Source organism: Lactuca sativa, chromosome 4 (genome assembly GCF_002870075.4).
Source record: "Lactuca sativa cultivar Salinas chromosome 4, Lsat_Salinas_v11, whole genome shotgun sequence".
Classification (NCBI taxonomy): domain Eukaryota; kingdom Viridiplantae; phylum Streptophyta; class Magnoliopsida; order Asterales; family Asteraceae; genus Lactuca; species Lactuca sativa.
Genome location: NC_056626.2, coordinates 42,492,406 through 42,562,654, shown reverse-complemented (window position 1 = coordinate 42,562,654; position 70,249 = coordinate 42,492,406). Strand labels below are relative to the sequence as shown.

The window sequence follows — 70,249 nt, the reverse complement described above, 5'->3', positions numbered from 1 at the left end:
CAAGAACCTTTACAAGAAGCATCTACACCCTACACCCAATGTGCGTTCAATGCCAAATCTTTGAAGGAAGTCCAACTGTTCAAGATATAGTCATTCATGTAGAAATTCATATGTTCATCTTGAATTTGTGAAAAAATCGAAGATAAAAGCTGAAGTCAAGGACAAAGAGGAGATTGAAGAGAAAATAAAGCTATAAACCAAGGGGAGATTTTAGGTCATAAATTGTGATTTATACTTTGCTTTTCATAAGCTATTAGAGTTCTCGGTCTAGGACTGAAAACACCATGTTTTGGTGTTGTTTGGACCGAAATCACATGTGATTTCAGTTAGGCTTAATGTTGTCTTGTTTGGGTTTTAGGCTGGGCCTTTGTTAGTAGGTCTAGGTGTGTGTGTGTGTGTATATATATATATATATATATATATATATATATATATATATATATATATATATAGTTATTTTAGCCTTGTAAAGGGCGAGAGACGTTTTTGGGTGTTGCCATAAGCCAATGACGAATTTTAGAGAGAAACAAGAGAGAACCAGAGTGTAATCAAAATCTTATGTACCAGACTATCATCAATATAATGTGCATTGAAGATTCATATTGTGTTCTTTGTCCCATATCATGTTTTGCATTAATCACTAGATTGGGATTCCACACCAATTCTAGTGAATCCGATTGATGCGTTGCAATTTGGGGTTTTACACACGTTGAGTACGCCCTGCGTACGCGGCTCAACCCCAAAATTGCCCTAACTTCAAACAATCATACTTTCTTCGTTCCAACTCTGCTTTTGACGATCTTTATTTCCACGGAAAGGTATTAAAGAGCTCTACAATATTATCTAAATATAAAGAACTAAAAACTTATTGAACAAAAATCTGTATTTCATGCAAGAACCCGACCTATGACTTTTCTCGTTTTACCTTTGACTCCAAAACACAATTCAAAAGTTTTGATCTCATAACCATCATTACCTCCTTCCAAAAGGTCTACACATCACCTCCTTAAGGCCCAAAACCTTTACATAATCGACTTCTGATCTACGGACCTGAATCACAGAATGATCCCGAATAAGGTGTTATAGATATATGTGGGGATGGTGAAAGGGACAAACGGGAAACAAGTGAAGATGTGAAATCGATGAAAGATTGGAGGTTCAAGTTTTGATTCCCATGCCGATTTCATCCATGTAGCTTTATGGCTTGATAACTACATGGACATAAAAGGTGGAAATGGGAAGGGTGGGGGTGGGGTCCATAAACTATTATAAGAAATATAAAAAATCTAGAAGAATTCAATAAGTAAATAATCATTCTACATTAGATATAGACGAAAAAAAAAAGATATGTAAACTACAAATTTAGTTTCTAAGAGAAATATTATTATTAGATAAAATATTAAAATAGATAATTAATGGATTTAATATGTCACTATTTTATATGAATAAGAAGATGTAAAATAAAAACATATATGATAGATATTTAATTTTCTTCTAATAAATATAGTATTATGATTTGTCATATATATTGTAAAAGTTAATATTTTCGGTTTATAACAATTTAGTTAAATAATAATCATTTAAAATTAGAATCATGTGAGATAATTTTTTATTTATCTCCATAATTAGTTTTCTTACAACTAATTGTAACCCCAAATAATCAAACAAATTAAGATGATGTTTAAAATTCCACACACCATAGCCCATTCCTTTAAACACTCTAAATACAATAATCATTTCCACAGGAATTAGCAAATACAGTAATTCAATTTGTATTATAGTCTCATGAATTTTGTGAAATTGGTTTAGCCCAATGGTTGTCTGTGCCTTGGCCTATGAGCCTAGAACCTCCCCCATGAAACCAGACTCAAATGTGGAAATCCCAATTCTAATCCTCAATCGTCGGTTTACAACTGCAGCGACGACAAGGGTTTTCTTCTCTCATCGATAGGTATAGATCCTCGCCCTCTCTTGATTTCTCTTTTCTTACCCCCTCTTTTATTTACCTAACTTGCAATTACAAAAACCTAGATCTAGTTTGTATTTAATATGTTTTATTCCAACGTGAATTTGTTGATATATATGCGTGTGTATTGTCTCTTGATTGAAATTCCTGGTACTTTCCGTTTTTGGAGTGTTCTTAAAGTCGATCATAATTATAGTAAGTTTATTGTACTAACTTCTAAATATGAATGTGATACATCTCCATGTGTAGGTTGTAAAGAGTTTTATGATCGATCAACCTTTAACTTATTGTTCTTGAAATGTTTGCAGTTGGAACACATTTGGAAGTTTGATTAGAGACTTCATTTGAAACCAGCATAGAACATACTACATTCTTATTGTGGTCATATATGGGCTGATTGCACGTTTCATGGGAGGTGCATCGGATGAAGAACCACCCTCAAAACGTGTGAAAGCATCCTCTACAGATCACAGAGGTCTTTCAAACGGAAAATTACCAAAAGAACCTTCAACCTTCTCATTCAGTGCTTCAATGGCTCGACCCTTAGCCTTGCAAGATGATGATGAAGTAATTGGCTCAAAGGGAGTTAAAAAAGTGGAGTTTGTTCGAATTATAACAGAAGCATTGTATTCTCTTGGGTATAGTAAAACAGGAGCTTATCTTGAACAAGAATCAGGAATACCTTTTCATTCATCTACAGTTACTGTATTCATCCAACAAATTCTTGATGGAAGTTGGGATGAAAGTTTAACCTCTTTGCATAAAATTGGAATAGTGGATGAAACTATAATTAAACTGGCATGCTTCATAATATTACAACAAAAGTTTTTTGAACTTCTTGATGGAGAAAAGACAATGGATGCTTTGAAGACACTGAGAACTGAGATAGCACCACTTTCAATAAACAACATTAGAGTCCGTGAGCTTTCTTCCCTCATTTTATCCCCTTCACCTAGAATCATAGATGGAATATCTGGTTTAGAGTTGACCAAGTCAAAGCCTCGGTCAGAGTTACTTGAGGATTTACAAAAGCTATTTCCTCCAAATGTGATGATACCAGAAAGAAGATTGTTACAGTTAGTAGAACAAGCACTTGACTTGCAACGTGACTCTTGTTTGTTTCATAACTCTTTGGTTGGTGAAACTTCATTGTTCATTGATCATCGTTGTGGAAGAGATAAGATTCCTTCACAAACAGTTCAGGTTAGGGTATTTATGTCTTTTCCATTTCAAGTAATTTTACATGTAATTTAAATAATCAAAGATAATAAAGCTTCGTGATATTATTATAGATTCTGCAAGAACACAATGATGAAGTCTGGTACTTACAATATTCCAAAAACGGAAAATACTTAGCCTCATCATCCAGTGATCATTCTGCAATTATTTGGGAGGTGACATTTTTTTTTTCTTCCCTTAACATTTATAATCTCTTTTGATTACACTTTCTTACTTTTATTTAACTACACTTTCTTCACTCTCTTTTTCTATGATCCTTAAAGGTCAATCCAGATGGCAGAGTCTCATTAAAGCATAAATTAATTGGGCACCAAAAACCCGTATCATGTGTTTCATGGAGCCCAAATGATGATCAAATCCTGACATGTGGTTTAGAGGAAGTTGTAAGGCGTTGGGATGTTTCCTCTGGTGAATGCCTTGAAGTCTATGAGAAGGGTATTATCGGAACAATATCTTGTTGTTGGTCTCCAGATGGGAAATCAGTTATCTCAGGATTAACAGATAAAACCATAATAATGTGGGATTTGGATGGAAAAGAGATGGAATGTTTCAAGGGACAAAAAACTCTCAGGATTTCAGATCTACAAATGACTAATGAACGAAAATTGATTACCATTTCGAAGGAAAACTCAATACTTATTCTTGATATAGAATCAGGAGATGAAAGATGTATAAAAGAGGATCAATCCATAGTTTCTTTCACGTTATCAGGAGACAATAAGTTCTTGCTTGTTAGTCTTGCAAATGAAGAGTTACATCTCTGGAGTATCGAGGGCCATTTTCGACTTATTTCAAAGTACAGGGGTTATAAACGTTCTCGCTTCATTGTTAGAGGCTGCTTTGGTGGATTTCAGCAAGCATTTATTGCCAGTGGCAGTGAAGATTCACAAGTATATTTTGACATTTTTGTTAATATGTTATATATATAAGTACATTGGTATTATGAGTAAAGAAATATAAAGCATGTTGGTGTGTGTGTGTGTGTAGGTTTATATATGGCACAGAGGATCAGGGGAGCTCATAGAAACATTGGGTGGACATTCGGGTGCTGTAAACTGTGTGAGTTGGAATCCATCAAACCCACATATCATGGCATCAGCTAGTGATGATCGTACAATAAGGATTTGGGGATTAAATCATCATCATCATCATGCTTCTGACACAAACTCTAAAACTTGCATTCATTATTGCAATGGATCGAGTTAAAACACTATAATAATAATAATAATACATTTGTTGTTTCCTTTCCTTATGAACTAGATATTTCTATATTTATAATCACAATTGAAATGCTCACTTTATTGCTTGATTTGTTTGATTGCCTTTGTAAAAGATCTAAAAACAAATTCGATGCATAAACATGTGAAAAGAACGAAAGATTCGACGAAAGAATTTACAAATATGGTTGATGTATGAACATGTTTAAGCGAATGGACCGATTTCGTGGAGCCATGGGTCTATGTTTGTTTCAATCTGTAAATCGTTGGATGAATAGTTGGTGTGGTCAAAGTGGGTTGACCAACTTGAATCTTCGAAGACTGGGATGTAATCTTGATTGTTGGTGGTGGTGGTGGTGGTGTGTTGGTTGTTATGGGGGTGTTGATTTTTATGTTCGATTTGTAATCCATGGATTCCGGTGTCTAGTGGTGGTGGAGAGATGGTGGGAGGTATGGATGATTCTGGTGAGCCATTGTTTCCGGTGAGTTCTTGAACTAGAGTTTTGAAAGTTGATGAGTGGGTGATGTAAACTTTGGGCTTTACACTGCTGAGTTGGTGGTGGTGGTGGTGGGGGTGACGTTGGTGGTGGTTCATGTGGTGGTTCTTGGAGATCTTGACGGAGGCTTTGCTCATTCTTTTTGTTTGGAAAGATTGATGGACAGCTTCTTGTTCTTGTTTCCAACGAAGATGTGTGAAGGTGAAATGTGGAAATGATATGAAGGTTGGTCATGTAGACATAATGACAAAAAATAAGATATTAGAAGATCGTTAACTTTAAAGACATTGTTATATAACAATTTTAAATTTAAAACTATTAGTAATTAGTTTTTGATTATTCATAACTCTTTCTTTGGTGAAGAGCGTCGACAATTAAACAAGATGTTTTTGTTGTTTTTGAACAAGCAACCAAAATTTATAAAATGACTTTTGGATGATGCAATGCATTTACATGGTTAAATTTATAATAAATCAATGCATTTATACTGTAAAATCTTATAAATAGTCTTTAAGCAAGTTTCACAGAATGAAAAAAATAGTTTTTATCCAACATTCTTTCAACTTAACAGATCCATCCAACAAACATCCACGATAATAACTATTTGTGTGCAAAATTTGCTCCTTAAGACCATCTTAGAAGAAAAAAAAGTTTCATAAGAACCATTGGAGGGGAAAATGATAAACCTAAAAGATCATTCATGAGATTTTGTCTATATTAAAAGTTTCAAAAGTAAAATATACAAGCAAAATTTTAAAAATGTAAAACCTCATTTCTTGTCAATTTATTATAGTTGTATTTTTAAAAACATAATAGGTATAAACAAATAACATTAATAATAATAAAGAAATGAGTTTTGGAGGCTTTATAATTATTTTCTAAAGGAATGACCAAAGCTGTCAATTCAAGAACTTATGGATGCAAAGAAATTTGTTTTTGGGTTGTTTTGTGATTAGGGGTAATTTGTGTAAATTTAATTTTAGCCGAAAGTTTGGACGTGTTTAAGGCATCCATCAAATTCTTTTGCTAACATTGATCCAACTCATTTAACCTGGACTAATTTAATCTAGGAGCCCAAAAGCTACGGTGTTTGTGTGTGTGTGTGTTTGGGTCGTTGGTTGGGAATGAGAAAAATAGGGTATTCGATTGAATCCTATTACTTTTTCTCCTTCTTTTGGTCGAAAATCATTGTCACCATTGTGATTACCATGGCTGCCACTGTCATGATGGCAGTGGGTGTAATGATTAGATCTATCTTGTATCCCTTTGTGTTGTTGAGATATTGATTGAATACAAACAAAAAAGCCTTAGTCCATGATTTACCCACATAGCATTGTACTATGGATTTCCATGTTTGACGACGTACTTTGGGTGAAGCTTGTACCTCCTAATATCATTTTTGACTCCACTCTTGATGGTTTCTGATTTCCAGATTTATAATCATTCTTCAGAATGACTTAATGGGTTAAGAAGTCATTTAACCCTTAATAACCAAAGCTTGAAATGCTATGAAATGGACCAATTTATCCCTATTTTGTAAAAATCATAGAAAATTCATGGAACATCATTTTGAGTCGAGACTAGTGCCCAAAGTTGGGTATATGAGTCTTCTTAATTTCTCTAGTTTTGCCCGGAAGTTAGAAATGACTCTAATTAGGGTAAAATCGTCATTTTTACAGAATGGTCCGAAACAAGCTATTATGAAATGCAGTTTTGTAAAAATCATAACTTTGTAGAAAAACCATATGAGCGTTGTGTAAGTAGTCCCTGAAAAGGTATTGACCCGAACTACTTGCAAATGTTGAAGTTTTGCAAAATATGGGGTTTAAGGAGGGCAAAACAGGTCCTGAACATACTGTAATTTGATGTAAAAATCTGAAATTCAACCCATAAGCCTATTTGCATATTTGGGGTATCAAAGTAGTCATATCTTAACTCTAATTTCTATTATTAGGAAGGTTCAAGGGGACATGGTGTAAGGGAGTCTTGGGCTACTTTGGAGGGTGCTTCCGCTATTGGAGGTAAGTTCCTCTCTTCATAACTTTAGGGTGTTATATGCTTATTATAGGTCGGGTGAGACTAGCAAGTTTGTGATTGATAGTTAATGTGATACTTAGTGTATGAGTTATATTTGATGTTGTTCATTATTGTATAGATTATATTGGATGTGTTTGAGGCCGAAGGCCGAAAGGCCAAGCCAATTGAATGAAGGCCTTGTGCCGAGTCAGACTAACCGAAGGCCATTGTGCCAAGTCAGGGGGACCGAAGGCAGTAATGCCAAGTCCTCATTTGGGTGTTGTTTAGGATGTGTTCCTGAATAGGCACAAATTATGTGAGTTTGAAGTTTATGATATATATATATATATATATATATATATATATATATATATATATATATATATATATATGTGTGTGTGTGTGTGTGTGATTTATAATGGCATGATATGTAGGAGTAGGGTATTGTGCTTCTAATGTTATGATGTGTTGGAATTCACTAACCTTCGTGCTTACCCTTTCCTTTATAGATGACTAGTACATGTACATCATGTACAAATAAGGGTAAAGGCTTAGCTTAACCGTACACATACGTGGTTTGAAGATTGGGTCCTTATTAGAGACACTTGATATGAGACTTTATCACTGTTACACTCGAGACCTGGTAATTTCTCTCCTAGTCCTTTAGTTATTGATTTTGGCAGTTTTGGCCCTTACGCAGGGTGTACCTGGATAATACGTTAGGCGTAAGGGGGTTAAGTGGAAACGACGCCATTTTGAGAAGTATGTTGGGCATACTCTGAGTACGCAAGGCGTACTCCGTCTGGACACAAACCCTAATTTTTAGGGTTTAAACCTTATATATTGAACCTTAAGTCCAATGCCCTCATTTCATTTTCAGCCTCCATCACTTGAAACGTTTTCCCTTGAAAACCCTAGCCCTATTGTTTCATTTTGAAGCTTGAGAGTGTGTTTTTGTTTCAAAGGAAGAAGAAGGTGGCGATGAAGCTTGGAAGCTAGAAGCAAGCTTGGATATGAAGGTATTGAATCATCCTCAACCTGCAGAAGGTATAAAGTTCATACCTTGGTGATTAAGTTGATAGATATTGTTGTATGTTGATATTATGAACTTTTGTCCCCAAATATTGTTGGATAAGGTGTCTAAGTCCATAACTATAATTGGTATGTACTTGATCCGAAAATAGCATTGTCCATTTGGGTTGCATTTCACCGGAACAATTTGACAAGATGGACTTTTGAGAAGAGGTTATTTATGATTTATTAATATATTATAAGTTCTAATATATTAATGTGAAATCATATTATTTAATTAGTATTGGTCAGGAATTAATTTGGAATTAACTCGGTGATCAAAAGAGGCTAATTAAATGTATGGGGACTGATTTGACAAATCAATGATTCTTGTAGTGTGGGCCAATGGTTCTTTAAGATAGGCTATAAGTCCATGGAGGTTTAACCCATGGAGCCTAAGTAATATGAAAGGTCATGTCCATTAGGGTTTGCATGAATGTAACCCTAGACTTTGCCACACTATAAAAGAATCCCCTTAGCTCCTAAAATCGGCACTAGTGGTATTAGGAGATCATAAGAGCCGATTTTTGTGCAAGTCACTCTCTCTCAATTCCTCCACTGTTGGTGGTGTTTTATGAAGCATTTTAGGCGTCACACTTGGGGTGCTAGGCTCTTAAAGGTTCAAGTTAACAAGCTACAATAAGAGGTAAGTTAGAATAATGCTTTGGAAAATAAAATTGCATGTATAATTAGAGAAAACATAGATCCAAAGCATTTAGGGTTGCATGTGCACCATAAGGTTGCTAGAGTGCTCAAAACCCATCAGTGGTATCAAAGCCTAGGATTGTTTTCTGTTATACTTGATGCTTATTAATTTTCCAAATTGAAAAAAATCGATTTTCTAGCTTCTGACTGGTGAACTCGCCGAGTCCACTCAATAACAGACCAACTCGATGAGTCCAGTTCATGTACTCGCCAAGTTCGTGCTCATATGTGCAGAATTTCGAGTTTTTGGCCAGAATTGGATTAGGAACATTACCCCAAACTGTTTTTTGAACCATTAAATATGTTTTTTGATATGGTAATGATCATGCTTATCTAATTAAAAGATAATTTTCATAATTTCAAGAATTGTACTAGTTTTTATGATTAGACTAATTTCTTGAAGATTGTTGATATGAATTATCTTGTTCTTATGAGTTTAACTAGATCATGGGTGAATTATTTGATTATTGTGTTAATTAAAATAATTATCTAAATGCCCGTAATGGACTCCATAACTTGTCCTCAAGTTATGTAAAATGAATAGTTTTTTCTTTAAAAAGCCATTAAACTCATAAGTTATGGAAATGAAAAGTTTTGAAGAGTTTCAAAACTTGCCCTCAAGTTTTGGAATTTGTAAAGTCACACTTATGAATACTTTAATTCCAAAACCTAGAATTTTAAAAGTTTAAAATTCAACCCTTATACTATTATAATATTAAAAGTTTAATAATTATGTATATGTATAAGACAAGTCAGTGTTACCGTTAGCAGGCCTCATTTACGAAGCCGGTCTATAAGGGGGTATAAGGTTACTGCTTATAAAATGGCAGTTTAATGGGTGTCCAGTCTCACCCACCGCTTCCTTGACTGGTGGAGGGCCGTTAGCCGAACGAGTAGGATAAGACATTAATTCTCGTTAAAAGTATAATGAAAATTATAAAGTAACTAAATGTTTTATCAAATTCTCAATCTTAGTTACTTTAGGAAAAATGTGAAATTGATGCTAATCCATAAAATTGCACTTTGCACCTTGCCAAGTCGTTAATGGAACGTGTGTGGTTAACCGACACATTAACTTAGACAAGTAAGGATGGCAAAGGGTAGCTTGATGTTTATCATAAATCGATGGAGCGTGTGTGGTTAACCGACACACTGATTAGGTGATAAATTAAATCGAGTGTACCAAGCACATTTGCATGGTTATTCACACCTTGTTTGTGATCATCGGTATCCTAGTCACAAACTTGAAGGGCATAATCGAGATTTACACATGCCATTGAAAGTTCAATGAATCTCAAAGGAATCTAGGAATTTCAATCCAATTACAACTTAATAATCAATTTCGTTTTTCATGGTGGAAATTGGTAAATCGTCATTTACCTACCTTTAAATATTTTGCATTTGGATTACGACATCCCTCTTCCAAATTGTAAAATATTGTGTTGGGTCCTAGCCTTAATATTTCATTTTGGGTGTTATATGAAGGATTATTATCTAATCTAAACTTTGTCTTTATTTTTCAGATGTCTTCCAACACTGCTTCTGGCTCAAACCCTATTGGATCCTTCTCTCTCATGAACTTGTGTGGGAGAGTCTTCTTTGATGGTACCGACTTCAATGACTGGATTAGGAACATCAGGATGGTCACTCGCTATGAGGACAAGAAATATGTCGTCGATAAGGAGCTTAAGGAAATTGATGAGTCGTCTGCTACTCCAGAGGAGATCACTGAGTTTAGGACTCATGAGAAGGATGCCACCAAGGTGTCTTGTATCATGTTGGCCACCATGACAACTGAACTCCAAAAGTCCTATGAGGACTTCTACCCTTTTGAGATGCACCAAGACCTTATGGAAAGATACCATCAGAGTGCTTGTCAAGAGAGGTATGAAATCATCGCTTCCATGATAACAACTAAGATGAAGGATGGTAAACCCATCACGGCCCACTTGCAGAAAATGCAAAGGTTTGTGGACCGCTTGCTGAAGTTGAACATGAGCTTCGATGAGGAGTTGGCGATAGATATCATTCTACACTCCTTACCTCCATGTTATGATCAGTTTCGTATGACCTATCATATGAACAAGGAGGAGGTCACTCTTATCAAGCTTCAAGGCCTTTTGAGGACTGTTGAAAGTAGTCTCAAGGGTAAATCTGTTGTTTCTACTCCTAATGCTACTACGCCTGTCTTGGCAATTGGATATGGGAAAAGGAAGAAGAGGAAGGATCCCTCTAAGATCCGCAAGGGAAAGTCTCTTGATGGATCCTCTTCAAGTGGGACCAAGGTTGGTTCTGCTACTCCCTCTACCATTCCTAAGGAAGAAAAGTGTTTCTATTGTCATGAGAAAGGGAACTGGAAGCGAAGCTACCCAAAATACTTGTAGGATGTTAAAGATAGGAAGGTTAAGTCCACCCATGCAGGTATTTATATTATTATATCTAATAACTCATCATATTCTTGTTCTTGGGTCCTTGATACAGGTTATGGATTTCACATTTGTTCTGATTTGCATGGACTAAGAAGAAGTAAGGATGTGGAGCATGAGAAGATGAACTTGATCATGGGGAATAGGAAGGTTTCATATGTCACAAAGATTAGAGTTTATTATTTATTACTTAGTAGTGGGTTAGAATTAGACTTGAATAATTGTTGCTACTCATCTAAAATGGCGAGAAATATTATTTCCTTTCATGGTTTGTACAAACAAGGTTTTAGTTTTTCATTTGATGATGAAATCAGTGCTATTAATGCTTCTTATAATGATGTTTTTTATTTTAAACCATTACCTTGTAATGATGTATATGAAACTGTGATGGTTGTAGACAACTTAGGAAATAATGTGTTGCACATTGATTCTTCCAATGATTTGGATAAGGCATGCTTGTGGCATTGTTGTCTTGGACATGTCAGCAAGAAGTGCATAGGCCAACTCCAAAAGGATGTAGTTTTGGAGTTATTCAACTTAAGGTCGGATGACACTTGCAAATCTTGTTTACTTGGAAAGATGACCAAGTCACCTTTCACTGGTACTTATGAAAGGGGTGAAAGTTTGTTGGATCTCATACACACCGATGTGTGTGGACCCTTCAGAACTGCCACAAGAGATGATAACCATTTCTATGTGACCTTTATTGATGATTACAACAGATATGGCTATATCTACTTAATCAAATATAAGTCAGAAACCTTTGAGATATTCAAAGAGTTTAAACAAGAAGTGGAGAATCAGTTGGGCAGGAAGATGAAGATGCTACAATCCGATCGGGGTGGTGAGTATCTTAGTATCGAGTTCCAAGACTATCTTAAGGAATGTGGGATTGTTTCACAATTGACGTCACCTAGGACACTACAACTTAATGGTGTAGCTGAGAGGCGCAATCGAACCTTTTGGACATAGTTCGTTCCATGATGAGTTGAGCTTCGTTACCAATCTCATTCTGGGGGTATGCCTTAGAGACTGCCACCCATATCCTTAATCTAGCCACAAATAAGAAGTTTGTCGAGACCTGCATTGCAATAGATGCAACATAAAGGGGCATACCACCCGCATCTGTAGAACTCCGGTCGAGTTCATCACTTCAACTACTGATGTTGGAACCATTCCCATATGTCACCTTTGTGGTGAAACAGGACATTACAAGAGGGACTGTCCAACAGAGAAGAACTACGGGGGAGCAGGAGGATTTTGATCCCAATACATGGGAAAGCATCAAAGAACCCTGCTATATTTTGGTACGCTTCCAAACCCCGATAACTATTTATAATTATGATTACTCTTCCATTCAAACTAAATCATAACACTTATATAAAAATTTGAAACCCTAACAGGTAAGCTATGATAACTTAGTGTATACATAAGGGTCATTTATAATTAAGATTTGTAGAGTGAGTAATCCCGCCTCATTTCCTGTTCCTTGTTTGGTTGTGGATTTAGGGCAGGGTTGCTAAGTCTAAGGTCTTACCAATCTTAATTATACATGACTTGTATGCACCAAGCAATTATAGAGAGACCTAGTAAGGATCGTTTCATGAAATTTCATAATTTCAAATTATCAGAACCCTCGTATTGGTAGTACCCGCCAACTTCGAATCAAAAAGAGGTTCGTAGTGATAATAACAGAATAAAACCAGAAGCGCGGAAAACTTAGGTACTTAGGATATCATTCAAGTAATCATTCATCCCAGAACGACTTAATATCTATTTCATCAAGAAAATTCTGACATCCTCATTCGACATGGTTTGGCCTGTATAAGAGAACTTTTCCTTAATCAGCCGTAAGATGAAATTCTTTCAATCCATAACACAAAACCCTTACGTTTCCTCTCGCTTTAAAACTTCAGAAGTACCCATGAGAAGAGTACCACGCCATTCTAGCCTACTTAGTAGACAAGAAACTTCAAACGAAAAGCACATAAGTAGTCTTAGAAGTCAGTAACTACTGAAATACCTCAATAGATCTCATAGGAAAATCATTTTACCGTAGGTCAAGTTCAAGAATAGAGACTAGGAACTCATTAACTTAATCTATCGTTGCTAAGTGTATACACGAGGGTGGTATATAAGTTAGACTTAACAAGATTAAGGATGTGTGCTTCCGCCCTATCTCCTGTTCCTTGTTTGGTTGTGGACCTGGGGCAGATTCACCCATCTAAACGTTTTGTGAAATCTAAATTATATACGACTTGCATACACGAGGTGATGATGGATGAGCCAAGTATGAGTTTGATCATGAACCTCGGAGCAAAAGCCAGCATCATGTATTCTACCAGGTAGAATTCAACATGAGACCACAACAGTGGGTCGAGCTACTAAATGACTACGAATTTGAAATTCGTTATCATCTCAACAAAGCCAATATAGTAACTAACACCCTAAGTCGAAAAAGTACCTAGGTCATAGTTCCAATCATTGACTATGATAACCCATTCAAATCTCTCCACACAAAGTAAGGAGGCTCAACAGGAAGCCATGAGACCTGAAAATGTGGCTAGTAGAGAAGATAACTGGAACATGTGAGAGCACGGTATGCGAATATCTGTTATCTCCACTGAGATAATAGAATCATCATCTAGTTCAGGCCGTCACTCAAAAATCTCTAGGAACTAGAGTAGTCATGATTCGATGGGATCAGCTATGGTAAAGAATGGAATACCCATTTACCAATTAGTCGAGACCATTATCAAACTAGCATTCAAGTTGCTCCATTCAAAACCTTATGTGGTCACAAGTACAGATCCCATCTGCACTAGACTAAATTAGGTAATACACAACTAGCTAGAGATCCAATTTCAACACATCACCCTCGCTGATCTGGAATTCATCCGAGAAACTACCAAAAACAAAATACGAATCGGGAAGCTCCATAAAGCTTCCAGAGTTAATCAGATAAACTACGGCTTCGATAAATGAAAACCCTTGGAATTCCAGGATCGATGACCTTGTTATATGAAGGTCTCACTCAGGAAAGACAAGATGCGCTTTATAAAGAGTGAAATGCAAAACTCAAAGTACATAAGACCATTTGAGGTTATTACCAGAATCGGTCTTGTACCTTTAAACTTAGACTACCACAAAAACTTAATAACATTCATCCCATCTTTCGCATATCTAATTTTAAGAGGTTTCTATCTAATAAAACACTTGTTATTTCACTTGATGAAATCAAGTTATATAAAAGTCTACACTCTGTAGAAGAACCAATAAAAACCATGGATAGGGAAATCTAAAGAACCACGCAAAGTCTTATCCCGTTAGTGAAGGTTCGCTGGATTACAAACCGGGGACCTGAATTCACTTGGGAAAGGGAAGATTAGACCTAGTCCATGAGTATCACTTTAGACTTAATTTCGGGACGAAATTCCCTCTAACGGGGGGATAATGTGACACCAGTCAAATTTTGGTCAAAAATTTATTGATCTATAATCATAATTGGGATGAAAAAAGTGGTAGAGTTTGTAACAAGGTTTCCAAAAATATAAAGAACACTGAAATCCGAGTTATAACGAAGAAGTTATGACCAATCGAAAATCCGCGGTAAAACCGGCAAAACACTGTTTAGTGTAAAAAGCGAATTTATGATAAAAGGCTTTTTAGACTTAACAATCTAAATAAAAGTTGTAGAATATGTTAAACCAAGAACGTTCATAAAAAGAACGTCAAAATCTGACTTTCTATGAGGAAGTTATGATTTTTCGAAGTTTTGGTTTAGCAATAGACAGCTAAAAATTCGAAATATAAATCGATCGATATTTAGCCGACGCAACTTAAACGAGAATCGAAGGTCTCGTCAAAAGTAGCACAACGGTAAAAAGACAGACGAAAACGGACGTCGGATGAAGAAGTTATGAATTTTTAACGGATTTTCCTGTCCCGGTCTGTTAAAAATAATAATATTAAAAACAAAGTCAAAATTAGCCGACGAAGTCTAAAAGAAAGTCGTAGAGTATAATTTTACCTACGTGTGCATATAAAGAACGTAAAAAACGGAGTTCGTATGCAAAAGTTATGAATTTTAGAAGTTTTTGGCTCAAAAATCGAGAAAAATCGCATAGTCACTATTCTGCCACGTCACCCTCGCTTGTGAGGCTGCCACGTGTCCCCTTCTGATAGGACCGCAAATCGCCGTGTCACCATCGGATTGGACCGCAGCTGCGGTCCAGTAAGAAGATTACCCCATCGCATGAGACACACGGCGGACCCTCGTGGCCTTCTCCTATTGGACCGAAGTTCGGACCACTCAGAAGCCTCCACGTCCGAAGCCTCGCCCCGTGTTCACTTCGCATGTCCGACGCGTGTGCTGCTGACTCCTCGCCCTCTCCACCTGTCTTCTTCGGACCGAACCCTCGCACCCCTATATAAAGGGTGCGAGCCTTCTCGCATTTGAAGAGTTTTTCACCCCAAAATTTCCCCTTTTTCACATTTCCACCCCGTAAACTTTCTCACAACCCCCGAAGACCCTGGTATCACATCTAAAGCCCGAAGCAAGCCCCGGAGCCCCATAACTCTCGAGAATTCATCCTCTCTCCTGTCGAAACTCTGCCCGGTTTGAGCCGGTTTTTCGTCAAACAAACTATTTTCTAGGAAACGAAACGCTACCCGAATTACTACCTATCAAGGTGAGTTCATACCCCTATAATTTACATTTTTAATGGTTTCTAAATGCTTTTTAGGGGGGGGGGAATACAAGTTTAACACAATATTAAATTGTGTTAATAACTGTATGTGATAATAATCACGCAAATAGTTTCCGTATGCTTTCAAGAATTACCAAATACATCCAAAATGACTTAAAGCCATGTTAAATATTTAAAGTCATGTAAACTCCTTTAAATTCTTTGAAAAATGTTTTATAAACTATTTCAAATTATAAATGCCAAAAATCATGTTTATATATGTATAAATATATAAATAAGATTTGAAGGACTTAGGACTAATGAATTATCTTATTTCCTTTTCCTTGTTTGGATGTGGAGTTAAGGTTGTGTTATTTGTACGAAGGCCGTTTCCTTCTTAATTATATATATATTATACATATATTAGTATAAAAAGGTCACTCGTTTTGGTATCATTACCTATGTATCAGGCTGAGCAAAGGTGTTCATCCATGAGAAATCATGTTAACCAGATAGAGCATATAAATTATAATAGGTATAATTTATGATTCAAAACTAAAAATACGAGTATGATTCACATTCCAAGGAAAGTACCAAAACTTATTTAACTATACCACAATATTTATAATGCCTTTAATATACGAATAACATATTAAAGAAGTAGAGATACATCATACCGGGTTTGCATTAACAAAGGTACGATACAGAGTACCAGGGTTAGCAATCACAGGGTAATAATACATCATACCGGGTTTGCATTAACAAAGGTACGATACAGAGTACCAGGGTTAGAAATCACGGGGTAATAATACATCGTAAATCTCGTTGAAACAATAAATTTGTGAGACCCTTCACGGTGTACTTATTTAAGTACAACTTTAAGTCCTAACCTATTAACCAGAATCTCTTGTAGGGAGAGCATGAATTTGTGTATAGATCTATATGGGACTGACAATCCCGCACCTCTACTGTTCGCTACAGTTTGGCTGGCAGGCCTGGGGTGTCAAATATCATTTCATTCCGACGTCTGAAGAACGTCGCCGCAGGCATATCAGTCATATTAGTATGGTTAGTAGAACTCACATGGATAAAACAATGAGTGGATTACTAAGTAATATACTTCTCTTAAAACAGTAAGAAAAGATAATTACATCCCGACCAAATATACCTTCTGTAGTTTTTACTTACAGTAAAAGCTACGTATCATGAAATCAAGTATGGTAAATATACTTGTGCTTCTGTTTTTGAACATTTAAAACCACAAGGCAGTATTATGGATGATGTAATATTTTCCAGGATTAATACTAAGGTTTTTACCATAGAACATATATAACTAAGAATACTTTTAGAAATGAAACGGTTTATGGAATTAAACCACTCTTTCAAAAGAAACGGTTATGGGATTTAACCACTTATACAAAGGAAACGGTTTATGGGATTAAACCACTTTTACAAATGGAACAGTTATGGGATTAAACAACTTTTACAAATGGATCGGTTATCGGATTAAACCACTTTTACAAATGAAACGGGTTATGAAATTAAACCACTTATCAAAAGAAACTTAGTCATTCAATCTCTGTAAACTAGTATAACATAAAAGACCTTTAGTGGTTAATTCTATAAGTCCTTAGTTATTACATCAGAGTTATATATAAGTAATATCCGATTGACAGTGAAATGTGTGACTTCCGCCTTACTCCTGTTCCTTGTTCGGTTGTGGGCTTAGGGCAGATACACCCATTTCACTGTCAGTTCGATATTAGGTTATACATAATTAATATAAACTAAGTAATTACAGAGGGAAACTATTGAGGTTATCAGTTTATCACCTCAGGAAATATAGGATTTTCTGGAGGAACCAGTGAACTTTTCCAAAGAACCTAGAGTATACTTTACAGAACTAAAATACTTATGAACTCACCAGCTTAAATGCTGATCTACTCTTTTCAAATAACTTGTATTCTCAGGAATCCAGTAGACAGGTACACTCCCGAAGCTCTTGAGAAGACTACCTAGTACCGTACCGCGACTCTTGTCTTCTACTGTACCTACTTTGGTGTTTGAATATGTAATGTTTAAACACTTATGTAAAACTTATACTTATTAATGAAATGGTTGTTTGTACTTGGATTACTATATTGTATGTGTTGTGATACTTACATGAAGTCCTCCGCCCCCGAACGTTTCCGCCGTTCTGGTTTGGGGGTGTGACATAAGGTCTGAGTATTGGATTAAACCCACGCTCACTCAAATCACTTCTTATCTCGAGTGATCGTCAGACGATAATATTATATAAGTCTTCAAACCAAGATATATTAGTTGTTGAGTATGAGTTGGTTGTACATTGATAGTGTGAAGCTGCATTAGTAACTTGATGTTATAAAACACACTATTTTGTATGATTTAACAAGTAGTTAGTACAAGCATATATTGTCGAAGTTTATCTGTTCCTTTTAGTCATTGGAAGATTAAAAGTGATATCTTGGGCCCCTCGATGATTTTGTTTTGAATTATGTGTTGGGCCCAGTCGAGACTAAATTGATGTGTTGAATTATGTTCTTTGTCAAACAAATTAGAAATAGAGAAACAAACTGATGGACAATAAGTATGACATTGTTCCATGTATTTGTCTGAATGATATATTGAAGAACGGAGGATTATATGATCCTTTATCTAAATGGCATGTCAGAGTTTGAAAGAGGCTTTTAAGAGCTACGATTGCTAGTCGGTTCCTGAAGTCGTACTTGCATGCTATATTTATTAGACTTATCCAAGTGGGAGACTGGTTAATAAGGTGTCTAAGTCCATAACTATAATTGGGATGTACTTGACCCGAAAATAGCATGGTTCATTTGGGTTGCATTTCACCGGAAGAATTTGACAGGATGGACTTTTGAGAAGAGGTTATGTATGATTTACTAATATATTATAAGTTCTAATATATTAATGTGAAATCATATTATTTTATTAATATTGGTCAGGAATTAATTCAGTGATCAAAAGAGACTAATTAAATATACGGGGACTGATTTGGCAAATCAATGATTCTTATAGTGTGGGCCAATGGTTATTTAGGATGGGCTATAAGTCCATGGAGGTTTATCCCATGGAGCCTAAATAATATGAAAGGTCATGTCCATTAGGGTTTGCATGGATGTAACCCTAGACTTTGCCACACTATAAAAGAAGCCCCTTAGCTCCTAAAATCGGCACTAGTGGCTCTAGGAGATCATAAGAGTCGATTTTTGTACAAGTCACTCTCTCTCTCAAGTCCTCCATTATTGGTGGTGTTTTGTGAAGCATTTGAGGCATCACACTTCGGGTGCTAGGCTCTTAAAGGTACAAGTTAACAAGTTACAACAAGAGGTAAGTCATCTAATTAGTTTTTGTTGTTCAAGTACCCATGCTTTGTATGATAGTTAGGATAATGCTTTGGAAAATCAAATTGCATGTATAATCAGAGAAAACATAGATCCAAAGCATTTAGGGTTGCATGTGCACCATAAGGGTGTAAGAGTGCTCAAAACCCATCAAATATGGTCTTCTTGTGCATGGCATACTATAGAGCAAAAGGGTTGTCCTTCTGGACGTTTTTCTAGGATTAGAATGATAAAAATGTGTTCTTGACCCTTAGTTCCTCCCCATCATGAGTATGATGGTATTAATGGCTTAAGATGTTGGGGTTTTAGTGATTAAGCACATTAGGGCCATGCAAGACCACAAAGTTGGAAACTTTATCGTCAAGGACAACATTTGAGACTTCGATCTGTAGTTTGGTCGAAAAAGGCTTATGCATTAAGTCCTTAATGAGATAAGAACATTCAACTGCATACATTGGGCGTACTAGGCAGTACGCCACGCATACACAGTCATGCCCCCAACTGTTTTGGTCGTAACCGAGAACGCCCAACGTAAGATCGAAGTACACCCCCGCATACTAAAGTGAGTTGTCTTGGTTGGGTTGACTCAACCGGTTTATTAAGTTTAACCAATTTTGACCCAAGAGTATTTTGGATAATTTAGTATCAATTAAGGTTGTACTATGAATTTCATAATAGGTGACGTGAAGAGTCGATATTCGAGACTTATTTTAGTTTGTGTTCGATTTGAAAGGTGAGTTCTCTCACTATGACAATGGGTCTAAGGCACCAAGGTCGACCGTATATATATATATATATATATATATATATATATATATATATACTAGGATGTAGGATTGATATGATAATTATGTGTGAATTGTTGTGTATATGTTGATATATAGATGATTGGGTTGAGACTGGAAGTCAACAAACCCGATATGGTGAGGTTGAGGCCAAGTGCCAACAAACTTGGATGAGTGGGTTGAGGCTATGTGCCAACAAACCCTTGATAGTTGGGTTGAGGTGTTACTGCTCTGTGCTGTAAACCAATAAACCCAGTATGGTTGGGTTGAGGTCAAGGACCAACAAACCCTGTATGCATGCTTGTATTATATCTGTGACTGTTGTATTATGGGATATTTTGGGAAGCTCACTAAGATTCGGGTTAAAATTTGGATTTCAATGTTTCAGGTACTTCTGATGAGACTTCTGATGAGCAGGGAAAGGCGAAGGCGTGATTGTACACATCATCCCGCAGTTTATGTTAATTAATAGTTTAATTTGATGTTTTGACTTATTATGACTTGTAAACAATGTTTTGGTAACTTTTGGACGTATGGATTTGTTTATTAAAAATTAAAATTTTTACTCTTATTTTTGGGACGTTACAAGTTGGCATTAGAGCCTTTGTTTGAGCAAACTAGATGAGCATTCATGTGATTTCGAACTCAAACTAAGGATCAGCAAAAAAAATCAATTTTTTTTCCAAATAAACACAAGAGGAATGCGATGTGTACAATCAGCCAGATCTCAAGAAGGTTTCCCCGAATAACCCACATGTTATGTTATGTTATGTTATGTTATGTTATGTGATAGAATTGCATGCTAGAATGTAGGCTAAGAATCCTCAGGAATCACATGATAGAATTTCCTAATATAGGATGTCTTATAGCCTAAGAGATTTATTTGAATTGTTTATTTGGAACCGACATTTGTGCTGCTATTAGTGGAGTATATGCGCTATAATTGTACATAGTTAGGACCTTATAGCCTTAGAATTCTTGATTTAGCCTTACTTCTTGTTCCTTGTTTGGTTGTGGGCTTACGGTAGAATCGCTTATTCGACCATCTATTGGATATGTCGCTATGTATAGTTGGTATATGCGAGGTGACCGCAATGTTAGTGAAGGTTTCATGGGTTGTGAGGGGGAATATAGAGTCCTAGTGGAACTAGGAGTCATGATCACTCTTTAGGATTGTGGTTTAGGGTGCGTGTACACCAAGCATAGAGGGTCTAATGACCCAAGGGTTTTTTGGCGATCATTGAGACAAACATGGGTAGGTGTAGAAAGTAGTATGAGCCCATACTACTGAAAGCACATGACCCGTACGTGTGTTAGGAAAACCACAAGACTCGAGGTTGAGTTATATGAACTGTAGAGAATTACTATATTGGTGATATGATGAATTTATGTTTATCTTTTAGCATGGTGGTCACTAGAGGTTCGGGATATGGAGTTAGTGGTTCTGGAGGTGGTGAGCCAGTATGGATGGTTATACTGGATGAGGATATTTGATTTGATCTCTACAGAGGTGGTTGCAACTCTGCGGGGTGCTATCCCAGATATGTTTGGGTCAGTAAAGACCACTATGATTGATCTCTTTGATGAACGCTATGTCGCTATATGCAAGTTTCCGCTGCCACAACCACTGTAGTTGTTGTTGCAGCTAGGGTATGAGGATCTTTCCAGTATCGGATGTGACATCCCCATTTTCACGGCCAGAAAAGACCGATTTTGTTTATGCTTTATAAAAATCAGAGTACTTCTTTTAATAAAAAATGTTGCGGAATTTGTTCCCAGAAGAACATGTTAATTGCGTTATCAAAGCATTTCCGAAGAAATGAATTTTTATTCCTTTTAAAACATTTGGGATGTCATCGTCAATACAAACACATAAGCATAAACAGAACTTACATTTAGTTACACTAGTGATCTATATTTCTTTTAAATCTCTCAGTGTAAGTAGCTTCGTATCGTCACCTGTGATACAAATAAGCTGGAGTGGGTCAGGTTGGGAAACCTGATGAGTACATAGGGTTTTCAACCCACAATAATATAATTATTATGTTTAAACAATTAAACAATCAACCCAATTACCCTTCCCCATTTTCTTCTTTATTTTACCCTAAAGAATTATCATAAGGGTCATCTCCTATATCGTATTTACCTCTCATCTCTTTACATCACATTCCCTTATATGTTCATTCCTAAGGCATGAATACATAGTTACAACATCGTCTGAACTCGTAATTCATGGTAAGAATATCGTCACATGAATATGAAATCACAACATCACCTGGACTCATAATTCATCACCTACAGGTTATAAGTCTGCAGATGTTTCCACAGGTTGTCTAGAATAGTCTGTGGTCGCCATCTATACTTTGGTAGATGACTACATCTCCATATTACCGGACAAGGTTTTGGTATCCTACATCACCGATTCATCATCACCTATCTATCCTCACCTAACTATCATCACCTTCCTATCATCACCTATCTCTCATCATTTTATTTCATCACACACCAACAATTTCATCCACACATGTTTTATCCCAACATATTTGTAGATATAAAATACATATACAGTTTAAATCATTTAAAGTGTGTATAAAAATCTTTCACCCAACATAGACAAGTATTTAGTATGCACACGTAGGTAAGATGAAAGTAACTATGCACTCACTTGATTAGGTGGTGAATCGGCACTCGGACATCGCTTCGTTAATCTTAAAACAATTTTCCCTCGAAAAAACCTAGTATAAAAAACACTATGGTTTAGTCTGACGTTAACCACGACTAATTAATAGTCTAACTATTATTTATATAAGCGCGACACAATACTTTTCACCCACTATATACAGACGAGGCCATACATGGAACACCGGAGGGCAGGATCATTTCGGCATAAAAGCACTTCTGAATCCAGCAACCTAAGCGGCCCTCCAAACCAGAATCCCTGTACCGTGAGTGGTTAAAAAGATATTACAACGACACTTAAATAACCCATAATAATAGCCTAAATAATTATTATAAGTTCGTAATAACGATACTATATTAAAACATAAGTTATACTAGAGGTAGGGTAGGTATAGCTCACTTACAGCGGGTTTCCTTGGAAACGGGGCTCCACCAGAGCAGAGTTTCTGAGCCGAAGGCTCTTCTTTTCGGAGCTGTCAAGCACTCCGAGGCTTCCACCTCGTGCTAGGGGGTTCCCTAGGTTTTTTGGGGGCTTTTGGGAGGTTTAGAGAGAGTTTCTAGAGAAAGAAAGAAGGGGTGAGGTGTGAAGTTGAGGGTTGCCCCGACACCTCTATTTATAGTGCTCCTGGAGCGTCACCATGTCGTGGTGACCTTCATCACGTCGTGGTGTGATGTGTGTTAGATGCACTTGTTTTATCCCTACTTTTATTAATAAATTTAGCACACAAAGGCAGTGAACCTGTCTTTTAGTGGTATAGTTTAGTAAGTAAGGTATCGAACTCAGGGAACGGAAAATTAAACTAATAACTAATTTTAACTAAAACAATTAATGAAAGTAAAAGGTTTTTCTTCTAGTTTTACAAGACTAGAAACTTAAGCACATCTAATTAACTAATCAACTAAAGAAAACAACTAATTCACCAAATTTGATAAAGATGTTTCTATTTAGGTTCAACCAATTCACTCCTATGGTTATTTTGTATTTATGATAGATTAATTGATATTGGCTACCAATTATAGTAGTTAGGTTCATGTTCATTACTCCTAACCCTTAGGTAATCAATTAATTCAAGCAGTGATCAAGTGTTTAAACATAAATCATAAAGAAATTCATCCTAACATTACCGAATTTATGGCTAATTTGAAACCCTAGAATTTGAGGAAACCCCCAAATCCGAAATCGAGCAAAATCGGGGCAAATCTATGATAAAGATCGAACCTTTAACGAGTTTATAGTGTAAAGATGTTACCTTTTTCTTTGAATGATGAGAATCGAGTGAAAAATTGGAGAGATCGGACGAATTCGCTAAAATCGCCGGGGCTGTTTGAGAGTTCGCAGTGCACGGCGAGTATGGGGATGAAATGGGTGAAAACCCTCTTTTTTACAGTTTTATATTTCACCCGTGTTCAGTGTCTACTCGCCGAGTAGAAAGGTTCTACTCGCCGAGTATAATTGCAGTTACGCGTTTTTTCGGGTTACTCGGGTAGGTACTCGCTGAGTATACGTGCCTACTCGTCGAGTAAACCTTGCAGTTTGAAAAAATTGTGAAAATTTTGAAAAATTAGTGTTTTTTCTCATGTTTTTAAGCCATCCACCCCACACTCTAGGCATTGCTTGTCCTCAAGCAGTTATTTTCTCAAAAATAGATGAAGAAAAGAAAATAATGAAAATAAAGAAAAGGAAAGAAAATGCAAACTTGAAACTCGGGTTGCCTCCCGAGAAGCGCTTCTTTTTATGGAGTCATTAGCTAGACTCCTCCCTTTCTACGTGGTTGCAATCCTTTCCAGCAGCAGCAACTCTTCCATTCCTTCATTCCGGGGGACTCTGTCTTCATACTTTTTAACCCTATGACCATTGACCTTGAAAGGCGTGCCATATCTTGATAATAGCTCTATAGCTCCATGTGGAAACACCGTCTTCACTAGAAAAGGACCATCCCACCTTGACTTGAGTTTTCCCGAGAAAAGCTTTAGTCTTGAGTTGAAGAGCAACACTTTTTGGCCTTCATGAATTTCTTTATCTTTAATCCTTTTGTCATGCCACATCTTGGTCTTCTCTTTATAAAGCCATGAACTAGAGTATGCATCATTCCTTAGCTCTTCAAGAGCATTCATTTGCATCAACCAGTTGCTCTTTAGTTCTTCCATGTTGAAGTTATAACTCTTCAAAGCCCAAAACGCCTTGTGTTCTAGCTCCACCAGTAAATGGCATTGCTTTCCATAAACTAACCTATATGGTGTAGTACCAATAGGTGTTTTGAAAGCTGTACGAAAAGCCCAAAGTGCATCATCTAGCTTATCCGACCATTCCTTGCGGTTGCTCCCCACCGATTTCTCCAAAATTCGCTTTAAGGCTCGATTTGTCACTTCGGTTTGTCCACTAGTTTGTGGATGGTATGATGTGTAAAACTTATGGGTTACCCCATATTTCTTTAACACCTTTTCCAATTGGTCATTGGCAAAATGTGTTCCTCGGTCACTTATAAGGGCTTTCGGAACTCCAAATCATGAAAATAATTTCTTTAAAAACCGCACCACCACCCGACCGTCATTTGTTGGTAATGCTTGTGCCTCCGCCCATTTGGATACATAATCCACCGCCACTAGTATGTATTTGTTCCCTTTAGACATGGGAAATGGTCCCATGAAGTCAATTCCCCACACATCAAACACCTCGCACACTTGGATACTATGTTGTGGCATTTCATTTCGAGATGAAATGTTTCCCACTCTTTGACAAGCATCACATTCTTTGACAAATTGGGTTGCATCTTTAAAAATTATGGGCCAATAAAACCCAATGTCAAAGATCTTCTTCGCCATGTAGTGTGCTCCATGATGTCCACCCGTGGGCCCGCTATGACAATGCTCTAGTATTTTCCGGCTTTCCTTCCCGAATACGTATCTTCGTATGATCCCGTCCGCACAACTCCGGAAGAGGTATGGCTCGTCCCAAAAGTAATATTTTAATTCGGAAAAGAATTTCTTCTTCTGTTGACTGCTAAAATCTTTCAGGATGTATTTTGTAGCTAAATAATTAGCTATGTCTGCGAACCATGGCTCCTCTCCCACGGTCACCATAATATACTCGTCCGGGAAGTCGTCTCCATCTTTATCTTCTTGCAATTGCGGGTTCTCCAGTCTTGACAAGTGGTCAGCTGCTACATTCTCCATTCCTTTCTTGTCTCATATCTCTATGTCGAACTCTTGAAGAAGTAGCACCGATCGTATTAGTCTTGGCTTGGCATCCTGTTTTGCAAACAAATACTTGATAGCCGAGTGGTCAGTAAAAACAGTAGTTTTAGATAAAACCAAGTAAAGGCGGAATTTGTCAAAAGCATACACCACAGCTAATAATTCTTTTTCAGTGGTGGTGTAATTTTCTTGGGCTGGGTTTAGAGTCTTGCTAGCATAATATATGGGTTTAAAGTGTTTATCAACCCTTTGACCAAGGACAACTCCTAATTCATAGTCACTAGCATCACACATAATCTCAAAGGGTAAGTTCCAATTTGGTACAATAATGATCGGGGCATTAGTTAATTTTTCCTTTAAAAATTCAAATGTCTCTAAACACTCTTTAGTAAAATTAAATGGTGCATCTTTTAGTAGTAATTGTGTTAGAGGTCTAGTTATTTTGGAAAAATCTTTTATGAAACGCTGGTAAAAACCCGTGTGTCGTAGAAAACTCCTAATGCCCTCCACATTAGTTGGTGGGGGTAATTTGGCAATGGTGTCAATCTTTGCCCGATCCACTTCAATTCCCATTTTGGAAATCTTGTGGCCCAACACTATACCCTCTTTGACCATAAAATGACATTTCTCCCAATTGAGGACCAAGTCGGTTTTTTCACACCTAGCAAGCATTAAGTCAAGATTAGTGAGACAATCATGGAAAGAAGATCCAAAAACAGAAAAGTCGTCCATAAAAACTTCCATGAATTTTTCCACCATATCGTGGAATATAGCTGTCATACACCTTTGAAAAGTCGCGGGTGCATTGCATAACCCAAAAGGCATGCGTCTATAAGCAAAAGTCCCACTTGGGCAAGTGAGTGTGGTCTTTTCTTGGTCCATTGGGTCTATGGGTATTTGAAAATAACCCGAAAATCCGTCTAGAAAGCAATAGTAGCTATGGCCCGATAGTCTTTCTAACATTTGATCAATAAAAGGTAACGGAAAATGGTCTTTACGAGTGGCATCGTTTAGCTTTCGATAATCGATGCACACTCTCCAACCGGTTACCGTTCGTGTCGGAATTAGTTCGTTCTTTTCGTTGGTTATGACCGTCATCCCTCCTTTCTTGGGCACCACTTGTACCGGACTCACCCATGGACTGTCGGAAATGGAATAGATAATTCCCGCATCTAAGAGTTTGACCACTTCCTTCTTGACTACTTCTTGCATGTTCGGGTTTAAACTTCTTTGGTGCTGTACAACCGGCTTTGCTCCTTCTTCCAGATTGATCTTGTGGGAGCAATAAGATGGGTTTATTCCCTTGATGTCGGTTATGCTCCATGCTATGGCCCGCTTCCGCTTCTTCAACACTTGCACGAGCTCTTCCTTTTCAGAATTGGACAAGTCAGCAACTATGATTACAGGCTTTTGGTTGCCTTCTTCAAGGAAGGCATACTCCAAATGTTCTGGTACAGTTTTAAGCTCCATTTTTTGGTTCTGAATGTTGGACTCGCGGAGTGCAGGTAGGGTACTCGGCGAGTTTGTGGCTGTATTCACGATTTCTGCCTTTTCTTCAGAGGAAATCGGCAAGTAGATCGGTCCTACTCGGCAAGTAGGACTGTCAGTGTTCTTCACCAATTCTTCATAGTCCGCTTCTTCCAGTAGTCTTTCAATTTCCATCAAGTCTTTTTCTGGATCAAATTCTTCATCATCAGTTGTGAACTTGCTGGAATCTTCAGTTATGCATTCCTCCAATAATTTGTCTAACATATCGATTGAGAATGTCGTGTCGTCACTGTTCCTTGAATACTTCATAGCTTGGTCTACCCCAAATGTGACTGAATCTTCTCCTACCCGCAAGGTGAGCTTCGAGTCCCTCATATCTACTATAGCGCTTGCCGTGTTGAGGAAGGGCCTTCCAAGGATGATTGGTACTTGTGGATCCGCCTCCATGTCTAGAATGATAAAATCAGCGGGAAAGACGAATTTGTCCACCTTGACTAGTATGTCTTCGCATATGCCTCTTGGGAAGGTGACTGTCTTGTTTGCCAAGTGAATTGCCATGCTAATTGGCCTTGGTTCTGGGAGATCCAGCTTCTTAAAGAATGAATATGGCATTAGGTTCACACTTGCTCCCGAATCGGCTAAGGCATGAATGGTGGCCAAGTTGCCAAATTGGCAAGGTAAAGTCAAACTCCCCGAATCACCTTTCTTCTTTGGTAGCTTATTTAGCATAGCAGCCGAGCAGTTTTCATTGAGTACTACCTTCTTCACTTCTTCCATCTTCCTTCTATTAGTGAGAAGTTCCTTAAGGAACTTTGCATACTTGGGCATTTGCATGACGACTTCAATGAAGGGTATGTTTATTTGAAGAGTCTTGATATGATCTAGAAACTTTTGATACTCCTCTTCCTGCTTCTCCTTCTTAGCTCGGGCTGGGTATGGCATGGGAGGCTGGTAAAGTTTTTCAGGAATCTGTTTGGTGGGATTTTGTGATGTACTCGCCGAGTCCATACGTGGTACTCGGCGAGTAGGGTTGTCAGATTGTATGTCTTGGTTCTCTGCTTGCTTTTCTGCCTCATCCTTCTGTGATTTCTTGGATGACTCAGTCTGAATAGGTGCCAGGGGAGTGATTATCTTCCCACTTCTTGTTGTGACTATGTTTATTTGCGCGCCTCGTGGGTTATTTTCAGTTTTGCTAGGAAGTTCGCCCGGTGACCTTTGGTTGATTTGTTGAGCAAGTTGCCCAAGCTGCATTTCTATATTGTGGATAGATGCTTGCTGGTTCCTAAGCATGGTCCTTGTTTCTTGAATTGCAGCATCGTGGTCACTATGTCTTTTTTCTGAAGCAGCTACAAATTTGGTGAGCATTTCTTCCAAGCTTGGCTTCCTTTCTTACATCGGCTCCTCCTTTTGGTAGAACCCTCTCCCTTTTTTCCTAAACCTTTCCTCCTTGGATTTCTTGTACTCTTCATAAGGGAGCCATTCTTTCTTTTGTTTGCGCCAGTCTTCATCATATCGGTCTCCACTTGAGTAGCACACTTGCACCTTCTTGTTGCCATTCTCATCTAAATCACAGTCTCTAGTGAGGTGAGGCCCATTGCAGTTTTCACAACCCACCCGAATAGTATGGATTGTTTGATCCATCTTATCCATCCTCCTATCCATTGTTTTCAGCATAGCCATGACCGCGGATAAGTCTCCAGTAGCTGCATAAGCGGCTCCCCTAGTGACATCATGTCTAGGGTTGTGGTATTCTCTAGAGTGTTTAGAGAATTCTTCAATCAATTCTTTGATCACCGGGGGCAGCTTCTTTGTGAGCGGGCCTTGCGAGTCTAGTAACTGACTGGTTGTGACATTGACTCCATCATAGAAGATCGATACTTCTTGCTGGCTGTTTAGGTCATGGTGTGGGCAGTTTCTTAGTAAGCTCTTGTACCTCTCCCGTGCTTCATATAGCGACTCTCCAGCTTGTTGCTCAAAGTTAGCAATTGCCTTCTTCAACTTGGCTATCTTGGAAGGTGGGCAAAAGTGATCAATTAATTCTTCTTTCATCTTGGCCCAAGTGGCGACTAATCCGGGGGGAAGTGACTTGAGCCAGTCTTTTGCAGCACCTTTGAATGTCACCGGGAGCATACGAAGTAGCTGAGTCTCGCGGGGCACATTTGGAACATTGAAGTAATCAGCTACATCATTGACTTCGTCCAAATGCTTGTAGGCATCTTCATGGTCTTTTCCATAAAAAGGTATTTCTTTAAGTAAGGCTAGGATATGACCCTTTAGCTCAAAGGTAGCAGTCGCGGGAATTGCGGGTTGCACAAGTCCCGGGCCGGTGTCGTCACGCATCCTCTTCTTCCATTCTCCAATGGGGATTTCATCAATGTTAGCTATTGTGATAGCTAACTCTTCCTCGAATTCGGTTTCGTGCTCGTATGTCGGGTCCTCTTCTTCCTCGGTCTCGTACTCAATATCTTCCTTATCCGGTTCATCGATTACTAAGGAAGCGTTGGATGCTCCTGATTTGCTGCTCTTCTTTTTCCCAAAAACAGTCTTCAAATTGGACAAAGGTGACTTCTTTGGTGTACTCGAACTATCCACGTCCTTTCCTTTGTTTCTTTTCAATGCGGTTTCGAGATCTTCAAACGGGGGTACCGGTGGGGTGTTTGATCCTCTGGTCATGAAAGTCCTGAAATAAACAGAATAAAAACGTAAAAAGAACAAAAAAAATGTACTGAAAAAAAAATCGAAAATTAACTGCTAAATACGCTTGTACTCGTCGAGTAGGTGCGACTGCACTCGGCGAGTATCAGTGTGATTTTTAAAAAAATTTAAACTTAATATTTAAAACTAAACAGATGCTAAAACCTAATTACTAACTACTAAATTGCAATCAAGTAACTTTATGCAAGTAAACTCACACAAAGGATCGAAAAAATTAGGAATTAGATTAATTATTTAGAACCGTTCCCCGACAACGGCGCCAAAAACTTGATGTGTGTTAGATGCACTTGTTTTATCCCTACTTTTATTAATAAATTTAGCACACAAAGGCAGTGAACCTGTCTTTTAGTGGTATAGTTTAGTAAGTAAGGTATCGAACTTAGGGAACGGAAAATTAAACTAATAACTAATTTTAACTAAAACAATTAATGAAAGTAAAAGGTTTTTCTTCTAGTTTTACAAGACTAGAAACTTAAGCACATCTAATTAACTAATCAACTAAAGAAAACAACTAATTCACCAAATTTGATAAAGATGTTTCTATTTAGGTTCAACCAATTCACTCCTATGGTTATTTTGTATTTATGATAGATTAATTGTTATTGGCTACCAATTATAGTAGTTAGGTTCATGTTCATTACTCCTAACCCTTAGATAATCAATTAATTCAAGCAGTGATCAAGTGTTTAAACTAATTAATCCCCTAGATTAACAATTTGGATTAAATAAGATTTGTAATGGTTAATCAATTTAGTGGTTCAATTAACCTCTTGTTTGATGGTTTCTCAAACAAGCTCACACATCAATCTAACTATTGTCTTATTAATCTTAGTTTCATAATCATTAATCCTAAGCATATGATTTAGTGTTCACTTAGACATATGAGGTTAACAACTAAGAGATGTTCATGCAACTTAATTGTCTTCCAATTAACAGAAAATAATTGTGATTAATGCATAAGGTTCTTTAACAAACTTAATTTAATAGATCACCAATAAATAATTAATCAAAAGCTAAGAATTAAACCATAGGAGTTCCTTGGTATTCCCCAAACAGAAACAAAAACGTATTTAGCTCATAGTTGTAGTAAAAACAAACATAAAAACAAGTTTAACTAGATTAGACATACTCAAATCCTAAAGCTAAGTGGAATGATTAACCTAGTTGCTTCAATTCTTCAAAAGGTTGAAGATTAGAATTCCTCAGCGTCTTCCAGGGTTCTCAATCGCAGAAGGATCTTCAAAAATTGACAGAAAAGTAGTACCATCGGATAAAGGCTTGGTTTTTATAGATATCTCAAAACAAGGTGTACTCAGCGAGTAACAGACCCAACTCACCGAGTAGACTCGTTGTTATCCGTCTTAAATCAGGAGTCGTGGCTATCTTCTGGAATATTCAGCTGGACTCACCGAGTAGACTCGTGTACTCGCCGAGTAGATGAGCTTTTGTCCCTCAATCTTCACTCTTTGGTCTTCAATTGCTTTCCCTTGTTCCCTTTCACTCCCAAGCATGTCTTTTGGACTGTAAACAAAATTTAAACAATATTAAGTACCTTTTGTCCATATTATTCACATAATTAGTTAAAAATGAATAAAAATGTATGCTAAATAACTAACTAATTATGCACATATCATGGTGTTGCGTAGGCTCCAAGGCTTCGCCTGGTGCTGACACGTGGCGACGCACACAAGGTGGAAATCAGCCGATTTTCAAAACTTCATAACTTTCGCATACGAAATCCGTTTTCAACTTCATTTTTTCCACACATAGTTAAAAACAAGATCTATAACTTTCATTTAGACTTCGTCGACTAGTTCTCGACCGATCTTAAATTTAATAGTTGGAGGAGATTAGACTGTTAAATGACCGCGGAGAATTCATAACTCCTTCATACGGACTCCGTTTTCGTCTGTATTTTTACCGTTGAGTTCCTATTAAGGAGATATTCAACTCTCATTTAGGTCGCGTAAGCCAAAAACCGCTCGAACTAAAATTCGAGTTTCGGGCCGTGCACTACTAAGCCAAATCTTAGAAAATTCATAACTTCCTCATACGAAGTCAGCTTTGGGCGTTCTTTTTATGGACGCTCTCGGTTTAAAATATAATATGAATTTCTTTAAGATTATTAAGGATAAAAATTTCTCTATCGTAAATTCACTATTTACGCTTCCCGGTGTCGTGCCGGTTTTGCCGTAAAACTTCGACGAGCCATAACTTCTTCGTTATAACGCGGATTTCGGCGTTCTTTATATGTACGGAAACCGTGAGACTTATTATAAAACTTTGTTAAGACTATTTATTCTAAATAATCTTTTGCCAAAAAGTCATTTTCGACACTTATTGCCTCTAAATTTACTAGCCCGGATCTATGGGGGTTACATCGGAGCTTCAGTAACATGAAACCTCCGGATTTTGATGGGGTCAAGGATCCATTTGTAGCTATGAGATGGTTATCTAATGTGGAGGGATATTTCTTCACGTGTTCATGTGAGTCCCTAATCTGCTTGTGTATCAATCAGATCCGTTTGATGGTGCGAAATCCCAATCAAACGGATGATGTCAGATCAAATAGAAGAGAAGGAGAAGAAGAATAATATGAATCTCAATGTATTAATGAATAGAATGATGATCCTTTACATGAGATTCACACACACTTACACACACTCTTTTTTTTCTCTCTCTCTAGAACACCTTCAAAAATGCACACACTTAAGCTCTCCACTTGTGTTCTTTCCTCACATGCACTCCTCACCCTATATATATATATATATATATATATATATATATATATATATATATATATATATATATATATATATATATATATATATATATATGGACCTGAGGCCAAGCCCAAAATAGAAATAATCCAATGCTCGGTCCAAATTATAATTAATCCTATACTATTTTTGGCCCAAATAATAAAAATAATAAATGCTTAGAAAAGCAAAGTATAAACCATATTTTTGACCCAACAATCTCCCCCTTGGTTTATAGCTTTCTTTTCTTTTCTTAAATGACCCAACAAGCTCCCCCTAAAAAGTAGTTGGCTTTTCTTGTTAATCTTCATTGGGAACTTGGCTTCAACATTAATCTTCAAATTCTTCACAGCTTCAAGATGAACTTGATGAATCTTCAATGAATGACTTCATATTGAGCGGTTGGGCTTTTCTTCAGAATTTGGCTTTGAACGCACGTCGGGTGAGGAGGCTTGATGTACTGATTCTTGAAAGATAGCGCATTCAGCTTGAGAATCTTCAGAGAGAACATCAGAGAGAACAAATCTTCTGGATCACTTCAGCAGGTTCAAGATAGCAGCAGACTGATTGAGGAGGATTCAATGCAATCCGTCACATAATCTTCAAGTCAGCCTGACCTTTCTTATGGGGTTGAAGGATTGAATGTCGAAAGAATAATCTTCATTTCTTGCTCATTCGAATGCGAATTCTTCGATGCTCACGGATGAAGCCTTGGCTCAGAAATTTTTGACACAAACTCCATGAGTCTCATCTACACCTGAATTCACTTTTCAAGACAAAACAAAACTAAAAGAAAATTTTAGCACACAATATATATATATATATATATATATATATATATATATATATATATATATATATATATATATATATATGTTGATTTTTTTATTTTTGTTTGGTTTTTAAATTTTTTTTAATTCTCCCCTAGTATTTAAATTAGAAGAAAACTATGAACAAATTTAACAAAAATAAAATGATATCTAACTTTAAGAATGATTTGGGATCAAAGTTTTTAGACAGCCTTTGTCCGCTATTGGTACCTTCTATCTTCACGTCTTTGTCTGGTCGATCGCCAGTATTGTTTTCCACTTGAACACGAAAAATTGTGACAAAATTAGGACATACTGTTAGTTATAAGACAAAGCGATCCTAAGTTCCTAGAAATTATTTCTTAAGGATCATTCACCTGATGACGACCAGGGATATTGTTGTCCACCTAAATTGAGCAGCGAGATCTATAGACAATTTGTAAGTGTTCAATTTTTAGTTGTACTAGAACATGGTTCCCGCTTCCTGATATGCTCCAGTAATCAAGGACTTCCAAAGTACTCCTTACATCGGGTGAGCAGCCAATCATTAAGAGAGAATATAGATTTAGAATGCATATGTTATGCACCCAGGTTAGATCTCTTCCAATCACGCAGAGGGTGGAACATATGACTAACTGAAGTTTTAGAGGGATTGAGAAAAAGAATTGTGCATATACCGTGTACCAGGTCGGATTGTGAGTCACGCAAAGGAGACAGTATATGGCTAACAAATAGAAAGAATTGCATAGATAGAAGATGCAGAGAAATAGAGTTGCATATGTTACAGTCCAGGTCGGATTTTGAGTCACGCAGAGGAGGTAACATATGACTAACATACAAATAGAGAAAGAAAACAATTTTCTATAGACCTAATTCATCGGAATTTACCAGTTGCCCCATCAATATCGGAATTAAGGACAGAATCCACACATCGAGGAAAAGTTAATCCACGGTGATGGGTTTTATACAAACAATCATACGTGTGCATGCAACCCTAGAATTGGATCTATGTTTTCACTATTAGATACACAACATTATGAACACATAATAAAACCCTAATATGGCTTACTATTATCGAAATTCACCAAGAAGTTTAGATTACATACCTATTGTTGTTATGTTGCAATAACTACTTAAATCTTCAAACCCTAAGTCTTGAAAGCAAGCACCACAAGTGTAGTGCCTCTAATGGCTCACAAACAAACCTAGCAACCAAGGATTACTATGGAGATAGAATGGAAGTGTAAAATTCGACTCTAAGCATCTCTTGTAGTGCCTTAGACGAAATCCAACCCTATAAGGGTTTATATAGGTGATAAGGAAGGTTTAGGATAAGGCAAGTGTATCTTAGATAACCATAATCCCTTAACTTCCTCCCTAAGGCTTCAAAGGCACCCTTAGAGCCCAAGGAAACCCTAAGACACTCTAGATTTCGTTCCCCACCTCTAAGGGAGGATCTAGAATGCTTCAATGCTCAACTTTTGAACATTGTCACCTTTAGTCCCTACAGTTTCAATTAATTCCTTTAATCCTAAAATTAATTTCAAATTAATTTCTAATTAAATATTAATTAAACAATATGATTTCTAATCAATATATTATATCCATAATACATTAATAAATCATTTATCTTCATTTCAAATTAATTTATTAACCAAGTAATAAATTAATAAATCATTCTTCTCTCTCCAACAATTATCCTATTCCATTGCCAGGTTTGAAGGCAACCCAAAAGGACCATGCACAATCGGGTCAAGTACTTACCAATTATGGTTACAGCACAAAATCACAAAGACTCGGCCATCGAAATCACAAGGTACTCTATCAAAATAGTTACAGAACTATTCTATAGATGTGATGCCTCTCACTCAAAGTACATTCCTTGAACATCCTTTTGCATAAAAATTTTCTAATCTAGACATAAATTCTTAATTTCCAACTCCCATTTATGGAAACATTTCCATATTTACTATATGACAACTCATTATTAATAGAATCTTATCTATTTATAATGATGTCGATATGGTCCATTCAATGTCATACTTCCAACTACTCACAAGCTACCAATCCTCAACGAGCTTTGGATCGTCCTTTGATAGTTGTTTAATTATCTTAGTCAAAACCGATTCTTGTCCTTTTTCCCTCTTAATGCACTAGACATTTGGAAAAATTTAGAATGGTCAAATATTATAGCATTTGCAATCGATCCTATACCCGAAGCGTATGGGACACGATGCATAATGTCTTACATGAAGATACGATATTCTATCAATCTTCTGCCATAACATTTTATGTGTCACGTTCTTACAATTTGAACTGTGAAGAGGGATACCGTAATCATAATCAAAATTTTAAGAACACACTATGTATCCTTTGACTAAATTTATTAAAATTTCTCAATCTAAGCTTTAGATCTTGAAACGAAGTACAATATTATCTCCCTTAATTATAGCAAAACAATTTTTCAACTATTACGACATTGCAAAGTACAACACTTGTTTTCTATAATTAATATTGCTAACTTGCAATACTTACCATAATAATCATGATCCCACTTACATGATGATTATTTCTTTACCAGCATAACACTTATGCTCCCACTAGCTTTGACATGTATTCAGAAATCACCTGAACTTTAAGAAAACAATTTCTCAAGTTCATATTTCTAATACTAGATGCTTCGATAAGACTCTATCTAAGCTTCTTAAACTCATACACCTTTCCTTGGACAACTCATATGTATATGTCTAAACGATTCTAAGACTCATATCAATAAGTCTAAGATGTTCAAACCTATTTGCCATTTCCCACAATTCGAACTATGAAGAGGTATGCCGTAATCAAAGTTGAATTTGAGAAAACCAAATCACATGATACCATCTTCAAAATCTCTCTTAGTGAAAGCGTTTCCTTACCATCATTCTTATGAACGAAGGAAACCTTATGACACTTAGATTTTTTGGTGTATTCATTCTCATCCATGTGAATTTGTCATAACCATAATCACAAGATAATGTTAGTGACAAATCTAAACTCTTATGGATAGAACTTGCTTTTCTTAATTTCTTGCCATCAAGGGTCCCACCATTGCTTCCAAGTTATTTAGCAGCCCACCCCTTCTTTTCAATGTACTTTCCATTGAACAAGGTGCCTTGCCCCTATACAATCCATTGAGAACTCGTAGAACTCACATGTATAATTAAATCTATTTGGAATGGCACAGAAACAAAATAGTGTCAACACGATAGGTCGTAAACCTCAAGTCGTGTGCTAGTGTTGTATTATAAGGTCTATTCTTGATTTGTTCTTGAAACCTTTCAAGACCATTAAGACTCCCACTGACTCCTTGACATATAAGATTCCCTTGTTAAGAAACATTTCTTGACAAACAAATATTCAAGAGTTAGTGCAACCTTTATCAAGACAAAACTTTTCACATAATTGGTCCTAGTTGGTCTTTGTCTTATCCAAGACATCATAACTTACCAATTTTAAATGTGCGAGAACAAGAAAACCTTTTCCAAGTTCCACATTTGATGAAAGTTATAAACCTTCTTAAGACTTGTCACCTAATTCACAGTCTTGGAGTATAACTCTAAGACTTGACATTGGAACGAAGCATGATTGACTTCTTGATTTAACCATTTTCACAAAATCTTGTCTCCTCTTCTTATTCATACAAATTGTACCAAGAATCAATTAGAGAATAAATTGAGATATGGTTCTTAATCATTAAGTCCTATCATATAACACAATAAGAGGTACTCTCCCTTCTTCTTAGAACGAAGAAACTTTTATCTGTCTACCTACATGATTCTTCTTATTCGTTCTGTTATTGATTAAAACTCTTTTAATCAATTATACTTAATCTTATAAGTGTAACCATATTTACTAAACTTTAGTAAATCATGACGAATATCTTGTCACTTTTGTGGTGGACTTGATCAACACACAACTTTGTGTACTTGATCTCATAGTCCTTCACTCGACACTTTGTCAACGACTAGTCTAAATTTCCCAAATGTGATAGTTTTCATTCATCATGCAATACTTGTTGCACGATTCCAAGTTCCTATCCACTTGAACCTTGGGCGATGAGAAACTCTCCCTATTTGGTAAACTTTTGACACTTCCACAAGTAACCTAATTAAGAATCAAATCCATATTGCTAATAGTAGAAGTACACAAACATCAATTTTTCATATATGCCACTGCAAGGATAAAATAAGATAAAATCCAAATTTTATTTTATTCATTAAAGCAGTGGAGAACATGTCCTTACAATGCAAAATTCAAATGAAAAACTATGTATTCAAATACTCCTAACAAATCTATCATAACTTCCCAAGCTCAAAATCTGATCTTCGAATCCATGCGATCATAATCCATTTCTTCATGATCAGACTCATCTTGTTGTTCCATCAACTTTTCTTTCTTTTCTTTGATCCTGAAAAACATGAAAATGTAATCTTATCACATTATGTATAAAGAATAGGAATTTAATGGAGTTAGATAGTGGATTTTGTACCTGAAGCAGAGCCACACTTATTGACTCTTCCATCTCTTAGACTCTTCGGTTCCTTTGGGCAACTTCGTATCCATTTCCCTTTCCCTTGGCAGTAGAAACATGTGGCCTCTCCTAGAGCGTCCACGGAAGCATGGTTGGTTGAATTTCCCAACAAATATGCTCCATTGCTTTGCCAAATCATTTCTGATTCAGCAGCAATGAGCATGTAAGTTAGGTCAATGAGGTTTTCGTCATGATCCATCATATAATACTTTCTTTTGAACTCATTATATGATTCAGGAAGTGACTGCGGAACCTAGTTCATAGCCAACTTATCCGGGAATGACGCACCCAACATTATCAACCTATCGATGTGTGATTTCATTCCTAGAACGTGAGCACACACGGGTTTACCATCTTCATGTTTCATTTCCAATAGGGCTTTAGTGACATTGAACCTTTCAATTCTTCGATCTTGTGGGTTAGGGAGAATAATTTGAGGAGGTGGAGGAAGTGAAGCATGATTTCTTGTTCCTCGATCGAATCGTGGAATATCATCTTCATGTGGAAAGCTTGTTCCACAGGATTTGGGAAGACCACGGTTAGAATCAGACATCTACAAAACGGGAGAAATTTCAAGTTAGTTGATTAAATCCTTAATGAAACACCCAAATGAGACATTAAGGCTAGGATCCAACAACATTATCTACACATTAGAAGAGGGATGTCGTGATCCAAAATGCAAATAATTTGAAGGTAAGTGAATGACGATTCACTAATTCTTCACCATGAAAAAGATAAAGGCTTAAGTTTTAAATGTATTGAGAATTCCTAGATTTCCTATGAGATTCATTGAACTTTTCAATGGCATGTTTAAATCTCGATATGCCCCTCTCGTTTGTGACTAGGATGCCGAGGATCACAAAGTGGGTGTAAATAACCATGCAAATCTACACGATGCCCTCATTGTTACAGTCACCTATTCGATGTGCCAGTAAACCACACACACTCCATCGAACTATGACAAACATTGAGTCACCCTTTGCTACCTTCTCTTATAACCATTTAGTATGCCGGTAAACCACACACGCTCTACTAACGTCTTCGCATGGGTACAAAGTGTAATTTCATGGAATTACATCAATTCACTTTTGCCTAAGTAACTAAGATTGGGAATTTGTAAATCATTTAGTTACTTTTGTACTTCATTATACTTATAATGGAAGGTTTTTGTCCTATCCTACCCGTTCGGCTAACGACCCTCCACTAGTCAAGAGTGCGGTGGGTAAGAGTGGATACCCATTCAATCACCATTTTATAGGCAATTTCCTTAAACACCCCTTATAGACCAGCTTCGTGAATGAGGCCTACTAACGGTAAGACTGACTTTTACTTATACATATATATAATGTTAGACTTTTAATGTTATATATAGTATAGGGTGTGTTTTACACTTTTAAAATACTAGGTGGTCAAATATAACAATTATACCTTTAATTGTAAACCAAAACTTTTATGTATTTATTAAACTTCTTTTAATTATACACCTTAATTAATTAATAAAACCATAAGGGTGTGATTTGAACTTTTCAAAACAATACTAGGGTTTTAGAATTTAACATTCCTAAATTAAACTTTTAATCAACTTTTAAATTCCAAAACTTGAGGGCAAGTTTTGAAACTTTTCAAAACAATTTAGTTTTAATTTCTCTTAAAAATTTTCGAATTTATGACATGTAAATTAAAATTTTAAATATTAAAACTCTTGATTTAATAATTATCTTGAATTAGACTATTAATTTAATTATTAAATCATAAGGGATTATCTAAATCATGAGGATAATTACCATTTATACATTTAAGATATCCTAATCCCTTAATTATCTTTCTAGATTTCGAAATTATGGTTAGGATAATGCAAAATCTATAATTACCGTATATAACAATTAGAAGATAATTACAAGATATGGGATAATCAAAATCCCTAAAATTTAGGATCTTATCTTGGGGAGGAGGCAAATTTCGAAAATCAAGGGATTAAAAACAAACCCTAGATTTCGAAATTTAAGGGTTTAAGGAAAGGATTTGAAGATCTTATTCAAACTCTTGCAAATTAGGGTTTGCAAACCCTAATCTCGAAAAACCCTAGCCTCCTAGGGTTTATTGGCAATAAACCCTAATATGTCAAGTTCATACAATTGAATAAACTAATTGAAAACAAGTTAACCAAAGGCTCTGATACCACTGATGGGTTTTATACAAACAATCCGATGTGTGCATGCAACCTTAGAATTGGATCTATGTTTTCACTATTAGATACACAACATTATGAACACATAATAAAACCCTAATATGGCTTACTATTATCGAAATTCACCAAGAAGGTTAGATTACATACCTCTTAGTGTTATATTGCAATAACAACTTAAATCTTCAAACCCTAAGTCTTGAAAGCAAGCACCACAAGTGTAGTGCCTCTAATGGCTCACAAACAAACCTAGCAACCAAGGATTACTATGGAGAGAGAATGGAAGTGTAAAATTTGGCTCTAAGCCTCTCTTGGAGTGCCTTAGATGAAATCCAACCCTATAAGGGTTTATATAGGTGATAAGGGAGGTTTAGGATAAGGCAGGTGTATCTTAGATAACCATAATCCCTTAACTTCCTCCCTAAGGCTTCCAAGGCACCCTTAGAGCCCAAGGAAACCCTAAGACACTCTAGATTTCGTTCCCCACCTCTAAGGGAGGTTCTAGAATGCTTCAATGCTCAACTTTTTAACATTGTCACCTTTAGTCCCTACAGTTTCAATTAATTCCTTTAATCCTAAAATTAATTCCAAATTATTTTCTGATTAAATATTAATTAAACAATATGATTTCCAATCAATATATTATATCCATAATACATTAATAAATCATTTATCTTCATTTCAAATTAATTTATTAACCAAGTAATAAATTAATAAATCATTCTTCTCTCTCCAACAATTATCCTATTCCATTGCCAGGTTTGAAGGCAACCCAAAAGGACCATGCACAATCGGGTCAAGTACTTACCAATTATGGTTATAGGCTTAGACACTAACACAACACACGGTTCCAAGTACAGGTTCTTTAATGTGACCAGTAGATTTCCATATATATCTCCCTGCTCAATCTATCCAAGCGTCGTATTGTCAGGCTAAACAGATCTAACTAGGTCAAGATTTGTTAAGTCTATGAATTCCTTAAGTTCAACTCTGCCTAGTCATGTCCATTTAGAATCTTTAGTGCCTACAGACGCATCAAACCCAGACCATATACCCTTCAACTTTGGGTACATTACGCAGACTCAGATTGCCTGTTATCACTTGATAATATCACTTCCCAAAACATCTCCCTCAAGTACATTCCATAACCAACATTTTTTTTTTCTAATTTTCTAATGTTTTTGGATTTTTTAAAATTTTTTGTTTTGTTTTTATTTCTCCCCCTAAATTTGTGCATAGGAGAGAAACGAAAGTAAAGCACAAATTTAAACTTTGCTAAAACAAAAATTTGTCTTTAAAGTGAATCAGCTTAAGAAAAACTCTGGAGTATAGAGAAGAAAACGCAAACTGTAATTCACCGATTGAATTTGCATCCAGAAGGTTTGAGAACAGCACGTGTAATCTCAGAACAGATCCAAAAATTCTTCATGTGATTAAGCACTAACCCCGTGTGTGATCCCTTCCTTTCTTCCCTTCCCGCAAAGGACACATACTCTCAAACAAAATTTTGAGTGTTGTACAGTTGAGAGATGCCTCCTATCATATGCCTGGAACAGCCACTACCAACAAACCGAAGTCTGATGATATGCCTCCATAGCTGCTCCGACACAGAGCAGGATTAGTTAGTCTTTGGAACCCAGACCATTTTGAAACTGGGTTGACCATTTTCATCCTTGCACGGTTCTCTCTCCTATGATATATCCTGTTTATCACAAATAAAAGATGAAGAAATGTTAGAATCATTAGAAGATTTAGGAGAGTGAGCCTTTGGAAACCATTTGTAGTTGGGTTTGACCCGTTTCTTTTTTGATCCGATGGGTGGCTCAGTACTTGATTTTGATCTTGTTGTCGGCCGTTGAGATGACTTTGACCTAACCGGTCTTTGTTTCACTGTAGCTTCTCTTGGATTGGGCTTCTTGGCCGACATTCCCTTCTTGCCCTCAGGATTCAGGTTCTTGTCCGTCTGCGTGTTCCAGTCATCATGGTCTGAATGTGACCTTGAGGGGTTTCTTTTGAAGTATCTCCCTCTTGGCGCGTTCTGGCAGCCTTGTGCATAGTAGGGAATTTGTGCGCGATTTGGACAATTTCTGGCAATGTGTCCAGGTGTTCCACAGTGAAAACATGTCTTTTTCTTCACTGTGAAGTTGTTTCTTCCTGCCCCTGGTGGCGTATCATTGCCTTGTCTCTGATTTTTCCCACATACACAATTGCAGGAGGCACTCTGTTTTGCTGGAATTGATGGCCTATATTTCTCAACAGCCGGTTGATCAGAAACAACTGAGTTCGAAGCAACAGATTCAGAGTTCAAGGAGATGTTGGTTTGTTCAATGGTTTTCTCCTTGTTCTCATCTTCTGCTACTTTACCTGCACATGAAGCAGAAACATTAGTATTTTCAACTTGAATACCTCCTGACACAAATCCAGCTGGTTTGCCATATTGAAGATGTGTCTCCCTGTCAATTTCTTCCTGTGTCGTAGGGATGGATGTGTAGTTATGATTGAAAGGTGGAGTAACACTATCATGCCCTAGACCCTTGTTTTGATTATCTTTGAATTTTAAGTGGGTTTCAAATAAGGACTCGACTGTCTTACTTGACACAGTATAATTTTTGAAACTAACATCTGTTTTTCCACACTTAATTTTCAAAATGTCAAGTTCTTCGATTACAACATCAAGTTGTCTCTTAATATAGTCACAAAGTTCACATTTTTCACTGTATCTGAATTCTCTTTAAATCCTTTATTTTTGTTTCTAATTCAGCCTTCAGGGGTTTTTGTCCTTTCCTGAGTTGATATCCTTCATATCTCAGGTCCTTAACTTTTCTTCTTAATAAGTCAATTTGTTCCCGAAGAAATTTAATCGTATCTTCACTAGATAGTGTACATGAAACTTCACATGATTGAGAACATGAAACTTCATTGACCGGGATGTTTGCGGAACTCATTGTTTTTCGACAATTCAAAGCGTCAAGTTTTTTTAATTATATCAGCAAGACTAAGACGATTGAGATCTTTTGTCTTCTTGATGTCAGCCACGTTCATATCCCACGATTTCGGAAGTGCATTCAACAGCTTTTTGTTTATCTCAGATTTGGTGAAGAATATCCCAACTATATTAATCTCAGTAGTTAGTGTGGTAAATCGCTACAACTGAGCTTCCAGGGATATAATCGAACATGTTGAAGTTTTGTCTTAACATCTCTTGACGACTCTCTTTCATGTCTTTAATTCCCTCGTAAACTTCAAAAACTATTAAAAGCACAACTAGAAGTCAAACTTAAATTTAAAAATGCCCTTTGACTATAAACTCAAAAGTCAACCTTGAAAAGTTAAACTTAAAAGTTAAACCGAAAAGCTAAATTTGAAAAATTAAAAGTTAAATGAGAAAGTCAAAGGTCAAATTTTAAAAGTCAAAGTCAAAATTTTAAGTAAAAAATCAAAAATAAAATTCAAAATTTAAAAACTAAATTATTTTGGATGAAAAAGGAATTTAAAATTAAAAGAAAAATCAATTTTGGGCTGAAATTGACAAAAATGCGAAAGTAGGTGCGAATGGCAATGTATTTGAATTAAAATCGGAAGTGATGAACCAAGAAGGAGCTTAGAGGAGTTGGTAAGACGCGTGTTTGATCAACCAGAGGTCCCGTGTTCGATCCCCGACAACCCCCAAATCCGTTTCCCTTTTTTTTATTGAAGCGTTGTTGCAAGCCGTAGACCAAGCTGCTGTTGTCGAGCCGTTCTCCAAGCCACGATCCACCAAGCCGAGACCGTAAACTCCAGCGACCGTAAACCGCCGACCGTAAACATGTTTACGGCCGTAAACTCTTCAAGGACCGTAAACACAGCTTCAGATCGCGAAAAAAAACGACGTTTTTCACCATTTTTGCTCCAAAACTCGATCAAAAACTCGTTTTTATAAAAAACGCGAAGAACTACCCCCCCTAATTTTGAGATATCTATCCAAAAACGTAAGAATCTTTCCAAAATAAGATCAAATCGGCTCCAGATCTGACAAAATTGACCGATACAATCCAAGCTCAAATACCACTTGTGAGTCCCTAATCTGTTTGTGTATCAATGAGATCCTTTTGATAGTGCGGAATCCCAATCAAACGGATGATGTCAGATCAAACAGAAGAGAACGAGAAGAAAAATAATATGAATCTCAATGTATTAATGAATAGAATGATGATCCTTTACATGAGATTCACACACACTTACACACACTCTCTTTTCTCTCTCTCTCTCTCTAGAACACCTTCAAAAATGCACACTCTTAAGCTCTCCACTTGTGTTCTTTCCTCACATGCACTCCTCACCCTCTATATATATATATGGACCTAAGGCCAAGCCCAAAATACAAATAATCCAATGCTCGGTCCAAACTACAATTAATCTTATACTATTTTTGGCCCAAATAATAAAAACAATAAATGCTTAGAAAAACAAAGTATAAACCATATTTTTGACCCAACAGTTCATGTCCGGGGGACCAGAAGGTCAAGTATGCCCTGAACCTTCTACGCTTAGGGGCGAAGGGGTGGTGGAAGCTTGTGATCGGTTCTTACTCACCTGCGGAAATGGCCGTAGTGACTTGGGGTCAGTTTACTGAGATGTTTCGTGCAAAGTATGTGTCTTTGGTAGAGAGAGAGAGAGAGAGAGAGAGAGCATTTGGCCCAAGAGTATCTATCACTCAAACAAACGACGGAGTCGGTGACAGAGATCACCAAGAAGTTCACTGAAAGGGCACTTTTCTACCCTGAGTATGCATCTTCCAAGCAGGTTCGGATGTCGCGATATATAAGCATTCTCAATACTAAGATATGAGAGTTTATGTCTACTCAGCTGTACTAGACTCTTTATGAGTTGCAGTCTGCTGCTCGGAGGATAGAGATTGAGATCGAGACTCGGGTTAAGGAGAAGCGTTAGGCCTCAGTCCAGTCGCAGCTGGCGACGAAGCGGGCCAAGCCCCTTGATTCACACCTTAGAGGGAAGAGGGGTCGCACCTGTGGTAGGTACAGGAAGACACATGAAGGATTCTACCGATCCGCAACAAGGTGCCACAATTGTCGCAGGAATGGTCATTCGCGAGGGATTATCGACAACTGCAGCAGCAGACCCCCTCACCATGTGCACATATTTGTTACCATTGCGATCAGGTGGGTTATGTGGAGGCCCAATGCCCTCAACTTGTTGTTAGGCCCGTGCAGGCATCATCCCCGACTACTCTTTAGATTATAGACGAATGCCAGGGGAAGGCTGAGGCCCCGAGAGCTAGAGGACGTGCTTTTCAGATGAAGGATGAGGAGGCCATAACGGCGCCAGACGTCGTTGTTGGTATGTATCTATTTTTGTTTTTGTTTGATTATTTTATATTATGCTTATGATTCATATTGTTGTTAAGTACTTTTCTTGTGAACTCTTTGCCTACATTAGTGCTTTTTGACTCGGGTGTGAGTTGCTCATTTGTATCCTCGACTTTTAGGAGTTTTATCATTCCTCTAGATACATTGAAGCATCTTATCTGGATTTATGTTACCGAGCAGGACATAGTCCTTGTTGTGAGTGTTTTTCGCGATTGTACTTTGGAGATTTTTGGAGTGATATACTCGATCGACCTGGTTCCGGTTCCCATGAGGGATGTCAGTGTTATTGTTGGGATGGATTGGTTGAGCCAGTTTGGGGCTCAAATTGATTGTGAGAGACAGATCGTGGTGGTTCGTACCCCAAGTCGAGGAGAGATGACCATTTATGGTGAGGGTACCAGGATTGGTTCAATATTTTGCTCAGTAGCAAGGGCCCGAAGGTTTATTCAGCATGTGTGCTCATGTTACCTGGCATATATGGTAGATACTCGTGTAGAGTCGATTCGTCCATTATCAGATGTCCCAATAGTTTGGAATTTCCTTGATGTATTCCTGGAAGATTTGACTGGTATACCACCAGAGAGGCAGGTGGAGTTTAGGATAAATTTAATCCCCGGTGCAGCCCCGATCGCTAAGGCACCTTATCGCCTTGCACCTCCATAGATGTAGGATTTATCCTCTTAACTTCAGGAGCTGTTGGGTAAGTATTTCATTAGACCAAGCAGATTTCCTTGGGTAGAACGGATTCTATTTGTGAAAAGGACAGTACCCATCAGATGTGCATAGATTGTCGAGAGTTGAACAAGTTGACAGTGAAAAATCGTTGCCCACTCTTGAGGATTGATTAACTTTTTGATCAGTTGCATGGTGCATCTTGGTTCTCTAAGATTGATTTGAGGTTAGGGTACCATCAGATGATAGTTAGAGAGGAGGATGTGGATAAGACAACTTTCTGCACTCGTTATGGCCATTATAAGTTTGTGGTGATGCCATTTGGGCTCACCAACACACCTGCAACATTCATGGATCTGATGAACAGGGTGTGTCGATCGATTATCGATCGGTCTGTTATTGTATTCATCGATAATGTCTTGGTCTACTCCAAGACCAGGGAGTTACATGAGGAGCATTTGCGGGAGCTCCTAGGAGTTATAAGGAGGGAGATGCTATATGCAAGTTCTCCAAGTGTGAATTCTGGTTGCGTGAGGTTCAGTTTTTGGGTCACCTCATCAACCAGAATGGGATATTAGTCGATCCAACCAACGTGGATGCAGTTATGCAGTGGGAGATTCCAACAACTCCTTCAAAGATCAGGAGTTTTCTAGGTTTGGTTGGGTATTATCGGAGGTTCATCCATGATTTCTCCAAGATTGTTGTTCCTCTCACCCGTATGACTAAGAAGGTGTGGGTTTTGTTTGGGGGCTTGAGCAGCAGACAACATTCGAGAATTGACAGAAGAGACTGTGTAAGACCCCAGTGTTGACCCTTCCAAAGGGTATATAGGTTACGGTGGTGTATTGTGATGCTTCTATCATCGGGTTGGGCGCAATACTCATGCAACGGGGTAGAGTGATTGCTTATGCGTTATGATAGTTGACGCCTCATGAGGCTAACTACCCTACTCATGATTTAGAGTTGGGGGTTGTGGTTTTTCTGCCTCAAGATCTGGAGACATTACATGTACGGGGTTTGTCGCACCATCTATACGGACCACAATAGTTTCAGATACCTTATGGACTAGCCAAAACGGAATATGAGGCAGAGGAGGTGGTTTGACATGGTCAAGGATTATGATTTCGAGATATTGTACCACCCAGGTAAGGCCAACGTGGTGGCTGACACACTCAGTTGTAGGGTGGTGAGTACACCCAGTGGAGGGTTATGTATGAGGGTGACGATTACCTCCCTAATCTTGGAAATGGTCAGGGAGGCACAGACAGAGGGGATCAAGGAGGAGAACCGGAAGAAGGATAAAATCAAAGGTCAGCTTGCTACTTTTGTCTGGGATATTAGAGGATTGTTGACACAATGTGGTAGGGTATGGATTCCGGGTACTAGAGGCGTGAGGCATATTTTTATGGATGAGGCACATACGTCGTGACTTCCTATACATCGTGGTGCGACCAAGATGTATCGGGATTTGAGATTTAGCTATTGGTGGCCCTGCATGAAGAGGGAGATTGCAGGATATGTTTAGAGGTGCTTGACTTGCAGGAAAGTCAAGGTTGAGCATCAGATGCCTCACGACAAGCTACAACCATTGGAGATCCATGTTTGGAAATGGGAGCAAATTTCTATGGATTTTATCACGAAACTACCCCATACTTGTAACATCCCAATGTTAAGGTATTTCTAAATTTATCCCTTTAAGTTATTATATCGTGTTTTGGTCCCTAAGTATAAGGAATTCTGCATTGCAGCCTTAGTGGCATTCTTGTAACTCTTCATGATGGGAGTTAGCTACTAAGTGAATATGACAATATTCAGGAGGTAGAGGGTTGGCATCATAATGAGTTCTTCAGCAGCTGATGGCAAAGAAGTGTGAGAAACTAGGAAGAGCCTAGGGGGTGTCTGTAATCAGAAGAGTATGTTGATAGAAGAGAGTATTCGCTGGGTAGCAACCGAGTATATCGGGATTGGTGATCGAGAATGGTTTAGTAGCTACTTAGGAAATCTGGGACGATCCGTGTGGAAGGTATGAGTAGATGTGGCATGTAGTATAGGCCCATACTACTGAAAGCAAAGGACCCATACTCGAAATAGGGAGAATTCCAGAGGTTCTAAGTAGCGAATTGAGAGGTGATAACATGGTTCGAGTACCATGATTCTTGGCAGATCAAGAGGTGATAACACGGTTCAAGTACCATGGTTCGTGGCGATTAGTGCTCCAGAGTTTATCAATTATTCCTTTGTGATTGATCAGACTCGGATCAGATGTGATAGAGTGTGGGGCCAGAGGGCCATGTTGAATGAGTTTCAATGGAGCATACCTTGAGAGGGAAATCGAGTTAGTTTCCGAGAGATTTTTGTTGAGATGCCAGTTGGAGTTCCAAGACTCAGGGATGAGTAGAGATGGTGCTTTATGGAGGATTACGGTCTGAGTTGAGCAATCGGCCGATAATGGAGATGTCACTTTCTGTGACCAGAGTTGTGCTATTTCCGTTTCCTGTGAGAGGCAGAAGAGATTTTGAGCTTCCCGTTTCTGAGCTTGGAGGTAAACCCTGTGGGGTAGCATTGGTTGCGATCTTTCACCAGAGTATCTGGGAAGTATGTCTGCCGCAAGGTAATATTATAGCATGATAGGGTCATTAGTGGGGACTGAGATGGTCAAGGACAAGGATATACCCTATTTGAGTATAGTAGGGCATATGTTAGCAACAATGTCGGGTGATCAAGAGGAGTACATCGGCGCGATGACCCTCGTTGTCTACGTTATGTATCGATTGTGAGAGTGAGGTCTCTTGCTTTTATAATTTGCTGCGATGGGAGGCAGTTCGAGAAATCAAAGACGAGGTGCGTGATAGTGCATTATTTCTTGATTGAGAGTCAGGACTGTTTTGGAACAGTCGGGGTATCCGATGGTGTGTCGTTATGAGGCATTCAAGATGACCAGATGCAGTCACGCTGGGAGGATTCTGAGGTTTTGTCTGAGATGCAGGATATTTGGAGTTGCTTGGTTTCCATCGGGAAGATCATTGAATGATTTTGTGGTTTTTTCAAGAGTCAAGTGTGATATACTTGGTGAAACAATCTATGGAGTAGATTGTTGGTATGCCTATGGTGATGGTTCAAACCCTGAGTAGGGGAGATTCGGGTATTTTATTGAAAGGATCAGAGATTTGTTCAAGGGCTGTTAGAGAACTGGGTATAGAGACATGTGGTACGAATATATGAGACCAGGGTTTATTGGTGGTCGAGGCGAGGTGCAGAGCGAGATAATTCATGTTATACGTGATCAGGAAAGGACAAGTGTCTTCACGGCAGGTGGCCGTTGGTTAGAGACCTTGTGGTGGTTAGAAAATTTTCAAGGTTGTAATGGTAAATACGAGGTGGTTTGCTCGAAATGATAGTTTCGGCAGTTGAGAACTTCGGGCTCAACGTATGGGTTGTTATATGCACCTTGGGAAAGTGTAGGAGTTAATTGGGCAACCAAATTCAGGGTCGATATGAGTATTCTTGCATGGATTTTGAGCAATAGAAGAGGGAGTCTCAGATTGTCGTCAAAATGTTCTGGGTCCTTGACGATTCCTCCATATTTCAAATTGAGAGTTGGAATATTTTGAAGTTACGATTTGTGCGAGAGGAGGATCTGCTGTGAGATTTTGAAAGGATGCATTGCAGTATCTGAGTATGGTGCCGTAAGTAGGAGGCCAGTGGTTGAGGTAAGACATCGTGAGGTTCTGTGATGGTGTACCGAGGTATCTGAGTATGATGCCCTGAATTTCAGATCATTTTGAGACTTGAGATATGAGGTGGCAAGAGGAGCATCAGGTGACTATGGTTCCAGCGGGAGGCCTTCAGTTATTGTCAACAAACGGGAGTATCCAAGGGTGTAAACTTCAGCGAGAAAAGTGTTTGGTCGCGACGGTTGTCATCAGGAGTGGTGATACTTAACCCAGGTGGTGGGTGTATCTATCTATGTTGGACCGTGGAGTATTCGATACTGAACTCAGTGGGGTGATGACTCGAGGAGGAGATTATGGGGGATAAAAGGGTGTGTGTATCCGATTGGGAGAAATCACTTCAGATTATCAACAGAAAACCATGGAGTGAGCCCATGGTGAGTCAGTGAGAGAGAGTGTTGTGATACTGTGGGGAGTCGTAGTGTTCACCAGTCTGCGAGAAAGTGTTGTGACACTGCGGGGAGCCGTAGTGTTCACCAGTCAGCGAGAGAGTGTTGTGATATTGCGGGAGCCATAGTATTTCATGAGTCAGTGAGAGAGTGTCGTAGGCCTGCGCGGAGTCGTAGCCTTCACGGGTTAGTGAGAGGGAATTTTATGATACTACGGGGATCCGTATTATTCGCTAGTCAGAGCATGGCGCAGAAGAGTTTTTAGGCTTAGGTAGCCTTATTCCTTGAGTTTTGAGAACCTGGTGGTCGGACTAGGGGCGAGACTAGGGTCTCCATATTTTTCGGGAATCATTATATTCTGAGTTAAGTTGTGGTTATCGAAAATGAAAGGGATTGGAGAAGTGATGTACGCGTGGTTTGCGGGTCATGGGTCATGAGTTGAGTGCTTCATTGGGACGAGTGGTTCCAACTCTATGTCAGACCAGACTCTCGAGTTTGAGTTTGGCTTTGGTGGTGTATTGAGTAGGCGAATGAGATTCCAGATTCAGAGATGGGTTTCATTCTGAGTAGGCGAACGAGGATTAGGGTTTAGGGGGGGTTTATTGAATGAGGATGGTGGCCAGGAATGAGGCCATCTCATTCCGTATATAGGGATACTCCTCTTAATTAGGATTTTCTTTTGTGCCTAGTACGCCTAATGTACTAGGTGGTTCAGCTTAAATGTAACGCGCATGAGTACGCTAAGCGTACACACACGTATGCCCAATGTACTCGACTGCCATCAATTTCACCTAAAGGACTTTCCCTGCCAAATCATCAAACTGTCATCGCTTCCTCGACATAACCCCGATTCCCACGAACCTTATACCCTCGGATAGGTGACGAGATGCCCTAAGCTCCTAGCAACTCGTCACAACCCTGAGACTCCCTCATGCCCGGTTTGCAGCCCATGAACCCTAATCACGGACGACCAAAAACAGGATGTTACAATTCTCCCCCACTTGAATTAGATTTCACCCTCGAAATTGCTCCTTATCAACACATAGATTGAACCGATAACCCGAAAAGCACCACTGAAAGGACCTCTTATGATACAAAAATCTCTTCCAAAGACACCTGATCCCAACAAGAACTCCTGACCCCGAAGAAGGACAGACCCATCTGCCGCTGCGGTACTTGATCTGACTCTTTCCAAACTAGAAAACTCTAGTGGTTTGTCTCCATACCAGACCACCCTCGCAAAGTATCATGTTAATCTCTCACTGATTAACAGACTCTAAGAACACTCTACCAACTCTGATTCTCTAATCGACCCCGATCGAACTCAAGAGGAACGGAAAGGTCAAAACCCACTGAGGACCCACCGCCTGAAACACTATCAGAACTTATCGAAAAGAATAAATCCCAAAAATATGACCTCAAACACAAGAAAAGACTATACTCACTTGGAAGTATCCTCTGACACCCATAGACATAAGCCCTAGCTTCCTCTCAGATTTCCCCTTCAATACTGAGCAATAGGTCAGCTTCCGACCCAATAGATGAACCTCCAAAGGCTGCTCATTGCAAACCAAAATGTCTCACCGACTTCCTTCTCATGATAACTATCTCGACTCATCGCGACACACAAGTCACAAAGTTCGATTTACCCCAAGCGAATGCTACAACTCATTTGAAATCGTCTTGCTTCCGACCTTAGTCATCTACCACCCACTGGTTCCATGCGTCTCGCGAGTATTCTCATACCAACGAAACTGACCCACCCCGGTCTAAGAGATCAGATGAAGATCAATATCCCTCAAAATGAAACCCATCTACAAAACCGAAACCTCATCTCGCCTACTCGACACACAAATGAATCCAGACTCAAGCTCGAGAGTCTGATTTAACAACAGACTTGGAACCACTCAATTCCAATCTGATACTCAACTCATGACCCAAGATTCGTGAATTTAAGCACACACCTTCTCCCCAATTCCTTCTGATTACGACAATCCCCACTCAACCTGGGATATATCAATTCCCAACTGACACGGAGACCCCCGTCTCGCCCCTGGTTCGGCAACCAGGCTCCCAAAGACTCAAACTGTAAGGCTACCCAAGCCTAACAACTCCTCCGCGTCATACTCTGGCTAGTGAATACTATAGCCCCCCCGGTAGAACAATATTCACTCTTATCGACTACCGAGTGCTACGGTCTCTCCCGTAGTCTTGTGATACTCTCTCACTGACTAATGAATACCACAGCTCCCCGCAGTATCACATCCCACTCCCGCTATCCAGTGAATGCTACGGCTCCCCGCTCTCTTTTTCTAATCAGTGAGTACTATGGCTACCCGCAGTATCACGACACTCTCTTTCGCTGACTCATGGATGCTACGACTCTCCATAGTCTTACAACACTCTCTCACTCACTGACTCACCATGGGCTCATTCCACGGTTTCTCCTGATAATTCCAAGCGAATACTTCCACCCGGATCCACTTGCTTTCTTATCACCCCATAACCTCATCATCACATATCACCACACTGAGTTCACCAAATCATGCTCCGTAATTCTGTTGGATTAGTGTCTAAGTCCATAACTATTTTGGTATGTACTTGACCCGATGGTGCACGGTCCTTTTGGGTTGCCTTCACCAAAGCAACTTGATAGGATGAATAATGGAGAGAAAGGATTAAATATGATTTATTAATATATTATGAGAATAATATATTAAAGGAGAAATCATATTGTTTAATTAATATTAGTCAATAATTAATAAGAATTAAGTTTGTGACTAAAAGACATTAATTAAACTTAAGGGACTTGAACTGTCGATTGTATGATAGTTGAATATTGAGCTAATGGACTCCATATTAAAGGAGTGGACGCATTCTATGGGGAAACCCATTAGAAATCATCCTAGGCCTTTAAGGAAGGAGTCCATGGGTTGCTTAGGGCTTAAGCATCCAAATTAGGGTTTCCTTGTTTGATAACCCTAATAGCCTCTCTATTTAAAGGATCCTTAAGGCTCAAAAACGTGGTGAACTATTTGATTAGGGTTTCCACACGTTTTGGGCAGCCTCCTTCTCTTCTCTTCTTCATCCTCTTGCTCTTGGTGTTTGTGAACCATTAGAGGAGTGACATTTGTGACTCTAAGCTTTCTAAAGTCAATACAAGAAGGATTTGAGATTGTTATTGCTACATAACAATCAAGGTATGATCTAAACCCTAATTTATATGTTATATTGTGTTGGGTTTTGAGCATTCTAACACTCCTAAGTGTACATGCAACCCTAAATACCTTGGATCTATGTTTTCTCTATTATACATACAAATATGAACTTTCCAAGGTATTCATCCTAACTAGCATAATAACATGATTCATATGAATATATTAAATTAGAATTACATACCTCTTTGATGTAGAAAGTCTTCATGAAGCTTGAGTGCCTAGTGCCCCAAGTGTGACACCTCAAATGGTTCACACAACACCAAATACACTTGGAATAACTTGAGAGAAACTTTAACACTCCTTGAAATCGTTTAGCCCTCACACTCACACATAGTGCACGATTTCTTGAGCCATGAGATTCTTTTATATGGTGGCTATTAGGGTTAGACCATGTAACTCATGACTTTACCCATTCCTTATGCTCCATGGATTTTAACCTCCATGGAGTATCCATGGGTCACCCCATGGACTTAGTCCAACATAAGGAATCTTGGATCACAAGCCCACATATATAAGAATGAATGATTTACTCAATCAACCCATATATTTAATTAGTCTCCTTTTGATCACTTAATTAATTCCAAATTAATTCTTGATCAATACTGTATTGGTCATCATATGCTAGATCTAGGGTTTATAGTCTTGGATGAATTGCATGTATAATAGAGAAACCTAGATCCAAGCATTAGGGTTTGTATGAGCTCATAGGATGTTTTTATGGCTAAAAACCCATCAGTGGTATCAGAGCCTTGATTGGTTTCTATTGTATTGATGCCTTGCATGTTCATTCTTGTTGCAAAATCAAAATTTTGGCTTTCTGACTGCTAAACTCAGCGAGTTCCAATGTGGACTCAGCGAGTTGGCTCCTACTCGGTGAGTCCATAGAGGAACTCGGCGAGTTCGAGCGTCAGAAGGAGGCAGTTTCGGGATTTCTTGTTGTTTTTCTCAAAGATACTTGCCTTAACTGTTATGGGTCATTAAAATTCGAATTTTAATCATATTTTGAGTGTATCCTTGATTGAACAAAAGATAATTACCAATTGATTAGATAATAACTTCCTTATATGATAAAGTTTGATTATTTGTATTAATAGGATAACTTATTTTGCAAGAAATTGAAATTAGGTCAAATATAGATAATGATGAAATTAATTGTTTAATTTATATTATTTGTTATTTGATCCTTGTGTTATGAAAAGTTTCAATTTTCCTCTTTAGGTTTTATAGTTTAAATTTGTACTCAAAAGTTTTGTTTTGAAATTTAAATAGTTGAAACCCTAATGTTTTGAAAAGGTTTCAAAACTTGCCCTCAAGTTTTGGAATTTAAATTTTGATTAAAAGTTTAATTTTGATGTACATTTAAATTCTAAACCCTAATGTTCTGAAATGTTTCAAAACTTGCCCTCAAGTTTTGGAATTTAAAAGTTGATTAAAGGTTTAATTTATGAATGTTAAATTCTAAAACCCTAGTATTGTTTTGAAAAGTTCATATCACACCCTTATGGTTTTATTAATTAATTAAGGTGTATAATTAAAAGAGGTTTAATAAATCCATAAAGTTTTGGTTTACAATTTAATTGAATTAAAAGTATAATTGTTAAATTTGACCACCTAGTATTTCAAAAGTGTAAAATACAACCTATACTATATATAACATTAAAAGTCTAACATTATATATATGTATGAGTAATAGTCAGTCTTACCGTTAGTAGGCCTCATTCACGAAGCTAGTCTATAAGGGGTGTTTAAGGAAATTGCCTATAAAATGGCGATTGAATGGGTATCCACTCTTACCCACCACACTCTTGACTAGTGGAGGGTCGTTAGCCGAACGGGTAGGATAGGACATAAACCTTCCATTATAAGTATAAAGAAGTACAAAAGTAACTAAATGTTTTTACAAATTCCCAATCTTAGTTACTTTAGGCAAAAGTGAGGACGTTAGTGGAGTGTGTGTGGTTTACCAGCACACTAAATGGTTCTAAGCAAAGGTAGAAAAGGGTGACAAAATTTTTGTCATAGTTCGTTGGAGCGTGTGTGGTTTACCGGCACATTGAATAAGTGACTGTAACATGTGGACGCACCATGTAAAATTTGCATGGTTATTCACACCCGCTTTGTGATCCTCGGCATCCCAATCACAAACTAGAGGGGCATATCGAGATTTAAACATGCCATTGAAAAGTTCAATGAATCTCAAAGGATCTAGGAGTTTTCATAGATTTAAAACTTAAATTTCTTTTTTGTTTTTCATGGTGGAAAATTAGTGAATCGTCATTCACTTACCTTCAAATGTTCTGCAATTTGGGTTACGGCATCCCTCTCCCGAGTTGTGGAATATTGTGTTGGGTCCTAGCCTTAGTATCTCATTTGGGTGATTTATTAAGGACTCAATCTATCAACTAACTTGAATTTGTTTTCTCCCGTTTTGTAGATGTCAAAGTACGACAACTATGGTCTTCCCAAATCCCGTGGAACAAGCATTCCACATGAAGATGATATTCCACGATTCGATCGAGGAACAAGAAATCATGCTTCACTTCCTCCACCTCCTCCAGTTATTCTCCCTAACCCACAAGATCGAAGAATTGAAAGGTTCAATGTCACTAAAGCCCTATTGGAAATGAAACATGAATATGGTAAACCCGTGTGTGCCCACGTTCTAGGATTGAAATCACACATCGATAAGTTGATAATGTTGGGTGCGTCATTCCCTGATAAGTTGGTTGTGAACTGGGTTCTGCAGTCACTTCCTGAATCATATAATGAGTTCAAAAGAAAGTATTATATGATGGATCATGACGAAAACCTCATTGACCTAACTTACATGCTCATTGCTGCTGAATCAGAAATGATTTGGAAAAGCAATGGAGCGTATTTGTTGGGAAAGTCAACCAGCCATGCTTCCGAGGACGTTCTAGGAGAACCGACCTGCGTTTGCTGCCAAGTGAAAGGGCATTGGATACAAGTCTGCCCTAAGAGCCTGAAGAGACCAAAGATGGGAGAGTCAAAGAGTATGGTTGCGCTTCAGGTAAATTCCACTATCTAACTCCGTTAAGTTCCTATTCGTTGATTCTTAATACATAATGTGATAAGATTGCAATTGAATGTTTTGCAGGATCAGTGAAAAGAGAGGAAGCTTGATGGAAGAGCAAGATGAATCTAATCACATAGAAATGGATCTCGATCGCATGGACTTGAAGATTAGATTTTGAGCTTAGGAAGTTATCAAGTCCACCACAAGAGTAACAAAGATATTCGTTATGATTTACTAAAGGTTTAGTAAATATGATTATACTTATTAGAATAAGTGTAATTCTGAATTGATTGAAAGAATTTAAATCAATAGCAGAACGAATAAGAAGAATCAAGTAGGCAGAAAGATAAAAGTTTCTCTATTCTAAGAAGAAGGGAGAGTACCTTTTATGCTTTATGATATGACTTAATGATTAAGAACCATATCTCAATTGATCCTATAAGTGAGTCTTAGTATAATTGTATGTCTGAGAAGAGGAATCAGGAATTGAAGAAATGGTTAAAATCAAGAAGTCAATCATACTTCGTTCCAAAACAAGTCTTAGAGTTAAGATTGTGACATTGAGTGACAAGTCTTAAGAAGGTTTATAACATTAATCAAACGTAGAATTTGGAAAAGGGTTTTCTTATTCTTGCACATTTGAAATTGGTAAGTTGTGATGTCTTGGATTAGACAAAGACCAACGAGGACCAATTTTATGAAATGTTTTGTCTTGATAAAAGCTACACTAACTCTTAAATATTTGTTTGTCAAGAAATATTTATTGACAAAAGAATCTTATATGTCAAGGAGTCAGTGGGAGTCTTAATGGTCTTGAAAGGTTTCAAGAACAAATCAAGAATAAACCTTATCGATCATCACTAGCACACGAGTAGAGGTTTACAATCTATCATGTTGACATTACCTTGTTTCTGTGCCGTTCCAATTGAGTTAATTATGCATGTGAGCCCTATGAGTTCTCATTTGAATGCATAAAAGGCAAGGAACTTGATCAATTGAAAGCACATTGATAGGAAAAGGTGAGCTGCTTAACTACTTGGAAGACATGGTGGGCAGCCGTGTTACCATAAGGCAAGAAATCAAGATTAAGAAGGTTCGGTCCGTATGAGTTTGGATTTGTCGCAAACTTTGGTTTTGACAAATTCACATGGATAGGAACACATACACCATTAAAATCTAAGTGTCATAAGATTCCCTCCTTCATGAAAATGATTGTGAGGAAATGCTTTCACTAAGGAAGATTTTAAGAAGATAGTGATTGTGAAAATTGTATTCTCGAATTCGATTATGGTTACAGTATCCCTTTCCATGATTCGAATTATGAAATTTGGCAATTAGTCTAAATTGTTTAAGACACACATATAAACTATCTAAGGCAAAGGTGTATAAGTTTAAGAAGCCTTGATAAAAGATTATCAAAGCATTGGGTATTAGAAATATGAACTTAAAGAAATTCAATAGACATTTTTTTTCTGAAAGTTAAGCTGTTTCTGAATACATGTCAAAGTTAGTGGGAGCATAAGTGTTATGTTTATAATAATCATCATGATAGTGGGAGCATAAATGTTATGATTGTATGATTATTAAGGCAAATATTGCAAGTTAGCAATATTAATTATAGAAAACAAGAGTCATACTTTGCAAAGTTGTAAGGGTTGAATAGCTGTTTTTCTATAATTAAGGGAGAGAATATTATGCTTCATTTCAAATCTAAAGGCTTAGGTTGTGGAATGTTAATAAATTAGTCAAGGATACATAGTGTGTTCTTAAATTTCGATTAGGATTACGGCATTCCTCTTCATAATTCGAATTGTGAGAACGTAGCACATAAAATATTATGGCGGAAGATTGATAAAATATCAAATCTTTATGTAAGACATTATGCATCGTGTCTCATACGCTTCGGGTTTAGGATCGATTGCAAATGCTATAATATTTGACCATTCTAAAATTTTCCAAATGTCTAGCGCATTTAGAGGGAAAAGGACAAGAATCGGTTTGACTAAGATAATTAAACAACTATCAAAGGACAATCCAAAGTTCGTCGAGGATTGGTTGCTTGTGAGTAGTTGGAAGTATAGTATTGGATGGACCATATCGACATTATTATGAATAGAAAAGATTCTATCAAGAATGAGTTGTCATATGGAAAAATATGGAAATGTTTCCATATTGGGAATTGGATATTGAGAATCAATATCTAGATTAGAAACTTTTATGCAAAAGGATGTTCAAAGGAATGTACTTTGAGTGAGAGACATCACATCTATGGAATTGTCTTGTAACAATCTCTGATAGATGACTTTGTAATTCATTGGCAATAGTCATTGTGACTTTTGTGCTATGAAATTACAAAAGGGGTCATTGCATTAAATGTTAGAATCTAACATATTCCACAAGTGGCAAGAATTTGATATTCTTTCACTTGTGAAAAGGATTAGGAGTTGTGAAATGAGTATGATTGGAAATGTGTTCAATGTGATCTATTTCACAAAGCAAGAACCATAGGTAAACATTGTGTGCATGCTAAGAGCATGGGACAAGTGTTGTAAGAATTCAAGTAAGAAGTTGATTACCTGAAACAACAAATAATGAGTAATCGATAGGGTGATAAATAAAAGGTGTTTTATTTATACTCAAAGGTTTGAGGCCATATGGGATTAGTATTATTCTTGTGTTTCACTTTGCATGTTTTGACTTCCTGAATAATTTAATTGGTTCAGAACAGTCAAATTATTCAAACGGGCCACAGTCGTTCATATGTTGGAAGTATATATGAATGAAGACTGTCATGAATTGGTGTGTGGATTGTCTAAAGAGTATTAGACATAAGCAAATGTTTGCTGCAACGTTCATGAGTGCTTATGAATATGATTTGAGCATTGGATTAAACCTACGCTCACTTGGATCACTTCATGGATTTTATCACGAGTGATTAGTGAGACGATAATATCTTATATTCTTGAAACCGAGATGTGTGAGTTGTATCTTGCGAGTCGGTTACACATTGATAATATGTAAACGCACCAGTAACTTGGTGTTATAAAACATATTGTTGTGTGTGATTTGGTGAGTGAGTGCAAGCGAGCACTGAGTCAAAGTTTATCCGTTCCTTTTATTCAAAGTAGGATAAAAAGCGATATCTGTGGGCCCCTCGATGATTTAGTGATGGCACCTAAGTACTTGGCCAAGCCAGGACTAAATTGATGTGTTCAATTATAGTCTGTTGTCAGTCGTCATAAATCGGAAGTCGGGAAACAGTATAGAGAGAATGATTATATTTCATGTTTCATATCTATACGATATCAAGAATGGAGGAATATATGATCCCTTATCTAAAGGACACGCGTATCTGATAAGATCAGAGTTGACAACGGCTTTGGAAAGCTACGATTGAGGATCAGGATCTGAAGTCATACGCATAATAGTTATTAGACTTATCCAAGTGGGAGACTGTTGGATTAGTGTCTAAGTCCATAACTATTTTGGTATGTACTTGACCCGATGGTGCACGGTCCTTTTGGGTTGCCTTCACCAAAGCAACTTGATAGGATGAATAATGGAGAGAAAGGATTAAATATGATTTATTAATATATTATGAGAATAATATATTAAAGGAGAAATCATATTGTTTAATTAATATTAGTCAATAATTAATAAGAATTAAGTTTGTGACTAAAAGACATTAATTAAACTTAAGGGACTTGAACTGTCGATTGTATGATAGTTGAATATTGAGCTAATGGACTCCATATTAAAGGAGTGGACGCATTCTATGGGGAAACCCATTAGAAATCATCCTAGGCCTTTAAGGAAGGAGTCCATGGGTTGCTTAGGGCTTAAGCATCCAAATTAGGGTTTCCTTGTTTGATAACCCTAATAGCCTCTCTATTTAAAGGATCCTTAAGGCTCAAAAACGTGGTGAACTATTTGATTAGGGTTTCCACACGTTTTGGGCAGCCTCCTTCTCTTCTCTTCTTCATCCTTTTGCTCTTGGTGTTTGTGAACCATTAGAGGAGTGACATTTGTGACTCTAAGCTTTCTAAAGTCAATACAAGAAGGATTTGAGATTGTTATTGCTACATAACAATCAAGGTATGATCTAAACCCTAATTTATATGTTATATTGATCATCATATGCTAGATCTAGGGTTTATAGTCTTGGATGAATTGCATGTACAATAGAGAAACCTAGATCCAAGCATTAGGGTTTGTATGAGCACATAGGATGTTCTTATGGCTAAAAACCCATCAAATTCAACATAGATAGGCGCTTACACTCACCCAGCTTATGCACTACCACTCCTAATGCAAATTCTTGTAAGCCATACACTTATCTCAACACAGGTACACCCTTAGACATTCTCGGTCTGGGGACAATTAACTGATGAGTTCCCACTGGAATAATAGCCACTTAATACTCCACTTACAACTCAAATCTCAAAATAATTCAAAAATTTTAGGGCGTTATACTCGGATACCCCGGTACACCGTCACAAAATTTCATGATATCTTGTCACGTACACTGATCTTCCACTCGCACAACTCTGAACCTTGAAATACTTCAACTCATAATTTGAAACACGGGGAATTGTCAACGACTGAAAACACGTTGACAAAATCCGAAGCTCCACCCTTTACTGATCACTGCCCAAAGGAACTACTGATACCGACCCTAAAATTGGTCGACAAACCAAATGTTGCCCTCTTCTGTGGTATAGATTACAATCTATACCTATACCTACAAAGCTCAGCTATTGCACCCTGCCTCATCCACCAATAACCCAGGTCTCAAGTGTCCGCACCGCAGATCTCCATAACCAGTTCCTTAACCGCTCACGAATCGCCAATCTTCACAATTGACTACCCAGTTCTCCTACTCAAGGTTCGAACCATCACAAGTGGGCATACCAACAATTTACACCATAGACTGTTTCACCATGTACATCACACTTAATTAGGGTTTTCTTATGTGCCTAGTACGCCCAACGTACTAGGTGGTTCCGCTTAAATGTCACGCGCATGAGTACGCTAAACGTACGCCCAACGTACTCCACTGTCATCAATTTCAACTAAAGTACTTACCCTGCCAAATCATCAAACTGTCATCGCTTCCTCGACATAACCCCGATTCCCACGAACCTCATACCCTCGTATAGGTGACGAGATGCCCTAAGCTCCTAGCAACTCGTCACAACCCCGAGACTCCCTCATGCCCGATTTGCAGCCCATGAACCCTAATCACGAATGATCAGAAACAGGATGTTACCACTCGTATCCTGGTAGTGTCAGAAACTGATGAGGAGTCCAGGGCTGCACCTTAATTAAGGGTCAGAGATTAAACTGTCAATCCCTTAAACTATTGGTTAATTTTGTCAAGGACCAAACCTTATTGTTCCTAAGGGTTATAAGAATTTATATATATATATATATATATATATATATATATATATATATATATATATATATATATATATATAGAGAGAGAGAGAGAGAGAGAGAGAGAGAGAAAGAGAGAGAGAGAGAGGGGTAGGTAGGTTCAAATGTTTCTCACATCTATTGTATGCTAGAATGCACCAATAAGAATTTAGTAAACATTAAATGTATATTAAATGATATTCATGCTTATTATTCTTTTTTATAGAAACTAATTAAATTTGTCATTAATGTCAACAATAATATTTTTTCAGAATGAATTCGTATCTAGAAGAATAAGAGTGTATTCTAGTAGAACAAGAATATATTATACTAGAATACACTCTCATTTTTCATATTCATACAACTTTATTGTATTTTAAGTGAGTGAATACTGAAAGAATGTTACTGCTGACATAAAAACCTAGATACGAATTTATTCTGAAAGAATGTTATTGCTGACATTAATGACGAATTTAATTAGTTTCCATAAAAAGAAAATTAGAATTATGGATATAATTTAATATATATATATATATATATATATATATATAATTATGCAAATTATTTAATATCTATCTTTATTTAATTAAATAATTATTTAATTTTACTAAATTACTATTAGTGTATTCTAACATACAATAAATATAATAAACACATTAACATAACCCTGTATATATAAATGACCACTTTGTCGATAATTGGTTGTTCTAGACATTTTGGACTAACTTTATTGAAGTTCTTCTTTTTTTTTTTTTTTTTCCGGAAAGAACATTTTGAAATTAAAGATTTTCATATAAAAACATATTCTTAACTTTTAAAAATAAATCTGAAATCTGATTGAAATTTTTCATAATTTTGAAAAAATTACTCATTTATACTAAAATCTATCAAGAAGTCAAAAAATATAATGAAAAGAAATATATATATATATATATATATATATATATATATATATATATATATATATATATATATTTCTCACTTAATTGTTATCTTGGTAAAATAAAAAATAACATTTATTATAAACAAAAAGTGATTTTATTTTTATTTTTATTTGTACTTTTTTGTATAAACATCCGTATTTTATTTTATCTCTTATAGATAACAATTTCGAACTTAACCATGATTTTTAATATTTAATTTTTAACATTTACATAATTTATGTAATATTAAAATAAATTCTTCTTATAGTTTTTTATTTCTTATTTTTATAATTGTATGGTATATAAAAATAATATTAATGTGTACTTAAATTCAATATATTATGGATAAAGTTTTATAAAATCATTTAAATTTGCAAAAGGATAAATATTTGATTATTGAAATAAAAGCTTATGTATTGAAAAAATATATTTAAAGATATATTTTTTAAATGAAAACACAACTTGACAACTAAATATATTTTATAGAAATTTATATATATTTTTTGAAAATTATTAATTTAGAAATATAAATACTCTTATAATTTAAAAGTTAATGTTTTAGATTCTTCATGAGTTATTAAAATTTGAAGTAAAGGTGGTACAATCAAATTTGATAAGTTTTTGAAGCATTATTAAAGTTTTGCTTTTAATAAGATTGTAAGCCTATTTACATGATCATATAGTTTGGAAGACCAAAATTACATGGATTGTGTAATTGCTTTGAAGGAATTCAAATTTTAAACTCTAGGTTTTGTTGCTTCCTTATAAGCATGACATGAACTTTATGAATTACAAGAGTCTAAATAAATGTAACAAAACTTATTATCAATTCATGGGTTTAATAGGGTTATAAGTTAGCTTAATTATGTTTATGTAGGTGTCATATAACTCTTTTATAGCTTGAAAGAACTCGTGGGAAGATAACTTGCCCATATGAGGTGAGTACATTTTTATATAATCATTATGTACTTCATGACATTGTACTTTCATTTGTGTATTTTGGTATCACTAATTACAATGTAATATGTGTTACTATATTGACCTCTGTTAGTGATTTTAGTGTTATCAACATGTTTTAGTGTGATTATTATTACTATCAAGACATGCTAAATTATATTTCACTCACCGAGGTTGGAGGTACGGGATGCACACTTGGAGTGATAAATGTGAACTTGAAAATACGAGGGTCTGGGGGGCAGCACCCCTTGATGCAGGGTTCCAAGGGGCTGCAACCCCTTGGTGGGGTCTAGGGGCAACCCCTAATGGGGGGTCCAATGGGTAGAGCCCATGGCGGGGCTCGGGTCAGCTCCCCGAAACCTAAACGAATTTTTGTATTAGATGAGACTCCAACCATGCATGTTCTCGCCAAAAACACACTGATGACATCTTGATGATGTATGTGTCGGCTATGTCTAATAACTATCATGTTTTGGCGTAAATTTTGGTTTAACCGATTTTACACAACCTTTCCCTAAAGTATATATAACATATGAATGTTCCAGAAAAAGGGTTGAACATTCATATACTCGAAATTATATCATAATTTCTATATTTGTCAAGAACACATCAAGCAAGGTATTCCGTGTTTTCAATTCGAATTAGGCATGTAATTCAGATTGGTTTCTTCTTGGATTATCCTATTTTTGAATTCGTGTATCCCAAGCTATAAAGACAAATTATAGATTTCGAAAAACGTTTAATAAACACAAATCTTGAATCTATCCAAGTTTGTATTTATTGTTATTCTGAGCTCTTAATTTATAACAACTTCTTTATCTAATATATAAGTAAACGAGTTTTGATGATATAAGTAACGTCACTCGTTATCATGTTGCATCCCTCATATGTATTCTTATAAGATACAACAAAAGCATCACTGTGTATGTGAAAAATCTTGAGTACAATTTGCCAAGATAGTAATGAAACAAGGTTTCTTTGCTAATGTTAAATGCATATCCACTTTGTCATAATCGATGTTTTTACTATGAAAAATTAAATATCCTATTACATTTTTCTTACCAATCTTCTTCAGATCATCAAGTATGATAACGGAACACAACGAAATATATTATGCCTTTTAAAAAAAACCAAATATATCATACTCAAGTTAAATATAAGTAGAGGTATGATTGAGCCGCCAAGGTAAATATTGTCAAGCTTGAAACTCAATTTGCTTTAATTTTCAAGTCCATACTTAAGCTTGATAAAAGCTTTCGAGTTAGTTTCAACTCTACTTGATTAATTAACTAAAAAAATAAATTTACAATAATAGATACACCATTAATTTTATAGGCTCAATTTGATTCAGCTTGGATTATACTAGTCTACTAGATAATTGAACTCAAATGAACCAAATCTACTCTAATAAATGAAGGTTTTTTTGACACATGTCATTTTTTCTTCATTTGGACACATGACATTTTCTAGAATTGTTAAATTTTTTATTTTCCACTTGTCATTTTATTGTATTTTTCATTTTATTAAATTAAAATTCCAAATTTAATATGCAAAGTAATATATATGTAAGATATTTATTAGAAATGATTTATATATGTAATGTATTCAATACATTAAAATTTTATTAATTTTAATAATTTAAATTTTTTCTCATTTTTTATATAAATTCAAACTTTTCAAATTGTTAAAATTTCATATTTAATTTTTTTAAAATAAATCCATATAATTCATGAATTTTATACCTTATTAATTTCAAATATTTTTCGAATCAATATGGTTCGACTCAATTTTTTGGCTGGTCGTTAGATACTCGGTTGGACTCAACTCAATTTTTTGGCTGGTCGTTAGATACTCGGTTGGACTCATTTTTTGGCTCGTCATTTACTTTAATTTATTTACAGTATTATTTTCTTTTGGGAGCACCGTTTAGCTTCTCATGTACGAGAAAAGGGCGGTGCGGATTTGAAAGCCAAAACTTTGAGCAACAGTCATTTCAAAACCCGGGAAAATAAAGGGTTGTTCGCCTCTGGAATTACGGGATTTAGGGTTTTTCGGAGTGGAATCTTCAAGCCGAACAACTGCTAAAGATCAGTTATCATCGTGAAGTAAGCGAAAATCATCAGGTGCGGCGATCAATTTCTCCTTTTCTGTTCACATGTACAGTAGTAACACAACTTGACAAATGTGTATATATTTATGATTTTACAAATAGAGTTTTCTGTTATCCATCAAACCTATCTGCTTTTGGTGATATACTGATGTTTACGTTCTATCATCGTAGTTGGTTTATGGTTCATGTGAAACTACTCTCGTTATTGCAACGTGTTACACATTCCTTGTGGGTTGATTTGCAGTCGAATTACGAGGGTTTGTGAGGGAATCTGTTGATTTCTTTTTGGGGATTGCTAAATTTCGGCACTGAATCGTTTGTGTTGAATTGCAGGTTCGTTCACCATCTGGCACCATTTTGGAATTGATCTTGGTTAGGGAAAATAGATACTCGGGTGTCTGCAATGGCATCCATAGATGAGCCGGTAGTGAAGGCCAATACCAGGGTTCTTCCTTCATGGGGTTCTTCATCTGTGTCAAGTAATACAGGTAAATACATTCGCCTATAAATTGAAATCTCAAAGCCATACAAAACCTTTCTGTTATTATTCATGAATCATAACAAACATTTCTCTGTATTCCAGGTTCCCGTGGATCAACTAAAAAGCCCCCTCCTAAAAAAGAATCTGCTTTGAATACTCAAAAGCCTCAGTCTAGTAAAGTTTATAAAAATTCAAGATGGTATACAATCAGACATGACAATCACAAGAAAGCTCTTCTAAATCATGGTAAATGTGCTCCCTATAATATCTATATCAGTTTAAATAATACTTCTTACAGAAAATCACTATTATATTAGGTTCAGATTCTGTTGATCAGTTACCTCAGAAAGATGCCAAAAGAATGCTTCCATCATACCTTCAGAATCCGTCTTCTTCTAGTTCCAGGTCAAGCCTTCAAAGACATGAAAGTTATCCTGTTCCTGCATCATCAAGTCAAACAAAGTTTGACTTTCACCCACAAGACCATTACAGTTGGACCCACAATGATTTAGCTATGAAAAACAACCATGGCAGTAGGCTATTACCACCATCAATGAAGCCACCTGTGTCTGTTCCTTCTACAGCACATTATGCAGGGCAATCTGGTCATTCTCGCCCTGTGATTGTTGAAGAAACAGTTGGTGATGAGAGGCTGATTTATCAAGTTGCACTACGGGTATTAGACTAACCTTAACCTGTCTGTTATTCTGTTATCTTCCCTTTTTTTATATTGTACCTTTTGAATGACATATCATGCACTAAAATGGTATATTTGTTTTCTTATCAGGATCTTTATCAACCAACTATTGAAGCAACTTTACCTTATGGTCTTTTATCTATCCCTCTTTTCAAGCATCAGGTTTTGGATACACCTAATTACTGTCTTCTAACTTATGTGTATCTATTCTATACATTATACATATATGCAAAAGTTTAATTTTGGTTATTCCATGTGTTGTGATAATTTTCTTTCAGAAAATTGCATTGGCCTGGATGCTTGATAAGGAAAACAGTGTGGCTTGTTCTGGTGGAATTTTAGCTGATGATCAGGTTGCTAGCTTGTTATATAATCAACCTTTTATTTGTTTTAATGCATATAACTTTTTGATATGCTTTTATATTTTATTTCACAGGGACTTGGCAAGACTATTTCTGTTATTGCACTTATACAAGTGCAGAGATTTTCATCAAAACCAAAGTTAGAAGATCCTTGTGGTTCAGAAGCTGAATACTTGGATTTAGATGATGACAATGATAAACGCATCATGGATGAAGACTCTGATGAAAAGAAGTTAATAACTAAGGTTAAGAGTTCAAGGTCAGAAGAGGAATTTCACAATCGGAAGCCTCAAGGAGGTTCATTGGTGGTGTGTCCAGCTAGTGTGATGCGACAATGGGCTCATGAATTGGATGAAAAAGTTGCAGATGAAGCTAAACTTGAAGTTTTAATCTATCATGGCTTAAACAGAACCCATGATCCTGATGAACTAGCAAAATATGATGTAGTTCTCACAACATATTCCATTGTTGCAAGAGAGGTCCCAACCAAAGCTTTTGATGATGATGATGATGATTTTGATGATGATGATGAATTTGGTGATAAGAAAAGGAAACAGTCTCATGTTAGTAAGAAAGGAAAGAAGAAAGGAAAGAAGGGTAAAAAAGGTAAAGGGGCTCTTGCAAAAGTGAATTGGTTTAGAGTCATATTAGATGAAGCTCAAACAATAAAAAATTTCAGTACACAGGTATCTAATTCCTGCTGTGGACTTAGGGCAAAAAAGAGATGGTGCTTATCTGGCACACCTATACAAAACTCAATCGATGAACTTTTCAGCTATTTTAGATTCCTGAAATGCGAACCATATTCAAATTACAAATCTTTTTGCAACCTTATAAAGACCCCAATGTCCAAAAACACAAATCAAGGTAACAAGAAGCTTCAAGCTGTGTTAAAGACAATAATGCTTCGAAGAACAAAAGACACTTTGATTAATGGAAAACCTATCATCAACTTACCTCCAAAAACAATAAAACTGAAAGCTGTCGATTTCTCAAAAGAGGAACGCGCTTTTTACCTTAAACTAGAAGCCGAATCACGATCACAATACAAGGCATATCAAGCTGCTGGAACTGTGAGGCAAAATTACGCAAATATCCTTCTGATGCTTTTGCGCCTTAGGCAAGCATGTGATCATCCTTTACTTGTGAAAGGATTTAGTTCGGAATCAGTCAGTCAAGATTCTAAAAAAGTAACAAAGAATCTTCCAAAAGACACACAAGTTAAGCTTTTGAAGCTTTTGGAGACTTTGAATATTTGTCTTTTGTGCAGTGATCCACCTGAGGATGCTGTTGTTACTATATGTGGACATGTTTTCTGTCAACTGTGTTTATCTGAGTATTTAACAGGGGATGAATTTGACAACACGTGCCCTTCATTTAATTGCAAAACTCAGATCGGTGATGATGTTGTGTTTAGCAAAGCCACCTTAAGGAGCTGTGTACATGATGATGATGATGATGATAGGATTGATGATGAGAGTTGTTTGGTTTTTGAGAATGATTATGCTTCTTCCAAAGTCAAAGCGACTCTGGAGATCATTCAGACTCATTGCAGCAGATCAAATATAAAAGCGATTGTATTCTCTCAGTGGACAAGAATGTTGGATTTGGTGGAAGCATCGCTGAGTCAGCATTGTATAGAATACAGGAGGCTTGATGGATCAATGTCTCTAGTGTCAAGGGATATGGCAGTTAAAGAGTTCAACACTGATCCTGAGGTGATTGTGATGCTGATGTCATTGAAAGCTGGGAATGTTGGGCTAAACATGGTTGCAGCATCTCATGTGATTCTTTTGGATCTTTGGTGGAATCCGGCTACTGAAGATCAAGCTATTGATCGAGCTCATAGAATTGGTCAAACTCGTCCTGTTACTGTTTCAAGGTTGACTATTAAGGATACAGTTGAGGACAGGATTCTTGCACTCCAGGTATATTATAATTATATTTATATTTATATTATAGTAGGGTTATCACTGAATTTGGGAAAGAAACTTATCAAGTTGCCAACAAACGGATTTTGTTTTTTAAAAGAGTATCCAACTCATGTTTTCTGTATGTTTCACAAGTTGAAGTGTTGAACAGGTCATCATTGTATCCAACTCATAGATTTTTTTTATAACATTTAAAAAAGAAAACTTTTGTTAAAGATAAGTCATATGAAAGTGTAAAAAAAGTTATGTAAAGCAAGTTTAAATGTTGGATTTTAAAAATTGTAAAAAGGGCTTATGAACTTTTAGTTAAAATGTATAAAATAGTTTATTGCAAGTAGTAAATTTTTCTATACAAAGTTGCAAAAATGTTGTAATTTTTTTCCTTCAAAATCTGTAAAAAATTAAGAAAACAAATCGTGAAAAAGATTGTAAAAATTTCTTACAAAAGTTGTAGAAAAATAAATTTGTAAATTAAACTAAATTTGGGATGAATTTGTAATTATTTTAAATGTCCGGACCAAATTCTTAATAAAATTTAAAATCTGGGCCAAAAGTATAAAATTA

General features: G+C 36.9%; 3 protein-coding genes and 1 non-coding gene across 6 annotated transcripts in view; 3 read left to right on the top strand and 1 right to left on the bottom strand.

Moving 5' to 3' along the window:
- Positions 1–1,792: 1,792 nt before the first annotated feature.
- LOC111914632 (WD repeat-containing protein 26 homolog) lies at positions 1,793–4,514 on the top strand. Its single transcript, XM_023910328.3, has 5 exons — positions 1,793–1,951; positions 2,275–3,169; positions 3,259–3,360; positions 3,469–4,095; positions 4,193–4,514. The coding sequence occupies exons 2-5, from the start codon at positions 2,375–2,377 to the stop codon at positions 4,409–4,411; spliced, it is 1,743 nt and encodes a 580-aa protein (XP_023766096.1). The 5' UTR covers positions 1,793–1,951; positions 2,275–2,374; the 3' UTR covers positions 4,412–4,514.
- A 19,922-nt stretch (positions 4,515–24,436) lies between these two features.
- LOC128133415 (uncharacterized) lies at positions 24,437–25,846 on the bottom strand. Its single transcript, XM_052770836.1, has 2 exons — positions 25,728–25,846; positions 24,437–24,902 (listed from the first exon to the last, which is right to left on the bottom strand). Exons 1-2 carry the CDS (start codon positions 25,844–25,846, stop codon positions 24,437–24,439), a joined length of 585 nt encoding a protein of 194 aa, XP_052626796.1.
- Positions 25,847–29,249: 3,403 nt separating this feature from the next.
- LOC111899485 (small nucleolar RNA R71) lies at positions 29,250–29,356 on the top strand. The gene has a single exon (XR_002852936.2). It is a non-coding gene; the product is annotated as a small nucleolar RNA R71 (small nucleolar RNA).
- A 36,635-nt stretch (positions 29,357–65,991) lies between these two features.
- The window catches only part of LOC111914631 (helicase-like transcription factor CHR28), a 4,666-nt gene continuing 408 nt past the window's right edge, over positions 65,992–70,249 (top strand). The window contains exons 1-8 of one of the 3 annotated variants that reach the window (XM_023910326.3): positions 65,993–66,227; positions 66,386–66,471; positions 66,548–66,702; positions 66,798–66,941; positions 67,013–67,371; positions 67,483–67,554; positions 67,671–67,745; positions 67,829–69,682. In XM_023910326.3, the coding sequence (XP_023766094.1) occupies positions 66,618–66,702; positions 66,798–66,941; positions 67,013–67,371; positions 67,483–67,554; positions 67,671–67,745; positions 67,829–69,682 (2,589 nt within the window). In that variant the 5' untranslated portion in view covers positions 65,993–66,227; positions 66,386–66,471; positions 66,548–66,617. Of the gene's footprint in view, positions 66,228–66,385; positions 66,472–66,547; positions 66,703–66,797; positions 66,942–67,012; positions 67,372–67,482; positions 67,555–67,670; positions 67,746–67,828; positions 69,683–70,249 lie in introns of all 3 variants that reach the window. The other 2 variants (XM_023910327.3, XM_023910325.3) reach the window with 2 other exon arrangements.

Coding starts and splice junctions, on each gene's coding strand:
- LOC128133415 (XM_052770836.1), bottom strand. CDS start 25,846: ATGGAGAATGTAGCAGCTGACCACTTGTCAAGACTGGAGAACCCGCAA. Junction 24,903..25,727: donor ACCGTGGGAGAGGAGCCATG/GTTCGCAGACAT, acceptor TACACCATATAG/GTTAGTTTATGGAAAGCAAT.
- LOC111914632 (XM_023910328.3), top strand. CDS start 2,375: ATGGGAGGTGCATCGGATGAAGAACCACCCTCAAAACGTGTGAAAGCA. Junction 3,361..3,468: donor ATTCTGCAATTATTTGGGAG/GTGACATTTTTT, acceptor TGATCCTTAAAG/GTCAATCCAGATGGCAGAGT. Junction 4,096..4,192: donor GTGGCAGTGAAGATTCACAA/GTATATTTTGAC, acceptor GTGTGTGTGTAG/GTTTATATATGGCACAGAGG.